At 42.7% G+C, this 72,089-nt stretch overlaps 1 protein-coding gene across 1 annotated transcript; it reads left to right on the plus strand.

The window, feature by feature from the left end:
• The first annotated feature begins 11,004 nt into the window (after positions 1 to 11,004).
• Positions 11,005 to 59,779, plus strand: LOC132378690 (uncharacterized). The gene is made up of 3 exons (XM_059945796.1): positions 11,005 to 12,024; positions 12,835 to 12,962; positions 59,346 to 59,779. Exons 1-2 carry the CDS (start codon positions 11,249 to 11,251, stop codon positions 12,851 to 12,853), a joined length of 795 nt encoding a protein of 264 aa, XP_059801779.1. The 5' UTR covers positions 11,005 to 11,248; the 3' UTR covers positions 12,854 to 12,962; positions 59,346 to 59,779.
• The last annotated feature ends 12,310 nt before the right edge of the window (positions 59,780 to 72,089 follow it).

The following is a 72,089-nucleotide window of genomic DNA, read 5'->3' on the forward strand; positions in this document are numbered from 1 at the left end:
TTTTTTCGCTGCCCTATCAAGGTGTGAGGTTTGTAGTCTCAAAAATAAGGAAGTATTGAAGAAGATGTGAGGCAGTCTTAGTTTAGTCCTCCTCTGCAGGGCTTCCATTGAGGTAGTCTGAGAGAGGAACTCTCAGAATGACACCCTACCTGTTCTGACTCTGACTCTGCCCCTGGCTTTTTATCCTTGCTGATGCTCTGTGTGTTCCCTGACATTCTGGCACTCAGTATGACACTCCTCCTGAAATGCTGTCACAGGAAAGAGATCCCAAACACCCAGGTCATGCTCCTCTCTTCTCGCTACTGCCATCAGGTAGAGGGTATATGAACCTCAGGACTCTCAACACCAGGTTCAGGAACAGATACTAACCCCCCCCCCCAACCATCAGGCTCTTGAACAAAAGGGATAACTACACTCACTTGCCCCATTATTGCAATATTTCCCACAATCAATTATCTCACTTCAAGGACTCTATCTCATTATCTCATGTTCTCATAAATTTATTGTTATTTATTTATATTTGCATTTGCACAATCTGATGTCTTCTGCACTCTGGTTGATCTTTCATTGATCCTGTTATAATTACTATTCTATAGATTTGTTGAGTATGCCCACAGTCAATTGAATCTCAGGGTTGTATATGGTGATGTATATGTCCATTAATAATAAAATTTACCTTAAACTTTACTGGCATTCCAACCCGGACTGGTTCTCTGGACTCCCTCACATTCTGGCGTTCTCATTGAGGCACTGTAAACAGATAATTTCGATGGGCACATAAGAATATACAATGCAGAAACAGGAGTAGACCATTTTGTCTCTCATGACTGGTCAACCATAAAATAAAATTATTTCTGATTTTTTATACTTCAGTAACAAATCCCATCCCATCTCCCAAGATTCCCTAATATTTAGAAACATATCAATCCATGCTTCTAATATACTCAGCAATTGAACTGCCATGATCTTAGGTGGAAATTTTCAGCACTTCAGTATTCCCTGCATGAAAACATCTTTGCTTATTCTGTCCTGAAAAAGATGACTTCTCACTTTAAGTCTGTGATCCCAGTTCAAGGCATCATCCCTGTATCTATTCAGGAGACCCCTGTATTTTACAATAATATTACTGTAATTTAAAAGAAACAGAATATGGACATAATTTGCTTATCCTCGTCTAGTACATCAATTCCACACCTGCCACCTGATCCCGAGATTCAGTCTCATAAACCTTTGTCACATCCCTGCAACAATTATATCCTTTCTTCAGTTGGGAGGGCATAAGTTGAACATAATATTCAAGGTGTAGTTTAAATAGAGTTGTAATTAATTACAAGTTTATCTGTGCATTCTGGCATTTTAATGAACTTTTGGAAAGGGTAGCTTAATTCTTTTATATTTCTTTAATGGATATAGTTCAATCATTATTTAAAAGCAGATTTTAAATAAATAAATGTTGAAAGGAAAATATACACTTCAGCTTTAAAAATCAGCAACTCAGTTGGAAAATAGCTTACTGGTGAAAACTGCTTTAAAGTGACATCTGATATTCGGGATAATGTGCCTGGCCAGAAATAATAATCAATGATAGTTACTGAAATATATTATCTATTACAATGATCAATACTGAAATGATAAAGCAAACAGGTCTTCTGATCTGTTTTATTTTTTCTTTAAACGTTGAGTATCATATCGGCACAGTCACTACACTACTACTTCATCTTGATGACCAAATTTAAAATACCAGAAAAAATTTACAGAATTTCCCAGGAAAGTGCAAGTAAAAACACAGGGAAATTGTAATATAATGTAGAAATAAAATGCAGCAAAGTAATTTGACAACCTACAGTGCATTTACCAGAAACAGCTCAGAATGGGTCTGCATCTGCACTAATTATTTTTTTCAAATGTAGGTTCTTTTCATCACATTTCTCCCTTTCAGGTTACCAATCTTATCTTCCATTTGCAGCCCTTCCCTTCTATGGACACCTGCTGTCTTTTAAAGAAGGCACCTGGATATCTGGCCAACATCCCCTCATAAATATATATTACAATGGTTGCAGTTATTAAAAAGGAAATTGCCCTTTGCCCTACAGTGATGTATGCTCCATCGGTTTCCACACTGCCACCATCATTCATTGTTCAACCTCTTTGCTCTCGATAAGCTAACTGTGACCTTAAATGACAATGTGACAAATTTCCTTTTTGTTAGTGTGGCAGCCCTGGTTATTTACCAGCCCTTTGTCCTTCTTCATTAACCCACACAAACTACCACACACCCTGATCAGCTGCGCATTAACAATCAAAATATACAGCCTCTGACCATTTAATAACCATTTACTAGGTTAAGACAACATTTATTTTTTTGTGCTGGTTGTTAATATTTTAAGGAATGAATGCAATAACGGCATATTAGAGTATTTTAGATTTCATTTAATTTGACAAGCAAACTGGAATCAGTTCTATCATTTCAGTTATTGATGCAGAGTAACCATGACTTCAGTGCCACTAAAGAAAAAGACTTCCAGGATGTGTATTGTATATTTTTTTCTGACATTAAGTGTACCTTTTGAAACCTATTGAAATAAAAACCTGTGGAAATGTCAGTATTCAATGATTCTTACAAAAATTCACAAATTTTGTTTTATAGGTAAGCAAAGCAAATCCTTTTCCAGAGTTAAAGTAACTGTAAGCAGTAGGAAAGGGGAATATGCTGCACTATGCTGACATGAAAGAGGTGAAGTTGCTGTATGTGATTGAATTCCAATCCAATTCAAAGGGAATGTCTTTTGTCCTGGGAAGACTAGCTGAACAATTGAATGTCTGCTGATTTATGAGCAATCGATTGTTCATTCACAAAGAACAGCTTAATTGTAAATTTATCACTGCTGTTGCTTCTTATTCAGCTTCCTGAATTTCAGTCCCTCTCCAATCCCTGATGAAACTTTAAGAACTGCTTCAGAGATCTGAACCTATCATCCAGGTATCATTTCAGCACAGATGGAGATGTCTTCTGAGATGAAGCAAGGAACCATGCAAAAAATAGCAGTGTCCAGACCAATATATTTATTCTTTGTTCAATAGCATTGAAACTAATACAGTGTTTCTGAGAACATGAGTCTCAATTGGACAATAGCGGGGGAGAAAGGGGAACTTTATCTTGAGCGCTGACAGGTTCTATGTTTGCTTGTGTTTTATTCTTATGTTTGTGTACTTCATGTTGCCTGCCCCACAAAGAATACAAGGTGAAAATTGAATCTCTTTGGAGGTGCCACCTACAAATTATATGTAATATTGGCTCTGGGGAGTAATTGTTATTTTAAGGTTGTCACCAATTTAAGGATTGTGACATGTGACTAACTGTTCCCTGGGTTGCATCAATGAGGGAAGAAAATTGCAGAGGCATTCTGCATGGAGGAAAGACAAAAATTGTTATGCTGCATGATGCTGTCAGCAATTTCACTAATTAGCTTCATTTCCCAGTAGCTTCTGGAGTGAAGGAGAGAGATATTAGGAAATGGTGCCCCAACTACTACTTGGTAAAATATTGAAATGTATAGGTTATTCGAAGTATGTATACATATTACAATCATGAGATTAGTCTTCATACAGGCAGCCACAATGCAAAGAAACCAAAAAGAACTCATAAAAAAAGACAAGTGCGAAGACCCAACATGCAGAGAGAGAAAAAAACACGGATTGTGCAAACAGTAAAAGTAAGCAATGAAAGTGAGTCCTCAGACACGAAGCCCACTGCCTCGGCCTCAGGTCAGCACAGAGCGGAGCAAACGTGGTGGGGCCTGCAGACACGGAGCCTAGAGCAGCTGGACCAGGCCACAGCCTCAGTGCAGCTCAAAGCATGAATCTAAGTATTAAATTCTGGACACAATCATTTCCCACTGAGATATCGTGTGCAGCAAAAGCTCGCAATCAATTGGATTTCATTTCAGCTATGCATGGTGTAACAAATGAAGCTGGCCAAGCCATTGGATTTCTGGACAAATAACTCGCATCAAAGAATGAAGAGAGTAGAGTAAGAGCTTGTACTGTACTATGAACTGGCTAGGCAAATAAACCAGAGAACCTAACAGTGTGGTTGTGTTGCATTGGACACGAAGAGAGTAAATTATTTTGTATAGAAAGCCTTCAGCTATGATCCTGGAGAATACATTAGCTGCAATGTAAAGACATTGCAACTCACCTAATAAGGAAACATTTGACGTCATTTTACCTGCAGAAAAAAGGAAAATATTTTGGTTCTTGTGTTTTATAAATCACAGACTCTTTCCTCTGTAATTTCTTTGTGCCGATAAATAAATTCTAGATTTATTAATTTGCTTAAATTGAATATCTCTAGTTGCATTTTGAGATTCAAACTCATGTTGCAGGATCAATGGTCCAGATCTCTATATGTCATTCTGGTAGCTTAATGGCTGGTATATTATTCCCTTGGAGAATGAGAAATGATGAGACTGGACCACCCAAACCTTGTGTTCTGAAAATGTGTTTCATTAGGTGAAGTCTTTTCTTTTTCAATTGTTCCTCAAACCTGTATCCCAGAACTCTGATAGTTATTCCTGAAAATAGGCACATTTTTTTTTTCTGGAACAAATAATGGAAAATCACCTTGGTTATTTGCAGCAATCATCTGCTGTAGACATGATGGGGATGATATGCATCTGTACTCCTATAGACTCTACTGGGGTCCTTTTTGAGCTTTGTTTCCTCAAGTTGCGACAAAAGTTTTCCTTATGGGATCTTAAAACATAAGACCGTGAGATATAGGAGCAGAATTAGACCATTTGCCCCATCGAGTCTGCTCCACCATTCCATCATAGCTGATTTATTATTCCTCTCAACCCTATTCTCCTGCCTTCTCCCCATAACTTCTGACGTCCAGCCTAATCAAGAACCAATCAATTTCTTCTTTAAGTATATCCAATGACCTGGCCTCAACAGCCATTTGTGGCAATGAATTCCACAGATTCGTTATCTACCCTCTGGCTATCTACCTCCTACTCATCTTTGTTCTAAATGAATGTCCCTTTAATCCAAGGCTGTGCCCTCTGGTCCTAGACTCCCCCACTATAGGAAATATTCTATCCATAACCCCAATATTTGGTGGATTTCAATGAGATTCCCCCTCTCATTCTCCTAAACTCGGCAGCAAGTACAGGCCCAGAACCATCAAATGCCCCTAAAAAATTACCCCTTTCATTCTTGTGTACACCCTCTGGACTCTCTCCAATGCCAGCACATATTTTCTTAAATAAAGGGCCCAAAACTACTCACAATTCTCCAATTGTGGTCTGACCAAAAATGTAGTCATCTCAAAATTTATTGTAACATTGCATTTGTCTTCCTTACCACTGACACAACCTGCAAGTAGACTTTTATGGAATACTGCACAAGGACTCCCTAGTCCCTTTACACCTCTGATTTTTGCATTTCCTCCCCATGTAGAAAATAGTCCTTATTCCTTGTACCAAAATGCATGACTTTACGCTTCCCTACACTATGTTCTGTCATATCTTTGGCAATTCTCTCAATCTGTCCAAGTCCTTCTGCAGACTCACTGCTTCTTTAACACTACCTCCCCCACCGAAAAACCCCGAAAGGCACAGAACTTTTTAAACTTTTCGCTGCCTCAGCCAAATGAGCAACTGCTCGCAATGGTTAAAGCCCGCAATTGATGCTATTGTTGCTCAGATTTTCTTGTCAAGAATGATGTTCCCCAAGAGTAATATGTTGAATGCTCAATTTCCTGTCTTTTTTTTTTACTTTTAGCTAAAGTGGTTGAAAGAATCACATGTCCTTGTAAGGTTCTCCAAACTGCTCTCATCTGTCACTCTGAGGTGAACTTCTGCCATCCCTTAGGTAAATTATGGATATGGAGCTGGAACAAGAACAGCTCAGAGAAAATCTTGGCTTGGGAAATACTATGACAGCTTTGCTTCTGAATGAGGTACTCATGTAAAAATGACATTTTTCCAGCAGACTAATCCTCGCTGGTGTTTTTTGATCCTGTCCTCAGCTGAGGCCAAAAGGCTGGCACTTTTCAGCAGCACTCCCTGGAGTGAACACAAAGCTCATGGCTTATTTCCCCCTTTTAGTGCTGGTTAATTGATGTGCCCTTTGTTCAGCTAACTCTACGCAGTCTGGGAGTTGACTCTGAGTCCTTCTGCTCCATGGGGCTTGATACCATACTGGTGCTGACTATATCTAAAAGGTCAACGTAAAATCCATGAAAGGATCATTTGACAAAGTTGATTTCAGTCTCCTGCTTTTACTTCGCTTGATATCAGAAACATTGCTAAGAAACATTTCCTGTTCAAAACACAATTCTTTATAGCAACCAAGCTTAAGGGAAACAGCTGCTTTTGTGCTTAAAGAACCAGCATACAGGAGCATCCAACATATCCAGTAGGCAACGTCCAGCCTGCATGTGCAAAATGATAGGAGCTGGAAGTTCGTACCATTAACAAAAGGGGATATGAGTGAGTTTTAATCTGATGGCGGTCTCTCTAGGTCTCTAGGTTTGGGGTTTTACAGTAGAAAATCACCAACATAATGATTATTGAATAATTATCTGAAAGGTGCAGTGATACAGAGCAAATGGGTAATCCAAAAATAATCTCATACACAGGATCTGACACTAAAGCGTAAAAACTGGACTCATTTGCTCTCATGTGTTGTCCATGAATTGCACATTGAAAGTGAATTTTGCCAGATTCTGGGGCAAGAGATTGGGCTGAACATTTCCTAACATGATTCACCTCTGCAAAGGTTTCATTCTCAACTTACTTCAGACATGACAATATCATCAAATGCTGCTGTTATAATTGCTTCACGAGGGAAGGTGACAGTGTGTGTCCTTTATAATTTACAGCATGTGAAAAGCAAGCAATTCTGGGCAACTTAAGGGAAGTCATTGGCAAACCATTCTTGTGTTTTATAAATTGCTCACTCTTTCCTCTGTGAATTTTATTGCATTAAAAATGTCTGCCATTGCTTCCCTAGGATCTGATTATGGCTCACAGCAAATCCCTGGCCTGGCTGTAACCCTGGTTCATCCCTAGCCAATTGCACTCCTGAAGTATCTGCACCCAGTCATGACCTTTGGCATATCATAGGCCAATCATAGCTCTTGACCCAATTAAAATTCCTTCTCATCTCCTCCCACCAACCCCCTTTCTGCCCAGATCCAGCTGCTCTTTAGCACGGGTGGACTCATGCATTGTTAAAACACTTCGCACAACCAAACCTCTTGCTTTGAACTCCTAGCCCTATTATTACAGCCTAATTACCACAGATCAGAGCACGAATACTGCTGCTGTCTATCAAGCAGACTAAGTTTACAAAAATTGTTTAAAGAAAGTAAGCTCCAATCATAATTTCTTAAACTAAAACATCTCAGTAGCACAATTTATCAGCAGCACCATATGCAGGAACCACCACTATGGACCAACCTCTGGACATACATTGCATTCTAACATTGGACAACACACACACAATGTTGGTGGAAATCAGCAAGTCAGCAGTATCCATGTAGGGGAATAAACAATTGATGTTTCAGGCCAAGGTCCTTCATCAGGAATGGGAAATAAAGGGTCAGAAGCAGAAAAAGAGGATGAAGGAAGGGAAGAAGTACAAGTGAGACCAAGTAAGGAGGAATGTGGATGGGTGAGGGATGATGTACGAATCTGGGAGGGGATAAATGGAAGAGGTATGGGAAAGAAGAAGGAGAAGAAATCTAATAGGAGAGGACAGTGAATAGAAGAAAGGAGGAGAACCAGAGGAAGGTGATGGATGGGTTGAGGAGAAGGGAAGGGAAGAGAGGATAACCAGAATGGGGAATGGAAAAGAGAGGAGGGTGGAAGGAAGAAATTACAGGAAGTTCGAGAAATCAGTGTTCATACCATTAAATTGGAGAATTACGAGGAGTTGCTCCTCCAACCCGACTTTAGCCTCATAGACCTTTGACCAGCAGTCAATCTGGACAGCAGAAGTTTGCAGAGGAGGGTAGTTCAATCAAGCCCACTATCCGAGGGTAAAAGGCAGCATAATAGAGCTTTGATTAGTGACCAGCCTACAATTTACAACAGGAGATAGAAAATACATGCCAAAAGGGCAATGTTACAATAGTCTTGTGGGACTTTAATATGCACGTGATTTGGGAAAATCAGGATGGTGCAGGTTCCAGAAAGGGAAGTTTCTAGAACGCCTATGAGATGACTTTTTAGAGCAGTTCATGATTGAGCCCACTAGAGGATCAGCTTTTCTGGATTGGGTGTTGTGCAATGAATCAGAATTGATTAGAGAGCTTAAGGTAATATCATAATATCGAATTCACCTTGAAATTTGAGAAGGAAAAGCTAAAGTCAGATGTACAGCATTACAGTGGAGTAAAGGGAATTATAGAAACATGAGAGGGGAGTTGGTCAGAGTTGATTGGAAAAGAACACTGGCAGGGATGACAGCCGAGCAGCAGTGGCTGAAGTGTCTGGAAGCAATATGGAAGGCACAGAATATATCCATCCCAAAGAGATATTCTAATGGCAAAATGACACAACTGTGGCTAACAAGAGAAGTCAAAGCCAACATAAGAGTCAAAGAGAGGGAATTTAATAGAGCAAAATTAATGGGAAGTTAGAGGATTGTGAGACTTTTAAAACCAACAGAAGGCAATTAAAATAGTCATTATGAAGGTAAAGATGAAATACAGAAGTAAGCTACACAATAATATTAAAAAGGATTCCTAAAGTTTCTTTAGATACATAAAGTGTAAGAGAGACTAGAGTGGATAACAGACCACTGGAAAAAGATGCTGGAGAGGTCGTAATGGCAGCCAACAAAATGGCGGATGAACTGAAGAATTATTTTGCATCGGTCTTCACAATGGAATCCAATAGCAGTACGGTAGAAGTTCCATGTATCAGGGGTCATGAAATGTGTGAAGTTACCATAACTGGAGAGAAGGTTCTTTGGAAACTGAAAGGTCTGACGATAGACAAGGCTCCTAGAACAGATGGTGTACACCCCAGAGTTCTGAAAGGGGAAGCTGAAGAAATTGTGGAGATATTAATAATGATCTTTCAAGAATCACTAGATTATGGAATGGTTCTGTAAGACTTTAAAATTGTAAATATCATTCCACTCAACAAGAAAGAAAAAAGGCAGAAGAAAGGAAAGATGTAGGCCAGTTAGTCTGACCTCAGTGGTTGGGAAGATGTTGGAGTCAATTGTTAAAGCTGAGGTACCTGGGTACTTGGAGTTACTTGATAAAATAGGCCATAGTCAGCATGGTTTCAAGGGAATATCTTGCTTGACAAATCTGTTGGAATTCTTTGAAGAAAGAGCAAGCAGGATAGACAATGGAGAATCAGTTGATGTTGTGTATTGGATTTTCAGAAGGCCTTTGATAAGGTGCCACACGAGGCTGCTTAACAAGCTATGAGCCCATGGTATGACAGAAAATATTCTGACATGGATAAAGCAATGGCTGATTGGCAGGAGGAAAAGAGTGGGAATAAAGGGAGCCTTTACTGACTGGCTACTGGTGACTAGTAATGTTCCACAGGGGTCGGTGTAGGGACCTTTTACATTACAGTACACGTCAATAATTTGGATGATGGAATTGATGGCTTTGTTGAAAAATTTGCAGACAATGTGAAGAAAGGTGGAGGAGCAGGTAGTTTTGTGGAAGTAGAGAGGCTACATAAGGACTTAGATAGATTAGCAGAATTGGCAAAGAAATGGCAGATAGAATATCGTGTTGGGAAGTGTATGATCATGCACATTGGTAGAAGAAGTTAAAAGGTTGAGTGTTTTCTAAATGGAAAGAAAATACAAAAATCTGAGGTACAAAGGGACTTGGGAATCCTTGTTCAAGATTCCCTAAAGGTTAATTTGCAGGTTGAGTCTGTGTTGAGGAAGGCAGATGTGATGTTAGCTTTCATTTCAAGGGGACTAGAATATAAAAGCAAGGATATAATATAGAGACTTTATAAGGCATTGGTGAGACTATACTTGGAGTATTGTGAGCAGTTTTGGGTCCCTTTCTGAGATAAGGATGTGCTGAAACTGGAGAAGGTGCAGAGGAGGTTCAAGAAAATGATTCCATGATTGAATGGCCTGTCGTATTAAGAGCGTTTGATGGCTCCGAGTCTGTAGTCTCTTGAATATTCTTGATTGGGCAGGGCATGAAGGAATACAGGGAGAAGGTAGGCGATTCGGGCTGAGAGGAAAATTGGATCAGCTATGACAAAATGATGGAGCAGACTTGATGGGCCAAATGGCCTAATCCTGCTTCTATTTCTTAAACTCTTATGATTTTATGGTCTCATCATGGCCACAGACAGAATAGGAATAAGAAGTCAAATTGAAATAGGTAGCCACGGGAGATTGTGCTTTTTGCAGCTGATAGATTGACGAAGCAGTTTCCCGTTTGTATCAGGTCTCATTGATGATTAAGGTCCATTGGCCTCTCTACTGTCATAATGAGCCCAAACTTATGTTGAAGGAGCAACGCCTCATATTCTGTGCAGTCTTCCACCTAATGGCATAAACACCTACTTCTCTAATATCTGGTAATTATTCTGCCCCTTCCCTCTTTTTCCATTCTTCATTTTGGTTAACCTCTCAATGCTTCTTTTCTTCTCAGCTGTGCATCACCTCCCTCTGGTTCCTCTCTCCCTTTCCTTTATTTCATGGTGTACTGTCATCTATTATACTTCTTCTCCTTCAGCTCAACTATCCCCTCCCATCTTCTTACTGCAACCCTGCTGTCCCACTCACCGTTTCTGCCAGCTTCTACTCTTTCCCCCACCCCTACTTCCTTACACCTGCCTCTGCCCCTTTTCTTTCCAGTCATGATGAAGAGTCTTGGCCCGAACATCAACTGTTTCTTCCGCTCCATAGATGCTGCCTGACTCATTGAGTTCCTCCAGAATTTTTTGTGTGTTGCTCAGGGTTTTCACCACCTGCAGAATCTCTTGTGTTATTGTGACATTGGAAACCTGCTGGACCACTTCACTACTTCATGGCTGACCTGTGCCTGATCTCCAACTTCCCTTTTGTTTATAAAAGTCCCTTGATGCTATTTTATTTAATGATTAAATCCAGAAGATTGCATGATTCAAGTCAACATTGTGACCAGTAATTTCAAAATAACAAGTAATTACTGAGTTGTTTTTCATTTCAGAGTCCCAGTGTCTGTTTCATTTTTGTTTGGTAGCAACAGATTGTGATAATGCTTTTTCCACATATGTCTCTTTCAGACCCATCTTTTGTTCCTTTATTTGTTCCCAAGTGTATTAGTTCCCTCCAGTTTTCCTTTACTTTTTGGCATTCAGTTTTTCCATCACCAACTCGCCTTTTATCTGCCTTCCCCTTCTCCTTTTATCCCTCAAACAGGCATCTAGTCCTGTGCCCCTCCACCCGGATGTCCATCATGGACCTTGCAAGCTGGTGTGGGGCGCTTTGGTCGAGGGTCACAGTGGCCAGAGACCCGGTCAGCATCGGAGGGCTGGGGCGGGGCATGCTGACGTCGACAAAGATGGCCGCTCACATCCGGGGTACCCGGCCAGCATCGGAGGGTCGGGGGCGGGGCGTGCTGACGTCGACAAAGATGGCCGCCCACATCCGGGCATGCAAGATGGCGGCCCCCACGTTTCACCCGCAGCGCCGCACTCCGCTCGAGGTTGAGACTTACGGACCTTGGCGAAGTGGCCCCGCTTTCCGCAGCTGGAGCAGGTCGCTTCTCGCGCTGGACAGTGTTGTCGAGGGTGTTTTCTATGGCCGCAGAAAGAACAAAGCACAGGCATCTGACGGGCCACCACCGTGGTCGGGTTCGGGGAGCTCGTGGAATCGCGACTGGCAGCGGCGTTGGCGAATTCGCTCCCGGGAGCCGGCGGTGGCGGGGTCTGAGGTGTCCACGGAACCGGCGGGGAATCGTGCGACTGGACAGCGTCAGCATTATGCAAAGCAGCTTCTAGAGCGTTGGCCGTCTCTATCGCCGAGCGTAAGGTAAGGTCGGCATTTTCCAGCAGTCGCTGGCGCATGTACACTGACCTCAGTCCCGTCACAAAGGCATCTCGCACCAGCAGCTCCGCATGCTGTTCTGCCGTGAGCGTCTTGCAGTCGCAAGGTCGGACGAGTGTCTGTAGTGCTCAGAGAAACTCAGCGCACGATTCGCCAGGCCGCTGTTGCCGGGTAGCTAAACGATGTCTTGCGTAGACGTTCACCGGCCGCAGGTACTGTCTTTTGAGGGCGTCCAGTGCCCCATCGTAGGTCGGCAGGTCCCGGATAATGGAGTAAACTTTGGGGGTGACCCTCGAGAGTAGAATTCTGTGCATAACGGCGGGTTCAGTTGCACGAACCTCCTCCAAGTACGATTGGAAGCATGCAAGCCAGTGTTCAAAAGCGAGAGCTGCGTCAGGGTCCTGAGGGTCCAAATCCAACTGGTCCGGACGCAAAACGGTTTCCATGTTTTAAAACTTCCAGTCAATAAAATTGATGCACCATCAATAACTCATACTGAGACGTAAGGCGAGACATCGGCTTTTATTGACTGGAAGAAGGAACCAGGAGTGAGTGTCTATCATACTACATCCTGGAGACTGAGGCCGAGTGTCAGGCCTCAGATCGCCTTTATACAGTGGCCTGTGGGAGGACCCACAGGAGCAGTCAGCAGGGGGCTTGTCCAGACAGGCACATAGTTCACCACACTTCCCCTTCTCCTTTTATCCCTGCTTCTTAAAACCTGTGCTTCACTCACCTCTCCTAGTTCTGAAGAAAGCTTATGACCTGAAATTGACACCATTTCTCTCTTCACAGATACCGCCTGACCGGCTGAGTATCTCCAACACTTTCAGTATTAAGTTCCCTGCTCTCTTGGTGGCCCATTGCTGAGTAGGAAGTAATAAACAGCTGAACTGATGGTTTTGTGATATATCCTGGCTCAGGTAAATACACTATCAAGCAAAGTAACAAACATGCTTTTACATTAACCTTTTAATTTACAGCTAATAAAAACAAAATGATACTAACTTAATTTTGAAGATTTATATTGTGTCATAAATGTCATGAGTACATGTACAAGAGTTGTCACAATGGATTTTGGATATTGTGCATATTGGAAAACTGTAACTGCCATGATAACAGTACACACATAAAATACTGGAGCAACTCAGCAAGCCAGGCATCATCTATGGAAAAGAGTATTGTCAACGTTTTCGGCCAAATAATATATTGTTCATCCAGAATATGTCACTGGGTATAAAAACTCCCTGTAACATTTGGTCCAAGCTCAACAGGAGATCCAAGTACAGGGAACAAAACAAAACTCAATTATAATGCCCTTGGAAGGATGCAAGATTATTTTCAGAAATTTCTTAGAAGTAGGGAGAATGTAAAAAAATTATTTTTTAATGAAGTGTTTGCATTGGTGTTTCAACATTGAATTCCAAATATTTTATTTTGATTATAGGGTAGGTGAGAATAACTGTAGATTGCTTAACATCTGAAATGAAAATGCACATTAAAATATTTTTTCACAAAGCTTTTCCCATACATTTTCCTTAACTTCCTTCCTGGCTCCAAGAATTTCCTCGCACACAATAAATTTACTCAATGCTTGTGGCCTATACCAGATTATTATAGACTGGAATTTAAACCTTTTGTATAATCTATGGCCTCAAGTTTCTCAACTTCACCTGGGGTTACAAAGGAAATATAAAGTTCCAAACACAATTTATTGATCACCAGGAAATTTTACCACATTTACTATGATTGAAAACTATACGTTTAAACAAATACCCTAAAAGTAACTTTCATGCTTTTAACTTTTATCTCTTCTGCCTTTCCTGAATAGCCCTGGAAATGAGTAACTTAGCAAAATTACTTTCAGTTAAGAGACCAATTTTAGAATAGAAAATCAAAAAGTAGTGGATTCAGCCCAGACCACCACGGGTAAAGTCCTCCCAACCAATGAGCACAACTACATGAAATGCTATTGCAGGGAAGCGGTGCCCATCTTGAGAGATACATATTATTTTCTTCTCACGCTGCTGCCATTAGGAAGAAGGTACAAGAGCCTTAGGACACACACCAGCAGATTCAAGAACAGCTACTACCCCTCAACCATCAGGATTTGAACAAAAAGGGGATAACTTCACTTGCCCATCATTGAAATGTTCCCACAATCAATGGACTCACTTTCAAGGACTCTTCATCTCATGTTCTCATTATTTATTGCTATTTATTTATATTTGCATTTGCAGAATTAGTTATCTTCTGCATTCTGTTGAATGCCCTAGCTGGGGGGTCTTTCATTGATTCTGTTATAGTTACCTTTCCATAGATTTGTTGAGTATGTCCACAAGAAAATGAATCTCAGGGTTGAATATGGTGACATATATGTATTTTGATAATTAAATTTACTTTGAACTTTGAGATGAAATCACTTCATGCTAAAGCTAACATCAATAGCGGTGTAAAATGTGCTTAGAAATAGTGAGGGGGAAAAAGGAAAAGAAGAAACGGATAATTGACAGCAGACAGAACATTGCAGGTGACATTCATGAATGAGAGATTTATGGTAACACAAAAACTGAAATAAGGAATATTGGGTTTTACCAAATATGAAGTATTACTGTGTTAATATCATTCAGACATGAGGTTAATTTGACTCAGTAAGTTGGACACTTAACCCCAATTCACTTTGGTCATGGGTACAAGTCACAGTTTAGTATCCTGATACAATATTCAAGCTACTGCTCCAATGCAGAAGTGAGAATGGTATCGCACTGTCAGAATCGTTCTTTAACCAAAGTATTATTCAAGGAACTGTTGTGGTGCTGAGTTGGATCGTGGTCAATCTCATTACCCAGCCAACATTATTTGTAGCCATGTGTTATACAGTACATTCATGGGATGTGAACTTTGCTGAAAATACTGGCTTTTATTGCCCACACTGCGATATTGTTAATCAGATCTGGCATCACCTATAGACTAGTCCAGATAAAGAGAGCAGATTTCTTCCCAGAGGAAGAACAGTAATTAACCAGATGGGTTTTTATGACAATCCAAGAGTCTCCAGGTTACCATTACTGAGGCTAACTTTGATTCCAGGCTTTACTTAATGACTTGAAATTAAATATTTTAGGTGTCATGGTGGGATTTAGTCTCTTGTCTTTGCACTAACAGTCCAAGATGTTGGCTGCTAATCCTGTAAGTTAATCATTAACACTAATAGTTAATGCTAACTGTGCACAAACTGGCAGTGAGCTTTTTTTTCTTGTAACGATGATTACATGCCTACTTTGCTAACTCAAGCATGTAGGTGGGAGGCAGTGTTATGATGGTGCTCAATGGCAGCTCCTTCGAGCTCACCTGCAAAAACAATTTAAATTTTTCAGGGTTGATGGGGTTCTGTTGAAGACCCTGACCTGGAGGTACACTCAGACTTCTGCTCTTTGCAGTGGTGTGACCCGCTCCCAAGGGCTCACGGCTGGCTGCTTTTTGAAATCCCATGGATGTGGCCTTGAAGACTAGCATGCCTTCGGGGTTCTAAGGATCTACGGCTCTGTGGATGGGCTGAATCCATGCCGGTGCCGCAAACTGAAGCATTGTGGGAGGGAAATGGAACAGCGGCCCAGCTGTCGGAGGCTCTGTACTCGACGAATTGTGCTCTCTCTCTCTCTCTCTCGGTTATTGCTGAATCTCGAGTCAGAGAACTCAGGGGAAAAAAGCAGCGTGACAGACTTTTAACACCGTAAGTCAGCAGGTTGTTTTGTTATATCTCTCCTCTTGCTGCGAAAGGGAACACCTCTTTTTCACCTTATTAGGGGGAGAGAGAGAGAGAGAGAGAGAGCCTGTGGTGTGTCAAATTGTTCTGTGATTAATTAGTTTTGTTGTATTGTGTCTTTCTTAGTGAAGGGTGCTGATTTTTTTTTGATGAAGGGGGGGAGAGGTTGTTGCTTTGCTGCTGTTTGTACATGGGGGGTAAGTGGGGGGCTTTGGGGTTCTAACATTTTTACTGTCACTCATTCCTTGGGGCACTCTTCTGTTTTCATGGATGTCTGCAAAGAACAAAAATTTCAGGATGTACATTGATACTAAATCAACTAAATGAAATTTTAAAAAAATCTAAGACAGCCATATCTGTTGCTGATATCATTGTTCAAAAGTGGACTTTTTCTCATCGTGGGACTGTGAAGATTACTCCTGCAACTAGTAATAAAATTTGCTTATTATTTAACAAAATTTTTCTCTCATCTTGATACTCTGAGATTAATAAGCCTTTCTATTAATTTATTATCCTTATGTATCACAGCACAAGTGTGAAGAAAGTAATAATCCTTTGCTGGGTGAAATTTGATGGTGAGGCATCATCAATCTACAGTAGGCCCTCCTTTTCTGTAGGTTCAGCATGTGCGGATTCAACCAACCATGGATCAGGAAAAGCCGGAAGTTCTCTCTCCAGCACTCGTTGTTTGACCATGTATGGACTATTTTTTCTTGTCATTATTCCCTAAACCATACAGTATAACAACTGTTTACAAAGCATTTACATTGTATTAGGTATTATAAGTAATCTAGAGATGATTTTAAAGTACAAGCAGTCCCCGGGTTATGAACAAGTACTGTTCCTGAGTCCATCTTTAAGTCGGATTTGAAGCTGGAACAGGTACATCCGGTATTATTTAGTGTCAGTTAGTCATACTTTTGTCTTAGTATATAGTACTACTGTTCTATGCATATGAGACACTAGAAAAGTATGTATTTCAATAATTAAACCACTGCATTGCTTAATAATAATTGTAGTTTTCATCGGGGCAGGGCCTTTCACGTTCTCCATTAAAGTTGTCTGATCGTTGACCGACTGTAGTCTAACACTTTTCCAATGACCGATGGCGTTTCACCTCTTTCCGATTGCTTTAAAACTTACACTTTATTTCCAATCGTGATCGTCATTATTTTCATGAACAGAAACACTGCAGATTCAGAGCTGTACTGCTGGGTTCTAATGTCCACTGCACTGAGACAGGTTGAATAAGGGCCTAGAGCATCCGTGTTTTGTGGTATCCGCGGGGGTTCCCAGAACCAATCCCCCACAGATAAGGGGGGCCGACTGTACTCACAAAAAGAAAATAGACAGAGATGTTTGCTGTGGGAGGGAATATAGTGTTTCGGAAAAGAGGTACATTATGAGTCAGACATTATGAATAATGTACAATCTATTTTGTAATAAAACAAGGTATGTTTTCCAGTTACTCATTTTGCCCACATAATTCAAAATTTTTCTCTCATCTTGATACTCTGAGATTAATAAGCCTTTCTATTAATTTATTATCCTCATTATCTAATTCCACTTCAAAGATGAAATTAGACTACCAGTTCACTTTTATGTAGAAGGGACTGGAATGTAGGTACTATAATGTACAGTGTACAATAAATACATTCTTTTACTGCATCAAATGATGTTTGATCTTAGTTATGTTTTGTGAAAAGAGGCTTCAGATTATTTTAATCATAGAAAAGATTCAACAGGTTATAAGCTACTAAAGTTAGTGGCTGCACAATATGCGTCTATTGCTAGATACAATTAATGATCAATTATAATTTGCATGATAAGAAGAAAGGTGGCATATATGTTGAAAATCTTAATGATGCTTGCTGCCTACTGCATTAAGGAATATCATGCTTCAGAGACAGGCCCTGAAATCAAAAGGCATTTAATATATAGAGTTGGAACAAAGACTGTGACACTCCTTGTATTTCAAAGTAACTTTTTGATTGAAGTAAACTAACTGACAGTGAATGTACTTCCAGGGTGCCTAGGGGCAACTCAAGTAGCTACAGTACTCTCAATGGATATGCTTAAATATTTTCATTTCAGCCTGATACAGCTAAAAGCACAACTACTTCCAAGGTCAGTACAGTCAGCAAAGTTGTCTTAATGTGTTTAAATGAACTATCGCCGCTTAAAACGCACAGAAACAACTATGCCTGTGACTGTAGATCAGGGTTACAAGTGCGTTTAAGGAAATGGGGATCTCAGAGCCAGGGTGCTGAATCAGAGGGACATTAGGACTGCGTGTGTCCTTTGTTTCACAGAGTCCTGGTTAACCCCTTCTGCACTGGAAGCAGCAATTCAGATCAACAGGTTTACTATACACCATCAGGATAGATCTAGAGAGTCTCTCAAACGCAGAGGTGGAGGACAATGCCTCATGATCAACACTTCTTGGTGCTGTCCCAATTCTGCTCACCAGACCTGGAATATCTAGCGGTTAAATGCTGTCCTTTTTACCTACCCCGGGAGTTCTCCGGGGTCATTCTGGTAGCAGTTTACACTCCACCTCAGGCCAATGTCAATCAGACTTTAGATGATCTGAGCAATGGGATCAACATGCACAAAACAGCACATCCTAACACCGTCACCATTGTTTCGAGAGATTTTAACCAGGCCAGTCTGAAAAAAATCACTAAGCAACTACCATCAATAGGTCACTTGCAATACCAGAGGAAACATCACGCTGGACCATTGCTACACACCATAAAGAATGCCTACCGTGCTATTCCACATCCTCACTTCAGGAAGTCTGATCATCTGGCTGTACTTCTATTCTCTGAGTATAGGCAGAGACTGAAGACTGCAGCACCAGCAGTGAGGACCAAGAAGGTATGGACAAGGGAAGCACAGGAGTGCCTACAGGACTGCTTTGAATCGGTGGACTGGACTGTATTCAGGGATTCATCTTCAAATCTGGTTGAGTATGCTGTAGTTGTTACCGACTTCATTAAAACCTGTGCGGATGAGTATATACCCACAAAGACTTACTGTACATTCCCAAACCAAGAGCCATGGATAAACCAAGAGGTACATCATCTGCTGAAGGCTGAATCTGTGGCATACACGTCTGGCGACCCACGCCTGTACCAGAAAACCTGGTATAGTTTGTGGAGGGCTATTTCAAGGGTGAAGAGACAATCTTGAATGAGGTTGGAAGAAACATTGGATGCACGGCAACTCTGGAGGGCTTGTAAGACATTACTTCCTGCAAAGAGAAACCCATAGCATAAATGGTAGCGATTCTTCACTACCAGATGAACTCAATGCCTTCTATGCCTGCTTTGAAAGGGAGAATATACCCACAGCTGTGAAGATCCCTGCTGCACCCGGTGACCCTGTGACCTCTGTCTCAGAGGCCGATGTGACACTGTCTTTAAAGAGACTGAACCCTCGCAAGGCAGTAGGTCCCGATGGAGTACCTGGTAAGGCTCTGAAAACCTGTGCCAACCAACTGGTGGGAGTATTCAAGGACATTTTCAACCTCTCACTGCTGCTGGCAGAAGTTCCCACTTGCTTCAAAAAGGCAACAATTATACCAGTGCCAAAGAAGAATAACACTGAGCTGCCTTAATGACTATCGTGTAGCACCCACACCTACCGTGATGAAAAGCTTTGAGAGGTTGGTCATGACTAGACTGAACTCCTGCCTCAGCAAGGACCTGGAACCACTGCATTTTCCCTATCACCACAAGAGATCAACGGCAGATGCATCTCAGGATGCTGTTCACCGACTATAGCTCAGAACTTAATACCGTCGTTCCCACAATCCTGATTGAGGAGTTGCAGAACCTGGGCCTCTACCTCCCTCTGCAATTGGATCCTCAACTTCCTAACTGGAAGACCACAATCTGTGCTGACTGGTGATAACATAATCTCCTCGCCGACGATCAACACTAGCGCACTTCAGGGATGTGTGCTTAGCCCACTGCTCTACTCTCTATACACCCATCTCTGTGTGGCTAGGCATAGCTCAAATACCATCTATACTGTAAATCTGCTGACGATACAGCCATTGCTGGTAGAATCTCAAGTGGTGACGAGAGGGCATACAGGAGTGGGATATGCTAACTAGTGCAGTGGTGTCACAGCAACAACCTGGCACTCAACATCAGTGAGACGAAAGAGCTGATTGTGGCCTTCTGGAAGGGTAAGCTGAAAGAACACTTGCCAATCCTCATAGAGGGAACAGATGTGGAGAGAGCGAGCACTTCCAAGTTTCTGGGTGTCAAGATGTCTGAGGATCTAACCTGGTTGCAATAAATCAATACAGTTATAAAGAAGGGAAGACGGCAGTTATTAGGAGTTTGAAGAGATTTGGTATGTCAACAAATACACTCAAAAACTTCCATAGATGTACCACGGAGAGCATTCTGACAGGCTGCATCACTGTCTGGTATGGGGCGGGGGGGGGGGGGGGTGGGAATGCTACTGCACAGGGCCAAAAGAAGCTGCAGAGAGTTGTAAATTTAGTCAGCTCCATCTTAGGTACTAGCCTACAAAGTACCAAGGACATCTTCAAGGAGCAGTGTCTCAGAATGGCAGCGTCCATTATTAAGGACCTCCAGCACCCAGTACACGCCCTTTTCTCGCTGTTACCATCAGGTAGGAAGTGCAGAAGCCTGAAGGCACAAACTCAGTGATTCAGGAATAGTTTCTTCCCCTCATAGCTACAGCTTGTAGCTAAAGTTATTTAGTGAATCATAAACACAAGAAGGTCTGCAGATGCTGGAAATCCAGAGCAATACACACAAAATTCTGGAGGAACTCAACAGGTCAGGCAGCATCTATGGAAATAAATTAACAGTCAATGTTTCGTGCTGAGACCCTTCTTCAGGACTGAGAATGAAGAGGGAAGATGCCAGAATATAAAGGTGGGGAGGAGGGAAAGAGGCTGGCTGGAAGGTGATGGGTGAAGCCGGGTGGGGTAAGGTCAAGGGCTGGACAAAAAAGAATCTGATAGGAGAGGAGAATGCATAGTAGGAGAAAGGGAAGGAGGAGGGGATCCAGAGGGAAGTAATAGGCAGGTGAGAAGAAGGAAAAGATCAGAGTGGGGAATGGGGGGGGAGTTGGGGGAGAAATTTGTTTATTGGAAGGAGAAATTGATATTTATACCATCATGTTGGAGGCTACCCAGATGGAATACAAGGTGTTGCTCCTCCACCCTGAGGGTGGTCTCATCTTGGCACAAGAGGAGATCATGGATTAACATGTCAGAATGAGAATGGGAATTGGAATTAAACTGTTTGGTTACCAGGAATTACCACTTGTGGGGGATGGTGCAGAGGTGTTTGTTGACCCAATTTATGATGGGTCTCACCAATATAGAAGAGGCTAGTACCAGACACAATAAACAACCCCAACAGATGTACAGGCAAAATGTTGCCTCACCTGGAAGAACTGTTTGGGGGTCCTGGATGGAGGTGAGGAAGTGGGTGTATGGGCATGTGTAGCACTTGTTCTGCTTGCAAGGATAAGTACTGGGAGGGATGAATGGACAAGGGGATCTGTTCTCACAGTGTGGGATATCTCTAAACTTATTTCCTTCTAATGCAATTACCTTCTCTGAGGCCTTCACATTTACCACTTATTTTCTTCAGTTACTATGCAAGGACGTTGTTTAATTTCCTTCTGAGGCCAGGGCGATGGATGAAAATATATGCACATAAATGAATTAGGACAAGAAAAGAATTGCACTTGTATTGTGCTCTTAAATCTGGTTAAAAACTTCAATGTACCTCACAGAAGACTAATGCATGCCCAAGGAATGACTGAAAGAGGAAGCTGTAAATGTTTGCTGAGTATAACAATTGGCAGTGGAGGCTGGGATTTGCAAGGAAGAGTTTCTGTGTGTGAAAGAAAGGGCTTAAATGGTACCATTTGCAGTATCCAATTTCCTGACGGACTTTGCAGTCTAAGAGGTATTATTGACATGTGAGAAATCTGGCAGCTAACTTACTCACGCTAACAACCCACCCACAGCAGCATGATAATGACCAGAACATCTGTTTAAGTTGTTTGCAGAGAAGTAAACATTGACCAGAACACAGGGCTAACTCTCCTAGCCTTTCCTCGGATATTCACTGCTGGATGTTTTTCTTCCAATGAGTGGACAGAAAGGGGCTTGTTTTAACTTCTTTTCCAAATGGTGAACTAGTGCACTCTTCCCACAATACAGTGAAATCCAGGGCATTGTTTTTGTGTCCCTGTAGTGAGACTTGAACCAACAAAGACTGACCATGTAGTAAGATCTTTAAATAACACTTCCATGCTTTGAGACTAACGGGCTGCTGGTAAACACCCCCTCCTCTATTTCCCAATCTGACCTTTTACCTCTTTTCACGGCCTGTTACTTCCTCGGGTCCCCTCCTCCTTCCCTTTCTCCTACAGCCCACTCCTCTCCTATCAGATTCGTCCTTCTCCAGCCTTTCCCACCCACCTGGCTTCACCTATCACATTCCAGCTAGATTCATTCCCTTTCCTCCACCTTCTTATTCTGGCATCTTCCCCCTTCCTTCTCAGTCCTGAAGAAGGGTCTTGGCCTGAAATGTCTACTATCTATTCATTTTCATAGATGCTGCTCAGTTCCTGCAGCATCTTGTGTTTGTTGTAAAGGGCTTAAAATCTCTTTCACTGAAAGTGGAACATTGACCAGAAGCAAGGAGAAGAACGAACCCTAGCTGTACTTAAAAAGTACGTGGACCAGCATCTAAAGTGCCACAAACCACAAGGATATTGATCGACTTCAGGAAATTGGGAACCTGCAAGGCCGTGCCCTCACCTCTTTACTACATCCTTTATACTCTCACAAATGTGTGGCCAAATTCTGCTGTCACTCTATTTACCAGTTTGTAGCTGGTGCCACTGTACTGAGCTGGATCCCAAACAACAATGAGATGCAGTACAGGAAGGAGATTGAGAATCTGGTGGCATCAAGTCAAGTCAAGTCACTTCTTATTGTCATTTTGACCGTAACTGCAGGTACAGTACACAATAAAAACAAGACAACATTTTTCAGGACCATGGTGCTACATGAAACAATACAAAAACTACACTGAACTATGTAAAACAACACAAAAATAACTACACTAGACTACAGACCTACCCAGGACTGCATGAAGTGCACAAAACAGTGCAGGCATTACAATAAATAATAAACAAGACAATAGGCACAGTAGAGGGCAGTAGGTTGGTGTCAGTCAGACTCTGGATATTGAGGAGTTTGATGGCTTGGGGGAAGAAACTGTTACATAGTCTGGTCGTGAGAGCCCAAATGCTTTGGTGCCTTTTCCCAGATGGCAGGAGGGAGAAGAGTTTGTAAGAGGAGTGTGTGGGGTCCTTCATAATGCTGTTTGCTTTGTGGATGCAGCATGTCGAGTAAATGTCTATAATGCCTGGAAGAGAGACCCCAATGATCTTCTCAGCTGACCTCACTATCCGCTGCAGGGTCTTGCGATCCAAGATGGTGCAATTTCCGAACCAGGCAGTGATGCAGCTGCTCGGGATGCTCTCAATACAACCCCTGTAGAATGTGATGAGGATGGGGGGGGGGGGGGGGGGTGGGAGATGGACTTTCCTCAGCCTTCGCAGAAAGTTGAGACGCTGTTGGACTCTCTTTGCTATGGAGCTGGTGTTGAGGGATCAGGTGAGATTCTCCGCCAGGTGAACACCAAGAAATTTAGTGTTCTAGACGTGGTGTTTAGACAACAATTTCTGCAAAATGAAGGAGCTGAGCATTGACTTCAGGAAGCTGGATGGAGTACAAACCCTGCTCTGGGTCAGTGGTGCTCAGGTGGAGATGGTTGTGAGCTTCAAATTCATAGGGGTAAATACAACCAGTCTCATTGGACAGCAAAGACTTTGCTTCTCGAATACTTTTGGTTGTATTGTAGCGGTGTGCTACAAACAGCGCTAAAATTACGACACGGAGTCGGTAACTGCAGTCGAAGGAAAAACTTTATTCGAAAACTTCAGCCTCACTTTTAAGCCTCTGTCAACCGGCCCCCCATGGCGAAGAGGCTCCAAAGCTCTGTGCTCGCAAACCCCCGTAGGCTATCTAATTGTGAGTCGGTTCGGATACGCTAGGAAATGAGGCGCTACATAACCCCCCCCCCAGAACCGGCGATACACCCCCCAATGTCCACAGCCTGGGCCAGAACCTGCTTGGGAGGTCGGCCTCTGCGCCGAGGCGCCGGAAACTCGGCCGGTTGCGCCAGGTCCACATGGGCCGGCTTGAGGCGGTCCACCGTGAAAACCTCCTCCTTCCCCCCAACGTCCAGCACGAACATGGACCCGTTGTTCCGGAGCACCGTAAACGGCCCCTCGTATGGCTGCTGCAGCGGTGGCCGATGCCCGCCCCTTCGTACAAACACAGTTCCGTAGGTCTTTGGGTACGCAGGTCGGGTGCCGCCCATGCTGTGAAGTGGGTATGGGGGCCAGGTTACCGAGCTTCTCGCGAAGTCTGCCCAGGACTGCAGCGGGTTCTTCCTCTTGCCCCCTCGGGGCTGGTAGGAACTCCCCGGGGACGGCCAGGGGCGCGCCGTATACCAACTCGGCCGACGAGGCGTGCAGGTCGTCCTTGGGCGCTGTGCGGATGCCGAGAAGGACCCAGGGAAGCTCGTCCGCCCAGTTGGCTCCTCGCAGGCGGGCCATGAGGGCCGACTTCAGGTGACGGTGGAAACGCTCCACTAGCCCGTTCGACTGTGGGTGGTAGGCAGTGGTGTGGTGCAGCTGAGTCCCCAAAAGGCTGGCCATAGCTGACCACAGGCTGGAGGTGAACTGGGCGCCTCTGTCGGAGGTAATGTGGGCTGGTACACCAAAGCGGGATATCCAGGTGGCGAGCAGGGCTCGGGCGCAAGATTCGGAGGTGGTGTCGGTGAGCGGGACCGCCTCTGGCCATCTTGTGAACTGGTCCACGATAGTCAGGAGGTAACGCGCTCCGCGCGACACTGGCAGGGGGCCCACGATATCCACATGAATGTGGTCGAAACGCCGGTGGGCGGGATGGAACTGCTGCGGTGGGGCTTTGGTGTGCCGCTGAACCTTGGCCGTCTGGCAGTGCATGCACGTTCTGGCCCATTCACTGACCTGTTTGCGGAGACCGTGCCAAACGAACCTGCTGGAAACCAGCCGGACAGTTGTCCGGATGGAGGGATGCGCCAAGTTATGAATGGAGTCGAAAACACGTCGCCGCCAGGCTGTGGGGACGACCGGACGGGGCTGGTCGGTGGCGACGTCACAGAGTAGGGTCCTCTCACCTGGGCCCACGGGGAGGTCCTGGAGCTGCAAACCAGAGACTGCAGTCCTGTAACTCGGAATCTCCTCATCTACCTGCTGTGCCTCTGCCAGTGCCTCAAAGTCTACCCCTTGGGAAAGGGCATGAACGGTAGGGCGAGAGAGCGCATCCGCCACGACATTGTCCTTACCCGAGACGTGCCGGACATCCGTTGTGTATTCAGAGATGTAGGACAGGTGGCGTTGCTGGCGGGATGACCAGGGGTCGGATGCTTTCGTAAACGCAAAGGTAAGCGGTTTGTGGTCCGTGAACGCGGTGAAGGGCCGACCTTCTAGGAAGTACCTGAAATGCCGGATTGCCAGGTAGAGCGCCAACAGTTCCCGGTCAAAAGCACTGTACTTGAGCTCGGGTGGCCGCAGGTGTTTGCTGAAAAACGCCAGGGGTTGCCAGCGACCTGCGATGAGCTGCTCCAGCACCCCACCGACTGCCGTGTTTGATGCGTCCACTGTGAGGGCGGTAGGGGTGTCCATTCTGGGATGTACTAGCATTGCGGCGTCAGCCAAAGCTTCCTTCGTTTGAACGAAAGCGGCGGCGGACTCCTCGTCCCAGGTAATGTCCTTGCTCGGACCCGACATCAGGGCGAACAGGGGGCGCATGATCCGGGCAGCTGAAGGGAGGAAGCGGCGGTAGAAATTGACCATACCTACGAATTCCTGAAGGCCTTTGATCGTGGTGGGTCGGGGGAAGTGGCGGACCGCATCTACCTTAGCGGGCAGAGGGGCTGCCCCGTCTTTAGTAATCCTGTGGCCCAGGAAGTCAATGGTATCAAGTCCGAACTGGCATTTGGCAGGGTTGATTGTAAGACCGTACTCACTCAGTCGGGCGCAGAGTTGACGGAGGTGGGACAGATGCTCCTGACGACTGCCGCTGGCTATGAGGATGTCATCCAAATAGATGAACGCGAAGTCCAGGTCCCGTCCCACCGCGTCCATTAACCGCTGGAACGTCTGTGCGGCATTCTTCAGGCCGAACGGCATGCGGAGGAACTCGAAGAGGCCAAACGGGGTGATGAGAGCCGTTTTGGGGACGTCGTCAGGATGCATCGGGATTTGATGGTACCCTCGGACAAGGTCGACCTTGGAGAAGATCCGGGCGCCGTGCAGGTTTGCCGCAAAGTCCTGAATGTGCGGCACAGGGTAGGGGTCCGGTGTGGTAGCCTCGTTCAGCCTGCGGTAGTCGCCGCACGGTCTCCAGCCCCCCGTCGCTTTGGGCACCATGTGCAGGGGGGGAAGCCCAGGGGCTGTCGGACCGCCGGATGATCCCCAATTCCTCCATTCTCTGGAACTCCTCCTTCGCCAGTCGGAGCTTGTCCGGGGGAAGCCGCCGAGCACGGGCATGGAGGGGTGGTCCCTGTGTCGGGATGTGGTGCTGTACGCCGTGCCTGGGCATGGCTGCTGTGAACTGCGGTGCCAGAACCGATGGGAACTCCGCCAGGACCCTGGTGAAGTCGTTGTCGGACAGCGTGATGGAGCCGAGGTGAGGGGCTGGCAACTGGGCCGCGCCCAGGGAGAACGTCTGAAAGGTCTCGGCGTGTACCAGTCTCTTCCTGGGCAGGTCAACCAGCAGGCTGTGAGCTCGCAAAAAATCCGCACCCAGAAGCGGTTGGGCTACGGCGGCCAGTGTGAAGTCCCACGTGAACTGGCTGGGGCCGAACAGTAGCTGCACCTGACGGGTGCCATAGGTCCTTACTGTGCTGCCATTCGCGGCCCTCAGGGGGGGACCCGGTGCCCTGCTGCGGGTGTCGTAACTCGTCGGAGGTAAAACGCTGATCTCAGCCCCAGTATCGACCAAAAACCGGCGTCCCGACCTTCTATCCCACACATACAGGAGGCTATCCCGATGGCCAGCCGCCGTAGCCATCAGCGGCGGCTGGCCCTGGCGTTTCCCGGGAACTTGCAGGGCGGGCGGCAACGGCGGGCTTCTGCGCCCCACCGCTGGTGGTAGAAGCACCAGTGGTCATTGGGCCGGGGGTTGGCGGGCTCTGCGGCCGGGCCTGGACTGGTTTGCTGCCGGGAGCGTGGCTGGGAGATCTGTGCGATGGACGCCCCGCTCACCTTTTTGGCGTTCCACAGCAAGTCCGCCCGGGCTGCCACCTTCCGGGGGTCACTGAAATCCGCGTCGGACAGCAGCAGGCGTATGTCCTCGGGCAGCTGCTCCAGGAATGCCTGCTCAAACATGAGGCCTGTGTGTCCCTCGGCCAGAGACAACATCTCATTCATTAAAGCCGATGGAGGTCTGTCGCCCAAGCCATCCAGGTGCAGTAAACGGGCAGCCCGCTCGCGCCGTGAGAGTCCGAAAGTCCTGAGGAGCAGGGCTTTGAATTCCGTGTACTTGCCGTCTGCCGGGGGCGACTGTACGAACTCCGCGACCTGGGCAGCTGTGTCCTGGTCGAGGGAGCCCACCACGTAGTAGTAGCGGGTGTCTTCTGAGGTGATCCGGCGAACGTGGAATTGGGCTTCGGCTTGCTGGAACCATAGGTCCGGGCGCTGTGTCCAGAAACCCGGCAGTTTCAACGAAACCGCATGAACAGAGGCGGCGTCGGTCATTTCTGGTCCAAAAATCGTTTGGACCGTCGGGGTCACCAATTGTAGCGGTGTGCTACAAACAGCGCTAAAATTACGACACGGAGTCGGTAACTGCAGTCGAAGGAAAAACTTTATTCGAAAACTTCAGCCTCACTTTTAAGCCTCTGTCAACCGGCCCCCCATGGCGAAGAGGCTCCAAAGCTCTGTGCTCGCAAACCCCCGTAGGCTATCTAATTGTGAGTCGGTTCGGATACGCTAGGAAATGAGGCGCTACAGTATCTTACGTATTGTATCTTACCTATGAAGATCACCATGAAATTTCCTTTCCACACACCATTTTGAAATTTCCTATATTATTTCAATTCATAATTCAAGTCAATTAAAATGTTGCCCACAATGTCAGCTGAAAAATTTTCTATCTTGTCCAGGCATGTCTTGGTGTGTTTAGGCAGGATGGATGCTGCATGACAGGACAGGTTTTAGAAAGAGTAAGAATTTCTATGAAGGATTTTGATATTTGAAACAGGTGTTTCCCAGAATAATTGGTGCCAAGATTAAGGAAGGCATTTTTTCTTGGTCCACAGTTAATAACAGGCAATTCGAAGAACTTCTAGTGGGACCGGAGAAAATCACATGGAAGGCATTCAAAGATGTCGTTGAAATTTTTCTTGGCAACTACAGAGCACCAAACTACACACAGCTGGTTGACAGCAGGCTTCAACATACAAAACCATGAAGTGCATCATGTCCCTAAAGATTCATTTTACGCATTCCCATTCAGGCTTTTTCTTTGCAAATTTTGGCACTGTCAGTGACAAGTGTGGTGAAAGATTGCACTAGGACATTGTGGTTATGGAGAAATGATATCAGGGCAACTGGAATCTATCAGTACTGGCTGATTATGTTGGACACTTAAGTGAGAAGTCTCAGACACTGAATACAAATGAAATCAACAAAACATTTTTAGCTTAGTTGAACTATTGTAAAGCATCAGCACTGTTATGCATCTAAGTGCAATATATTCAATAAATGTTAATTTCTTGTTTCACCAAATTCCTATGTAATACAAGTAGTCTGAAATTATATTTCTGTTCAGCTTCAGGCAGTCTATCACAAACAAAAAAAATTCTGAGGAAGCAACACTTACGTGAAAGTTTGTTGTCAAGCGTATCTCTATGACCCCCATCTACCTGTAAGCACAACTTTTGAGGAATTATGGATCAGTATTCCTGGATCCTTCTGTTCTACTGTACTCCTCAGTGCCCTATCACTCACTGTCTAACCCTGGATGGTCCTCCCAAATTGCAACACTTAGCACTTGTCTGCATTAAGTTCCATCTGCCATTTTTCAGCCCATTTTTCCAGCTGGTCCAGATCCTATTGCAAGATATGATAGTCTTCCACAACACCCCCAATCTTGATGTCATCCACAAATTTGCTGATTCAGTTTACCACATCATCGTCCAGATCGCTGATCTAGCTGGCAAACAACAAAGGGCCCAGCACCAATCCCCACAGCACTCTACTAGTCACAGGCATCCAGTCAGACAGACAAATATCTACAACCATGAAGCCACTGTCTAATCCAATTTACTAATTCATCTTAATTGATAAAACCTTCTTGCAAACCTCACATCTGGCAATTTGTCAAATGCCTTGCTAAACTCCATGTAAGCAACACCCATTGCCTTGCTTTCATTAACTTTCTTGGTAACTTCCTCAAAAAACTGTGTCAGAGAAATATATACAATATACATCCTGAAATGTGTTTTCTTCTTAACCATCCACAAAAACAGAACAGTGCTCCCAAGGAATGAATGGCAGTTAAATGTTAGAACCCCAAAGTACCCCCAGCTCCCCTCCCTCCCGCAGGTAAGCGGCAGGGAGCAACAATCCCCCTCCCTCCGCTGACAAAAAAACGCATTGGCACCCGCCACCGAGCACTGAAGCATATGCAAAGCAACAGCTGAGACAGAGACTTGCAGTTGCCCCAAAGACTATGCATTCACCTGGCACTCTCTCTCCCTAATAAGGGAGAAAGCGATGTCTCTGTTTCACAGCGAACGGGGAGACATAACAAACAACTTGCTGGTTTACGATGTTAAAAGTCCGTTGCATCACTTTTTTCCGAGCTCTGTGCCCAAAGAACTTGGGTCTCTAGTCACACATCCAGAGATCTTCAGTCTCCAATGACACAATGATCTCCTGCAGAGGCAGCGACCTCCACTCCCCCCATCTCCAGAGCCACAAAATCTCGGTCCTACTATCACAACCTTATGTTACTTGTAGCAGTCTGCAATCACTGTACAGATTTGCTCCTCTAAATCTCGTGGACTGTTGGCTGGTTTATAATATAGCCCCATAAACATGGTCATACCTTTCTTATTTCTCAGTTCTACCCTTAAAGCCTCTCCAGTCTGTCCTGACTAAGCAAGCCATGACATTTTCCCTGACTAGTAATGCCACCCGTCCTCCTTTAATCCCTCCTGCTCTGTCACATCTAAAACACTGGAACTCTGGAACACTGAGCTGCCAGCTCTGCTCCTCCTGCAACTACAATGTCATATTTTCTCTTGTGCTGATCCATGCCCTAATTTCATTCACCTTTCCTACAATATTCCTTCTTGAAAAATGCAGAGCTTAGAACATTAATCCAACCATTCTCAACCTTTTGATCCTGTGTGTCAGGATGACCTTCCTGATCTTGTATGTCAGCTTAACAACATCTGTCTCCACAACAACTCCACCATCTGTTCTTCTGCTTTCCATGCTCATGTAACTGTAGTTTAAATACTGCCTCCCACCCCACCCCCACTGTGAAGCATTAGCAAACCTCCCTGCTAGGATATTAGACCCCCTCCAGTTCAGGTGCACACTGTCAGTTCTGTACAGGTTCCACCTGCCCTGGAACAGAGCCCAATTTTCCAAAAGTATCTGAACCCCTCCCTCCTGCATCATCTCCTTAGCCACATGTTAAACTGTATGATCTCCCTATCACCTAACTCAGATGTGGCACAGATAGCAATCCTGAAATTACAACCCTAGAGGCACTGTCCTTTAACTTAGTGCTTAACTCCCTGAATTTACTTTGCAAGATCAGTCACCCATCCTACCCATGTCATTGGTACTAGCATGAACATCGACCTTTGGCTGATCACCCCCTATTTAAGAATGCTGTGAATTCTATCCAAGATGTCCCTGATCTCGGCACCCAGGAAACAACAAACCAGCCAGGAATCTTGTTCTTTTTCACTGGATATCCTTTCTGTTTCTCTAACCAATGACTCCCAGATCTATACAGCTCATCTCTTCTACCCCACCCCCCCCCTTCCCTTCTAAGCCACAGAACTAGACTTATCGTGAGAGACCTGCTTGCTGCAGCTTCTCTCCAGTAGGTCCTCCCCGCTCCTCCAGCAATGCAGTATTCTTATTGAAGAGAACGACTACAGGCATACTCTGCACTGGCTACCCATTCCCTCTCCTTCTCATGGCAGTCACCCAGGTCTTCGCTCCTGCAGCTACCTTCCTACAGCTCCTTTCATTCTCCCATATGATTCGAAGGTCACTAAGCTGCAGCTCCAGTTCCTTAACATGCAGCTCTGTGCACTTTGTGCAGATGTAGTTATCAGGGAGACTGGAGGTCTCTCAAAAGTCACACATGTCACACAAGGGACTTGCAACTAACTCTGGACCCATTCTCAGCACACTAGCTATGTACTGACTGGAAATTTATTTAGATCTTGGGTCTTGGCTTGTCCAAGTCTGCTGAGCCAAAGCCGGACCAATCTAACACTGTCCTGCTCCCACAATGACCACTTCAACAATGGCCGCTTTGCTGACTCCTCCCTTTTCTTTATCGGCTCAAATAAAACTCACTCCTGACAAGACATGCAGTTTTCAAATACCTCTGCAAGATGTAGCTCTCTCACTCATCACTCCAAAACAGTGAATCACTCCCAACAAGGCTTGCAGTTTTCAAAAATGATTAACACATGTCAGGTGGAAGTAGTGCAGCTAATCCAGCAACTCACTAATTGCTGTAACATGTGTGGATTCTTCAGCACCATCTACAGCCGAAACACCTAAGGCCCTATCCCAATGAGAGCCGAGAATGGAAACAAATTTAGCAAGGGCAGAGAGGTAGTCAGTGGCCTTTGGAAGGAACATTTCAAAGCCCACTTCAGCTCTGACTTTGCTCTTGACATGATTGCACCAATCTCCACTTCGCTGCCAACTCTGATCAACAGGCCACAGACAAACTGAGAAACAAGAAGGCCATGAAAACGGGCAGCTTCTCTGCTGAAGTTCTGAATCTTGGAAGAGACAAAATTCAGTCACAACTAAAGAATGCATTTGAGAAAAAACGGATCTGTTAGGGAAACTCAAAGATGTCAAAAAATTGGGGCCATTTTTAAGAAAGGGGACCAGTCTGATAGTGGTAACTACAGAAGATACTCACAGGGGAGAAAAAAGTCAGTTTCGAGATCCTTCAAGCAGCCAAAGAGATATTACCCAAATTACAGTGTGGATTATATCCATTGACATGATCCTCTTTTTATTTCAACAGTGAGATATGTAGGAAGCAATATTAGCCTTTATATATTCCTCTCAAAGGCCTTTGGCTGGGTCAGTCCAGAAGCATTGCAGAATATCTGTCTCAAATTTATCTGCTTGGAGATCTTTATTTTCTCCTTTTGATTAATGCCAATCAATGATATACAAGTCACAATCTTAACCAGTGTGTGCACAACAGATCTACTCCCAATGGAGACTGCTATCAAACAAAACTGTGTCTTTGCCTAACAACATTCTCAGTCTTTATAACCATAATGCTGTATTGGATTTGCAATAAGCTATCCACTGGAGTAAAGCTAATCAACATTTCAAAATGGGAAATGTCATATCCAGTCCAAAACCAGTATGTACAATTCACATCGGTCATCTACAGTACGTACAGATTTCAAGTTCAAAGTCACTATTGACCGATTCATTGAAGGAAGAAAGAATGGTCCTTATACTTAACATCTGATAGTTGCATCCATTCTCCCTTTTGCAGACAACTGTTCCCTGATAAGGAAGTTCCACAATTAATGCCTGAAAAATGGAGGACTTGAGTTCCAGCTCTCAGCAAATGTCAACATTGATGATGGAATTCAACACAGGCTTCAGTGCAGCAGTACAGCTTTGACTGTCTGAGGAAAATTGCATTTTGAAGTTCAGAACATGTTGTCCATGAGGCTCATGGTCTACAGAGTGATCTCTGCCCTCCTGTGTTACTTTTGAGACTTGAATTACCCAAGCCAGGCTCCTCAAAGCATTGGAGAGATACCACCAATGTTGGCTGTGCAAAAGCCTCCAAAGGCACTGGAAGGTTAAGCAAATTAACCATCCCATTCTCTCTGGGTCACCACCCCTAGCACTACAGCGCAATGAGGTCCTACTCTGTTCCCATTTTTAACAATTGGCCCAGTCAGCCCATGCTGTTTCTTGATGACATCAGAGTCCCAGATCTACTCTGAGCTCTATCTTCCAATTTACCAGGAAGATCATGGAAATGATTCAATGATGTTCTCAGAACCTTGATGGAACCAAGTAACATCCCTCTAATCCCTAGCTCAAGTCTGCTTGAAATGGCGAAGGAATATTTGGAATGGTACAGATATAGTCTTGACTCTGTACATCAGAAGTAGCCAGTGTAACTAGTAGAAGGAGCACAACACCTCAGAAACAACTCATGGAGAGCTTCCTGCTCCACCTGTGGTAGAGTACCCATTTGGATACTGCCTGATCAGTTACAGTAGAAACCAAAAAACCAGAAAGGAAGCAAGTGATCTTTGAGGTTGAGAGCTGCCTAAGAGAGTAAAAAGATTTGTGTAATCATGAAACATCTAGCAGAATGTGGATCCATACAGTTAATTCCCTTTTAGTAGTTATTTGCAATGTTTTTACCCTTGCAGAACTTCATTTAATAAATTAATATTGACAGAGGTATTGTGGAAGAATTTACCCATGTGATTTTGCGTGGATTTTTTTAAGCATCAGGAAAATGCTACAGTTTTTTGTTTATACAATATATTCAGAAAAAGTCTGTCCTATAATAAGTAGTCTGTGCTCCTTAACCCTCAGAGAGAGAAAAAAACTTTCCACAGACTTTTAGACCAGCACACAAAAAATGGTTTGTTTTGCATCCGAGCCAAAATGATTGGAAAGTTTTCCAGCCAGGCAAATTGGATAACTGTTATGATGTTATTCTTCTCAGAGTATTTTGCCTAAGGAAGAAAAGTGATTCCCTGCTGGTAAAATGATGAGATAAAAACATGGAAATGGAGTCCTGCACTACACTCTACTAATACTTTTGATTGGTTTAGTACAAAAAGTGTTTATTTGCAGTTTCCAAGTTCCGAGTACAATTATTCTGGGTGTTGCATGACTGAGATCTGATGAAGTATTCTAAAAGATGCTAATCCATAAAATAATTTCTAATCATAAATTTGGAAATTCTGCTCTTACATCCAAATCCAAGTCATTAATATATAATAAAAATTGTTGTCCATATAGTGATTACTGCAGTACTCTAGTGTATACAGTACTTTCCCCAAATTCAAAAATAACTTTTCACTACTGCACTCTGCATCTGTATTTTTAGCCCATTTCTATCCATTCTGCTACAGACTATTCTATCCAAAAAGTTCAATTTTCATGATAAGCCTATTATTTAGCACTTTTCAAATGGAAGTCCACATGTACCAGATTACACACACAAAATGCTGGTGGAACGCTGCAGGCCAGGCAGCATCTATAGGGAGAAGCGCAGTCAACATTTCTCCCTATAGATGCTGCCTGGCCTGCTGCGTTCCACCAACATTTTGTGTGTGTTGCTTGAATTTCCAGCATCTGCAGATTTCCTTGAGTATGTACCAGATTAACTGTATTTTCTAGAGTGTGACTTGATTTTAACAAATCCTTGCTAACTTTCTCTATTCCATTTCCATCTGACGAAATGGCTACTAATTCCATCCCAGCTTATTGTTTCTATAACTTCCAGACTGCTATGGTTACACTGACTGGTTTATTGTTGCTAGATTTATCCACACACACTTTGTTAAACAAGACTAACATTTGCAGGATTCCAATCCTTGAACACCTCTCACGAACATACATACATTTAGAAGACTAAGATCAGCACCTCAACTATTTCCTCCTTTGTTTCCTTCAATAACCCACGATCCATCCTATCTGAAAGAGTTTCCTTCAATAACCCACGATCCATCCTATCTGAAAGAGTTTCCTTCAATAACCCACGATCCATCCTATCTGAAAGAGTTTCCTTCAATAACCCACAATCCATCCTATCTGAAAGAGTTTCCTTCAATAACCCACGATTCATCCTATCTGAAAGAGTTTCCTTCAATAACCCATGATCCATCCTATCTGAAAGAGTTTCCTTCAATAACCCACGATCCATCCTATCTGAAAGAGTTTCCTTCAATAACCCATGATCCATCCTATCTGAAAGAGTTTCCTTCAATAACCCACGATTCATCCTATCTGAAAGAGTTTCCTTCAATAACCCACGATCCATCCTATCTGAAAGAGTTGAAGTGAGCCAGCCTCCTCCAGTACTTCCTCCTTCTCATTTTCTCGTTATCCAGAACCTCAGTTACCTCTTGTTCTGCTGAGATTCCAGCAAAACCATCTTCATTGATGAAGACAGAAATAGTTAATCATCTAGAACCTCAGCCATGTCCGTGAGTTAATTGTCTTTGGGTTCAACCTGATAGTTTATAACAAATATCTCATTGACCAATCATTTTTTTGATTCCCTTCAGTATTTGCTGCCAGTCTTTTCTCATACTCTCCTGTTGCCTCTTATTTCCTTTATTAGATTATCTCTGTAATCAGTTTCATTCTCATGAACATTAAAAACCTGGTACTTTTCAAATGCTCTGTCTTTCCATTTTATTTTGCTCTCTATATTTCCTTTGGTCACCCAGAGAATTCTGGCTTCAATTTCCCTCTCCTTCTTCCTCATGAAAATATACCCAGACGAGCTTACATCATCAGTTTAAAGGCTGTTCATTGTTCAATAACAGTGTTGTCTGCCAAGCTTTGATTGTGGTTTACCTTTTCTCGTAGAGTCATGGAGTACTACAAAGAGCCATTCAACCACCACAAACAGGATGACCATTTTTCTCATCTACATCAACTCCGTTACTCTGCATCCTTCTACACTTTGCAGATTTAAGTGCATGCTTAAATGTCTCTGAAATGTCATAATTGTATCTGATTCTGCTGTCTCTTCTGGCAGCGAGTTCCACATTTCTATCACTCTGTGATAGAAACTTTCTATTCAACTAACTTCCTACTCAAATCCCATTTAAAACTCCTTGTTTTGGATACCTCACCTTGGGACAATGATTCTGACTCCCTACCTTGTGTATGCCCATTATAATTCCATACACCTCTTGAGCACAGCTTCATTAACTCCAGGGAAAACTAGTCAAGTCTGTCCGATCTCTCCGCATAATTGGAGTCCTCCAATCCAGGAAACATATTAATGAATTTCTTCTGTAGTCACTCTAGTTCAGGGGTTCTCAGCCCTTTTTATGCTATGGAGCAATGCCATTAAGCAAGGGGTCTATGGACAACAGGTTAGGAACCCTTGCTTTCGTGCAACCATACCCTTTCTATAGTGTGGCAACTAGAAGGTCTCATTCAATTGGTCCTTCTCCAATTAACAATCTTTAAGCTGGAATGGTCCATTCCATTACTATTTTAAGTCCCTTGATAATATGATTGCTGTTTATTTAAGGGCATCATAAAAGTGCTTGCTCCATTTGACCCAAGTCATGCTTGTGTTGACATCAACTGGGCTAGAAATAACTTCGCAATGCCCAACTGCAGAACACAGTTTAGTCCTTTTCCTGCTATAACTTTACAGTTCTGATTGAAGTAAATGGCCTGCTTAGCTATTTCAGAGAGAAGTTAAGGATCATTGTATTGTTGTGAACCACGTATAGATCAGACTGGGCAAGAATGGAATGCTACACTCAAGCGAAGGACAAAGTGGTTTCTATGACAATCGGCAAAAGGTCATTTTTACTAGTGCCTAGATTTTGAAAATTTCCAGATGATTATTAGAGCTTAAGATCCACAGCTGCCATGCTGAGATCCAAACATAACTTTATTGTTATTCCTGACCTCTGAATGTTTCTGTTGACATAACTATGCACCACAAATGTACACATATCCAGTGTGGTTTCCAGCTGATCTCCTGGCTCCTCATCTTCTTTTTAAAGCATCTGCCATCTCTATTACCTCTCTTACCTTGTAACCCTGGAGACAAAGAATGTTGGTCTGGTTTTCACATCAGTCACACCACCCACATTCTGAATTGAAGAGCAATGGGACAAAACTTTAAAGAATAAACATTCAAATCAAGATCACTCAAACTAATGACTAAAGAAAAGGCCAATTTACTCATAGCATCAGCCTCTGTCGTAATACAAGAAGAACAGCAACTCATTCGTAAAGTCCCATAAAAATAACATGACAATGAACAGAGGTCTGCAATGCTTTGGTGATTAAGGGATGAACTATGTCCAGAACACCACGGTTAAATACATTGTTGTTTTTTTAAATCTGTGCCATAAAACGTATTACATCCATCTGAGAGGCCAAAGTTCTACTTGGACGGCAGTGTGAGCCTAGATTTTGCATTAGGTCACATGTTTTGAATTGACCTTCTGACTCATAGCTGACTTCAGCTTAAAACTTGTAACCTGTGACTACAAAGTTACCTAATATCTGGGAAAATTTCAGTGAAGCCAGGGACTAAAGTGTAAAAACATCTTTCCACAAATCATTTCTACATTGAGTTCTAGTGAATACTGTTTCTGAAGGTAGAATAGGGCACTTCTTTTACTTCATATTGTGGATTCCATAGTACACAAACAGCTTAATAAGAGTAGAGAAGAGAATAGCTTACTAACACCATTTAAAAAGCATGCTATTAGACACCACAGCTCTCAGAATACATGAAATGAACACCTAATAAAATAACAGAAGGTTGAAGAGTCAACCTGTTCCTTTTATTTATTTATTTGGAATGCAGTGTTGAACATGCCATTTGAGCAATGCCACCCAGCAACTATTGCTTAATCCTAGCTTAATTACAGAACAATTTACTATGACCAATTAACTTACCAACCAGTAGATCTTTGGACTGTAGAAGGAAGCCTGAGCACCTGGAGGAAATCCATGTAGTCACTGAGAAAATGTAAAAACTCTTTACAGGCAGTATTGGGAATTGAACCCAGGTTGCCTGTGCGGTGAAGTGCTGTGCTAACCACTACCCTTCCCTCCTGCCCTAGACACTAGGTTCCCTACTATCGAGGACATCTTCAAAAGGTGCCACCTAAGGAAAGCAACATTAATCATTAAGGATTTGGACCATCCAGGATGCATCCTCTTCTCGTGTCTGTCAGGAAGGAAGCACAGAAGCCTGAAGACCCATACTCAATGTTTTAGGAACAGCTTCTTCCCATCCATCAACAAATTTCAGAACGGTCCAGAAACACTACCCCACTATTCCTCTTTTGCACTATTGACTTTTTTGTTTATTATAATTTGCAGTAACATCTTGTGCCTTGCACTGAACTGCTGTCAAAAAACCACACATTTCAGGACATACGTTAGTGATAATAAACCTGATTCGGATTCAAACACTTTGCCTCATGTTATTCATTTATTAGGAATCCCAGTCTCTTCATTTTGTTTTTAAATGCATTTTTAAATGTATTATGTCATAAAATAAATTCAACTTCATATACTTAAATAATTTTAACTATTATTGTTTTTAAATATCTTTAATTCTCTGCGTATCTCTTGCATATTCTGTGGTGGATATAAAGTGGCTGTTTTTAGTTCTCACTGTGCAGACTTTCTTATTTCTGATACCTCTGGTGTTTGATGGGGTTGGGTTTTCTGTCTGCAAATTTCTGAACTCAAATGAAGATCTTTAGCCCTATCTGATACAGATAGCTAGGCGTACCCTCACTAAAGTGTAGTTATATTGTAGTCACCTAATCTTCAAAGGCTGGATCACCTCCCTGTTTATCCCACCATGAAAGTTTAGCTGCTAATACCCACTATTCAGGCCTCATTGCTCTCTAACATTTGCATTATTTTCTTTGCTACTGAATGATTTCACATGCTTGCGATATGTTTTCAGGTACACGCTGGGAAATTCACACAGATGGTTTAAAAGCTCCTGATGATAGAGATCCCAGACACCCAACATTAATACTTGAGGGTTAACTCTGAGTAGACAAATCTTCCAACTATTGGTAGATCAGCTATATGATGTGCTAAGTGATAGCAACAGTCTTGTCTACAAGCTTCCTTGAACTGTACAGCTTGGCTAGTGTTGTCTGGTTCGGTGCAGGCCAATTAACATAAACCCATTGTCTAACAGTGCCTCTCTTGAGCAGTCAGCCCCGCACTGTGGGCCAGCAATTTGTGCTCTATAGACAGTGCAGTTTGTTTGCAAAGCTGTCCTTTTAATTTCGTATTAATTATTGCTTGCAATTTACATTAAGAACTGATGACAGGTTCTTGTTTGTGACAAGAAGTTGAACAAAAAATATTGGTAGGGATTTAACTTACTCAAAAATAACTCTTTGATCCCCAGGAATAATCAACTGCTGTGTTAGAAATCTGAACTTGGGGAAAAAGAGGCCAGGCCCAGTTCAGTGATTATCCATCACAATTGATGCAGGTTTTTTTTTTAAAAAGAGGTTATTGTATGACCAAAACAATGAAAACCTTCATTAAAGTTGATGATATGAATATTTCTATTCACTGGTTGAGTACACAAGGACTAAAAATTGAAGTGTGATTAAACAATCAATTTATTTTCATTTTACTGGGGTAGAGTAATTTCTGACACAATTCCATGAAATTGGGCACTCCTCATTCATGCAGTTGTACATGTTCCTCCTTCCAGCATTTGCTTTTCCTACTGAATTTATTCTATCCCACAGACACCAACAATTTGTCAAGGTCGTTTACACTGAGGTTGTGTGTAGATTAGGCTACATGGGTGAGGTGTGAATAAGATCATGGCTGATAAATGTAGGTGCATATGCAAGGTAAAGTAATACGAAGCATTATAGGCTTCAGAGTCAAGGAAACAAATTGGGAGGGCTTTAAAGCTGTGAGTAAGAAAATGGATAACTATACAATTGTACTTACTTCTCCCGATCTGGCAAAACCATTAAATAACTTGCAACATTAAATAAAGAAGTGTTGGGTGCTGGTGGGGGGAGGGGGGTCACACATTTGAAGTGCTGATTCTAGCAACAGCCTTAAATCACAAACCCAACTATTTGTTTCCAACATTAAATCATTGCAGAGGTTTTAGATCTGATGATTATATTTGAAACATACTCTTTTAGATAGATGTCCCAATGGACCGAAACCTTTTCAAAAACAACAAAACCAAAGAGGCAGGTTGAAAGTCTGCTGGATGAAGTCATTCGGTTGAGCAGCATCTTTTGGATGGAATAAATTGTCGATGTTTTTGGGTCGAAACTCTACGTAAGTACTGAAGGTGGAGAGGGGAGATGGCCAGGATAAAGAAGAGAAGTGGAGTGGTGAAATGGAATATGGGGTGATAGGTAGACTGAGGAGGAATGAAAGATGTCACATTGCACAGGTGGAGGACAATTGAGAAGCAGGAAATTCTGATACATTTTAAAGCCAAAGATCTACACATTTACAACAGTGCCTACTGTTACCAGATCAAATCAATATTTTTAAAAAATGAAGTCTAAAACCATGGCTCATATGTTGTTATCATTATATTGGAAAAGTCTGAAATAAATACCTTCATCAGCTACAAGTTGGAACAAGAGAAGAGCTTCTGTCGACATCAGCAGGATAAAGCAAACTAATTATAATGTAAAAATATCTGCTGACCATCCGGTCAGTCAATACCCATGAACCAAATCTGAAGTTTAACATGTAATCAATCTCCCTTTATTCATTTACTGGGGAAATTTGCTACTATTGACTCCAAGGCTTAGGGTCTAGTGTCAAGAAGTTCTGCTTTCCTAGTTAAATTGGTTTGACTGTTCAAGGCAGATAAAAGATTAGTGAAGTAAAAATGTGAAATTGATCTTGAAATGAAATGCTGGTACGAATAGTACAAAGACAGCAGAAGTAATTGCATTTTAGTACTTGATTCTCCCATTTCATTGTATAGGTCTGGGCATTACGTATTTAGTAAGCAAAATGTGGAAAACAATGAAAATGCAGCAATAATCGAACTAGAGCAATGAGATATATTTTGAGGGATAAATGTTGGCCAGGACCCTATGAGAATTTCCCTTCTCTTCTTTGCCTTGTATCATTCATTGCATATGATTTTATGTCAGTGTTAATGATTGAAATAGCAATGGAAATTCATCTGAACAAATATTTCATCAGAAAGGAATTTCTAACTCAGATGCATGTATTGAAAATACGAGGACAAAAGTCATCAAAGACATTGTCAAGCGAGATGAACAGCTCGATTTACTGCTATACTTTAGAGCAGTTGAGGCATCATATTGTAGGATCACAGAGCATAAGTTGGATCCAATGTCAAAAGCATGCTTTGGGGTCCAATTTCGAAAATTGTATAATGCCAAATAGATCAAGAGCAGATTCAACAGCAACATAACACAACACATATTAATTGTGAGGCAATGGGAGATCTGGGGGATGAAATACTTGACAGTTGTATAGAATAAATAGCAGGGACCTTAGGAGCTTTGATATATACAGCAGAGACGCCTTGTAGTGCCAATTTGTATTTCCCTGACAGTTGGATAGTGAAGTGATCATAAGCCAAGACATTGCATTTCAGAGCTGGGACACCATGTTACAGTTGTTTAACACATTGGTTAGGCTGCAGTTAGAGAGTTCTGTACCATTCTGACAAGAAGAATTGCTAGCACGAGAAAGAATGTAGAGCTGGAGAGGTTGGATAGGCAGGGTTTGTACTTCAAGGAAACTAGGAGGCTGTGCAGTGACCTTATACAGGTTTCGAAGATTATGAGGCACATAGAATAGGTAGTCAGAGTCCTTCTCCCAGGAGAGAAGAATCTAAAATTGGGGCCAGGGGCATAGATTAAGATGAGAAGAGTGAAATGTAAAGGAGATCAAAGAGACAGGTTTTACATACAAGGGTGCTAGGTATCTGGAATGAGCTGTCAGAGGACAGTTTCAGCTTCTGATAGCAGTAGAAACAATTCCAGTGTTTAAAAGGCATTTGGGCAGGAAAGGAGTAGAGGGATATGGGTTTCACATGGACTAATGGGATTCCCGTAGATAGGCGTCACAGTCGGCATGAAAAAGTTGGGTCAAAGATCTGATTTCTGCCAGTGCAATTTTTATAAATTCTTTCTGATACTTATTTAGTTTGAGTTTCGGTTTTATCCCTTCAATATCACCTAGTAAAAATAATATTGGATTATGAGGAAATTGTGTTCCTGTAATTTGTTCCAGTAAAAGTCTTAAATTTGTCCAAAATGGTTGAATTTTAGAGCAAGACCATGTCGAATGTAAAAAAGTACCAGTTTCCTGGTTACATCGGAAACACTGATCCGATAAATTTAGATTAAATTTTTTTATTTTTTGTGGTGTAATATATAATTGATGTAGAAAATTATACTGCACTAATCTTAACCGAACATTTATTGTATTTGTCATACTGTCAAGACATAGTCTTGACCAATTTGTTTCTTCAATTTTAATATTCAAATCACTTTCCCATTTTTGTCTTGACTTATGGACTCCTTGCTTAATTGCAGTTACTTGGAAATAGGATACACATTTAAGTATAGATTCTTGGAAGAAAGAAATCTATGGTTGTATTCCATTAGAAAAAATTACTTATAATTTAAGAGATAAATATGAAACATTTTTGAAAATTTGGAGCCCTTATTTACAAAAGACAGGATTAAATATATAGATGCTTTTAAGATGAAACAATTGGTTATTAGGGGAAAGAAATAAATATACATATTAAAATTATTACGAACTCCATGGAGCATGTGGAGATCTTCCAACCACCAGGCATTCTTTCTTTCTTTCTTTCTTTCTTTTTTTTTCTATGGGGCAGTTAGGGGGGAGGGGTTAAGGGGAGGGGGTATGGGTTATATACATTGTTTTTTCATACTTTGTAATCATTTAAAAATGCAATAAAAAATTATTTAAAAAAAAAAGATCTGATTTCTGTACACATCTATGACTCAAAGCCAGGTTATTTGTGTAAGCACATGCACATCATAGTTTAATTAGGTATTACAGTTAAACTACCTCAGTCTAATGTATAAATACCATACGTGATGGGTAGGAAAAGAAACAAGAGGTCATACACCTCTCACATCTCCACCTCCTTTCCCGACTCCTCACAAATCATGAAATGCCCTCGGAGAGGCTAAAGAAAACAGTGAGAAAAATCCAAAACTGATTGAGAAAGAAATCGGCTAAATTCTTCATGTAATTGAAATCAGTCAAGTGAATTTCAGTGACCAGAACTTATCTTTAAAGCCTCTTGACAGCTATTTGAGAATCAGACTAGTTCCTACTTGAAGCCATAAAGAGTGTAGGTGCTTATAAATGAAATAGAGCTCGCATGAGCCTATTAAGGATGCTGAAGAGTGGTAGCCTGTTAACAAAGGTCTTTAAATATTCCAGCTCACAGTAATAAATAATTGTCACCACTGATTTTTGTTTTCATTACACAAATGAATATGCCACTGTAGAAATCTCAGAGCTAATGAAAGGAGTTCTCTCAAAATGCACATGAAATATCCAGAAACTCCAGCACCAAAACAGAAAGGGTCAAAATAACGAGGTGTGCTTGTTCTTTGGTGAAAATATTCCACACCTCTCCCATTCTCATTACAGGCCACTCTTTGTAAGTGTGTATGATTTAATGAGATATGTGCTAGAGGGACACGTTGCGACACCACATAAAATGCAGCATTGAAAGGCCAGAGCCATTAGGACAGAAATATTGAGACTGCTTTTCCTTCATTCCTGAACTTCTGCCAATCTTGCTCATGGCAGTTGTTGTATTTTGTTCTACCACATAGTAAAACGAATGGGCCAAAAAATGTTTCCACATTTCCCAGCATGAACTTGGAAAATCCAGCCACGTGTGCATCAAGTACGAGATGGAATTCTATTCTACATTGTCTCTTGCATTGTTGGCTTAGTTCAATGGATGCTTTATCCTAAGTCACCAAGCTAAATCAAATACAAATATTCCAGAACTATTAATAAGCCCTTTATTACTACTGCTGGTTCTATTCAACAGACTGCTACATTGACAAAGCCTAAGGAAATAGTTTATTCATGTGCCACGTGAGGCTTATTAATACTTGGGGTTAAAAATTGTGGTGACATTTGCACAAGGCGCTTTTAGAATCATGTGCAAGCAGGTTCAATCTAATTCAGAATAAATGAATGTCTCATAACATTCTAACCTAACAGAAAAGAACAAAGAAAAGTCTCATTTAACTGGATCTAAGCCCTTTCCTTAGACTGGCTTTAATTCCCAATTCTTCTTCAGCTTTCCCAGAATTACATTTCACCAATGCCAGCCAAGGGATAACTAGGTTGGAACCAATTGACCCACTTCAGAGGTTTCAGGCAGTTCTATTGCATTGAAGTAGTGCTCGGCGGGAGCTCTATCATTTTCGAGATGCTGGTTCCTGAATTAGCAGACAATTGCAGTGGGGAAAGCAGTTATTTTAGTTACATTTTCATCGATAAGCTGCAATATCAATCTGATGAAGGCTAAGTGGGCTAAAATATTAATTGTTTCTCTCTCTTTCATGCATCCTTCCTACTGGAGCTGTCATGTTCTCCTACATTTAATTCTAATTAGGATCAGAACCAGGTTTATTATCTATATACGTTGACATACATTGAGAAAGTTATAGTTTCCCGCCTACATATGCAAGAAAAAATGCAAGATACAGTGCAAAATCCTTTATTACCATATAAAATAAATAGTTCAAAAGAGGAATAGTGAAGAAGTGCTTGTGGGCCATTCAGAAATCTAATGGTGGAGGGAAAGAAGCTGTTTCTAAAATATTGAGTGTGGATCTTCAGGCTCCTGTTCCCGCATCCTGATGGTAGTAATGAGAAAGCATTTCCTGGATGATTAAAGTCCTTAATGATGGATGCCTCCATTTTTGCCTGTGGAGCTGGCTGAATCCACAACGCTGCAGCTTGTTTTTCCATCTTGTGCATTGGAGACTCCATATCAGGCAATGATGCAGTCAATCAGAACAACCATAGAAGTTTGCAAGAGCTTTTGATGACATACCAAATATCATAGAAGACAAATGCCAGAAGAAGATGGTGCCAGCAATCAAAGCTTACGCAGGTGGCATCCTCAAGGTGGTCCATGAAACTGCTTCTGTCACTTCTCTTACAACCTCTCTTTCCTTCACATGTAATTCCGCCACTGGTGGAGCCTGTGATCTGTAGCCTGATGGTGTGTTTTCAGGCAGATTGAGCAATCTGGTGCTTAGCTGTTTCCGGCATGGTTCTGGGAGACGAAGGGCCTCCTTGAGGCTAAGAAGCCTGGAGATGGGGCATGAGCCCACAATCAACACTATTTCTTGCTGACCTCGCTGATTAAAGCACTGAGGAAGATTGAAAACATTGAGGCAAGCAAGTGTTCAGCTCCGTACCAATCTCTTCCTCGCTGCTGCCGGAAAAGGTGTCTGTGTGTAACCATCTCTCTCTCTTTCTCTCTCTCCCTTTCACGTGCTGCTTCCAAATAGGTCCCTGCATTCGAATGCTCTTTCTCCTTCATTGCTGCTGAAGGATGGTGCTGGAGAAAGGTTTAATCGATGCAGTTTAGGGGTTTCTGGTTTCTGGCCACTTAACAAATTTCACATCACACACCGGTGATAATAAACCTGATTCCGATCCTGATTCATTCCTTTTTCTGTTGCTGGTTTTTGGGCAGCTGGTAGACAATGAACACTGAGCTGAATGGAATACAGACTCTTGCATTTTTATAATTTATTTTCTGTGTTTTTGCTCACTCTTTTTTGTCGCCCATTGGCTCAAGTTGTTGTTCGTGACGTGGGTTGGGGATTGATGTTTTTCTTTGTTTCATGGCTCCCTGTGGGCAGGACAATTCTCGGGGTTGTATACTGCCAACAGTAGATACTTTGATAATAAATGTACTGTGATGTGATGCTCTTGGTGGGCGGGGGGGGGGGGGTGTCGACAGCCTGCCCCCAGTACTGTTTATTGTTCTCGTGTTAAAATGCTTTTGCGGGATTATGGTGGGAAGTTCCAGTTCATTTATTGTTACATTTTAGCTTGGGTTATATAGTTATTTGCTTGTGGGGCACCCTAAATGTGTGATGGTCACTGCCCCCATCTGTGTGAGACCAGTCTATCACAATATAACAGTTTGTTAAGTTCAATGAGCTTCCTCCTTTGTCATTATGGACCAAACACTTGCCACATTGGCGTCAGGAGTGGGATGTGAGATCCTCAACGAGATTGAAGAGCTACGACGTCGGATGGAGTGCCAGAGTAAGACAGGGGACTGAGCGGTATGCCTCCCCCACACCCACGGGCGGGGCTCGTGAAGACGGGACCCGGAGGGAGGACCTGGGAACCGAGCATCGTGCATTCCTAGAGAGCCCAAATAGAGAGAGCGTACCCAGGCTTCCCAACCAGGGGGACAGAGTGGGACACATCACCCGCCTCCGTCGCGACCCGACCCAGTGAACTGAAGACACTGTAGCATTGGAAGGATGGACACTATAGCAGACACCACCGAAGCAAAAGGAAGATCAGAGGGCCCCAACGTTTGCGCCTGAAGGTCTACCCTGAAGATCCCCAGATACAATGGTACCAGCTGCCAGAAGCCTTATCTGGCACAACAGTGGAGCCCCGCTGAGACGGCGATGCACCCTGCCGTGGCACTGGAGGGAGATGCCCTGTGGGTCCCCCTCAACCTAATGCCAGCAGAGCAGCATGACTACAGGGCTCTCGTAGTGGTGCTGGAGTGGAGTTTTGAGCAGAGGCCATGGGTGAGAGCAATGAGTGAAAAACAGTGTTACAGTGTACGGCAGAAAGACTGGGGGCGCTGATCTCCGCCACTGTGCTTGGCATGGCTACCCCCAATTCCTTCCTGTGGCCCAGGAAGGTGCTAACGCTGGAGTGCCTTTAGCAGCGCATCTGCCTGACATCATCATTATCGCTGGACCTGGCACTGGTCAAGGTGGAGAGGGCAGAAGCAGTTTTAGCCCCCCAAGTTGTTCCAGCATTGCCCCGCAGGCCGTGGCCCGGGCTTGTGTCACCGAGGCACAGGAGGAACGCCCTCCCCTCTGGCGGCCACAAAACGACCTCTGCTACCAGTGTGGTGAGACAGATCTTTTGGCCCGGGAATGCTCTGCACACACCACAGCTCAGAGCAGCCATCGGGAAATGCCAATCAGGCAGTGCTGTCTGAATCCTACAGCAGAATCCCTCTGTTGTCACCCCTCCGGGTGGGCCATTTGGGTGAAGAGCAAGGCTTACACGTGGACTGCATGCTGGAGGGCATCAGATGTCATGTGTTGGTGGGTACAGGGTCAACCATCGCTATCATCCATCCTAGCTATGGTCACCGGCGACTGTGCGGCAATGCGAGGGAAGAGGAGGCTGCGCATCGCAGTTGCGAAAAATGCAGTGGAGCACGAGGGAGGTGTGACTTGCTGATATTGAGAGTCCTGCATCCTTGGCCTGGACCTGCTATCCTGCTGGGGGACCCGTGTGGACGTGTCGAGGGCAACACTGTACCTCGGTGCTGATGCTGAGGCTCTCTGACAGGGTAGCTCCGGGAAGCGGACACAGCAGGAGCCACAACCACCATCAGTTTCACGGCACAGCAGCACACCCAGCAACGGCCCAACGCAGCACAGCTGTACCATGGACAAGCAACAGTGACAGCCAGCGACGACCTCCTCACCATGGACCTGCAACTGCGCAGCGAACAGGTGAGCGATTCCGTGCTGGCCCGGGTGAGGGAATGGCTGAGTGTGGGATGATGGCCGGAGTGGGCAGAGGCCTCCGCCCTGGGCCCAGAGACCAAGGCCCTACACTCGCAGTGGGGAACACTGGAGGTGCGCGACCGGTTGCTGTTCAGGCGGTGACAGTTATCCGATGGGGATAGACATCGCTTGCAGCTGGTGGTCCCCCAGGGGCTCTACATCATGGTGCTGCAGTCAGTGCTCAGGCTGGTGGGGGCCGGCCATCTTGGAGTTGCAAAGACATAGGGCAGGCTGCGTGAACACTTCTACTGGCCTGGGTACAGGCAGGACGTGGAGCTGTTCATGCACAGTTGCGACGCTTGCGAGACCCTGAAGGGGCCAGGCAACTGGTCTAGGATGCCGATGCAGCAGTACATGGTGGGGGCCCCAGTGTGGGTCGACTGCCCCTCTCAGAAGAAGGGACTATCGTCCAGGCTTGGAAGCCATTGGAAGGGGCCAGGAGAGGTGCTGGACCACATCTCTGATGTGGTAAATCGGGTGCAGTTGCCTGGCGGAAAGCAGTCATACTGCATTGGGACTGGCTAGCAACATGTCAGCCCTCAGTCACCACTAACCCCGTGAGGCTGAAGGAAGGAAGTGACACTCCAGAGGCCCTGCCTCTTGCCACACACAAACAGGCGGCAGTGCCCACGCCCACCACAACTCTTGTACTTTACTACGGATTCTGGTGTTGCCAGGGACGGCTGACCCCTCGGGTGTGGGCAGTGTGACACTCTGGGGAGGGGGGAGCATGGTCGACAGCCCGCCCCCATGTTTCTAATGACCTGTACGGTTTATTGTTCTTGTGTTAAAATGCTTTTGTGGGATTACGGTGGGAAGTTCCAGTTCATTTATTGTCACATTTTAACTTGGATCATACAGTAATTTGCTTGTGTATTTGGGGGTCACCCTAACTCTAACCAGGGTGTGTGACAGTCACCTTCCCCGTCTGTGTGAGACTGGCCGGGTTCACTCTCTGGGTCATGGTGTCTCGTCTGTTTTGTGTCTATCACAATAAAATGGTTGTTGAGTTAAAGAGCTTCCTTGTCTGTCAATGTGGACTAAATGCTCATCACAGTACTTCGACTCTTGTGAATCCCCTCAAACTCCTAATGAACTATAGCTGTTGGTGTGCCTTTCTTCAGATTTCATCAATGTATTTGGCCCAGGATAGGTCCTCTGAGATACTGATTACCAGAAACTTGACGCTGTTCGCCCTTTCCACAGATGACCCCTCTTCTCTTGGCTTTTCCACTATTGTCTCCTTAACATTTCATTTTACAGTACTTCAGCTTTGCTTTCCTATCTTTGCACCATTTCGCTGTTTCGTGCTGTCATTGTATTAATCGTCATGCGTATTATTACCAGGTATTTTCTCTGTAAGCTTCATGTGAACAAGGAATTCCAATAAACTAATCCGAATCTGAAACTCTCCACAGACCTGAGGATTTCCTCCTTTTGTATCACATACAAAGAAGAGCTAATAGAGTACAAAATTGCCATCTGACAAACTAAACTACAGAAATCATGTCACATATACAGGAGGTAATAACCCAACCAGAACTAAATTTCCTCCAGCTATGGACGAAACTGGCTCTGCATTTAGCATCAATGTCAATTACTGGCTTTATAATCAGCTGAGCTAAATCAGTGTTCCTGTTATTAATTAGACATTGCAGCCAAACAGCAGAAGTAAATACATAGATAAGTAACCAATAATCATTCTGGAAAGACCAGTTACCTTGCTGTTCCAGATATTCATGCCACAACCATAATAATCTGTTTTTATATGGCTGTCAATTAGCTAAAAGACACACTGTAATGTTGCATTGTTGCGCTTTGCATAACCAACTTACAAAGTAAGAGCTTACAAAACGGAACCGTGGTGATCTACAAGATGTACACTTCCACCCATTTGCATTGCCATCGGGTTGTGTCAGCCTCGGCTCAGTGGCAGCACTCATCCCTCAGTTCAGAAGGTTGCAGATTCATTTTCACTCTCGGGAGCTGACTGCGTGCTCCGGCCCGGTAATAATGGGAAGTGCTGCGTTTTCGATAAGATGCTGAATCCCAGCTGCATCTGCCCTATCTGGGCTACTATTTGAAGATCAGGGGAGTTTCCTCTGGTGACCTGATCAAGGTTTACTCTTGCACCAGCATGTAAACCAGGTGGTCAGATCATTACCACATTACTGTTTATGGAACCACGATTTTTAATCAAAGATCACCTTCATTCACGATACATTTACACGTATTATGAATTTTCTGTGGTGTGTTGGTCAGGGTAAAACATGCAACGAAAAACAATATTCTGCAATTACAAAGAATAAAGCATTATTTAAAATTAAGTTGGAGTTAAATTGTGGATTTGGAATTAAATGTGCATATAGACATAAAAATACCAGCAGATATTTACAATGTAAACTGTATTATATATAGAGAAAATAGGAGAGATGATCCTTTCCCTTCTCCAGCTGTGTATCCCTTTTTCCAATCAACTTTCCAGCTCTTGGCTTCATCCCACCCTCTCCTGTCTTCTCCTATCATTTCAGATCTCCCCCTCCCTCTCCCACTTACAATCTCTTCTTTCAGTTAGTCCTGACAAAGGGTCTCGGCCAAAACGTCGACTGTACTTCTTCCTATAGATGCTGCCTGGCCTGCTGTGTGGGTTTTGTGTGGGTGTTGCAGTATCCCAATAAACCTCTTCTGCACCTTCTCCACATCCAGAACTCCATGCATATTCCAAGTGCAGTCTAAGTAAAGTTTTATGCAGTTACAGCAGGACTTCCTTACATTTATATTCAACAACACTAACAATGAGGAGAAGTATGCCATACTCTTCTTTTACTACCTTATTCCCTTGCTGAGCCACATTGCAGTGAAGTATGGATCTGCACCCCAAGATCCCGCTGTACCTCAATGCTATCATACTTCCCCCTTTTGTTTGATCTTCCAAACGGCAACATTTTACATTTGACCAGATTAAACTCCATTTGCCACTATTCTGCCCATATCTGCAATAGATTTATACCCAATTGTGTTCTTTGATAGCCCTTTACACTGTCCACATCTTCACCACTCTTGGTGCCATCTGCAAACTTGTTAATCCAACCATTTATACATTCATCTAAATCACAAACAACAGAAGTCCTAGCACTGATCCTTGTGGAACTGACCAGTCATGAATCTCCAGCCAGAATAATAGCCTTCCACACCTAATATTCTATGGACAAACCAGTTCTGAATACAAGCTTGCAATTCACCCTGGGTTCTATGCATCTTTCTCTCCTAAATCAGCCAATCTTGAACTTTGATCAGCTGGTCTTTAAATGACTCCCACATGTCAGCTTTTCGGGCAACAGTTGCTTCCAGTCAATGCTCCTTGGCTCCTGCCTTATCCTATCATAATTTGCCCTTCCCTAATTTACTGTACTACCTTCCCACAAGATCCCAGTTTTATCCTTACTCAAAACTATCTTAAAACAAACTGAGCTATGGTCATTCTTCACAAAATACTCATGCACCTTCAGATCTATCCACTATTATCACTATCACTAGCTTGGCTCTTTTCTCAAAACCAGGTCCAATATGTTTTCTCCTCCAGCTGGACACTCCACATACTGCTTTAAGAAACCCTCATGGATGGACTGAAGAAATTCCTTCCTATCTGGGGAAGATAGCATGCCCCACTATGACAACCATATTGTTCCCATTCTTTGCATAATCTGTCTGTATTTCTCTTCCTCCACTTATTGGTGGCTATTAGGGGCATGGAGTGTAACCTCTTCAGCATAGTTGTACCTTTGTTATTGCCCTCTGTGACTGCTGTGGTATTCTCCTTGAACCGTAGTGCAACCCTTCACCTCTTTTAACCCACCTCCCTATCACATCTGAAGCAACAACATCCAGCTGTCAACCCGGTCCCTCACACCATCAGGTCTCTGCAACGACTCCAATATTGTAATTCCAAGTACTAATCCAGTTCATCCTCCTTACTCATAATACTCCTAATGCTGAAATAAACAGATTTCAGCCCACCAGTCCCACCGTGTTGATTAGCCTTGCTGTCCTTCTTTGCTTGTCAACTCGTCTTTTTCATCCTTAGAACCATACCAGTTGCCCCTCTGCTGTGGCTCCCACTCACTTGCCATTCTCATTTAAAACCTTCTGAGCACCACGAGCAAATCGAGGATATTGGTTCCACTCCAGTTCAGTTGCAAACATTCCTGTTGGTGCATGTCCTGCCTGGCATGGAATAAAGCCCAGGGATCCGTAAATCTCCTTCCAACACCATCTCCTTGGTCATGAGTAGAACTGCAACTGCAGTAAGTACCTCTTCCATTGCACATTTTGACCCTCATGGTCATGCGGAGAGTAGAATTGCACCAGGTACTCCTTGGGCTGACTTGGCCTCCGAATGAAAGCTCTCTCTGCCCCAACTTTTCAGCATTCCACTTTAAAAACTACAAAGCACATTACTATCCCATCATCATCATTTGTGGTGAACAACTATGGCATTGTATGCAATTGCTGTAAACCCACCATAACAAATGCATCCTACTTCTTTAGGTAAGGCAAAAGAATTTGTTAGAACTGTGTATTAGGAACCAGAATTTATAAAATAAAAATGTTGGAAACATTCAGGTCAGGCAGTATCTGTGGAAAGAAGATTTAATTCTGTTTTAAGTAACATTGAAATGATAAATCAGATTTTAGAGGATTGCTGTGTGCTTGCTGTGCACCCAATATCTACTTGGCTGAGACTCATTCGCCTAAGTGTAATTTTCTCCCCTCATGACCAAAGGGATGGAATAACATCTTAACTTTATCTGTATTGCAAACTATCCCCAAGTGCTTACTCAATACACTGTGCAGACTCTTACTTCTGCTTTTCTCAGACAAGTTACTGTTTCATTGTGTACCCTCTGAAATGAATCACCCCGCCCCCACATAATGAGTCAATTCTGAGGGACCATGCCCTATGTGCAGTCCTCTAATTCATACATGACATCTAAATTTCATCAATCATAACTTCTGACACCATGTCTCAGCATCTCCCTTCTAATCTTGTACCATCGTCACATTCGCAGACAACACAACAGTAGTCGGGTTGATCTCCAACAGAGACGGATCAGCGTACAGAGCGGAGGTACAGAACTTAGTGAGCTGGTGCTCAGAGAACAACCTGTCTCCTAATATAGCAAAGGCTAAAGAGCTAATTATCAACTTTAGAAAGTCAGGGATGACGAGTACGCTCCAGTCTACATTACCGGAGACATAGTGGGGAGAGTGTCCAGTTTCAGGTTTCTGGGAATACACATCTCTGAAGACCTTACAGGGTCCACTAACACCGCAATGATAGTTAAGAAAGCACAGCAACACTTGTTTTTCCTCAGGACGCTAAAGAAAGCTGGTCTACTTGAACAGATGCTGGTGACCTTTTACCGCTGCACCATAGAGAGCACCTTAACATACTGTGTGGTATCTCAGTTGTACAGCAGCTGATAGGAAAGCACTTCAGCAGGTCGTCTCCAGCACACAGAAGATCATCCAGACACAGCTCCCAGTCCTGGAGGACACCTACAGCTCACGCTGCCTAAGGAAAGCTACAAGCATCTGTAAGGACAATACACACCCATGCAATCATCTGCTTGAACTTCTTCCATCTGGAAGACATTATATTTTCTATGCCCACACTTCCAGACTGAAAAATAGCTTTTTCCCCAAAGCTATAATTGCTCTGAACTAATCGATCAAGCATCATTCATAAATTTGTTACATTGCTACTTTTAATACTGGTTTTATGGCTGTCACGCATCTGAGTTGCGCTTTTCTACTGCTAGACATTGCTTGTACTGGCTGGTTACTTGATTTGATCCTGATGAAGGGTCTCGGCCCAAAATGTTGACAGCGCTTCTCCCTATAGATGCTGCCTGACCTGCTGTGTTCCACCAGCATTTTGTGTGTGTTGTTACTTGATTTTATTTATTGCTTATCTATTTTATTTGTTGTTTTATGATATTGAGTATGAGACTTGCAAACTCATTTTCGCTGTATTGGTGCATGAAAATTGTACTATGTAATGACAATAAACATATTTCATTCATTCATTCATTCATTTCATTCATTACTTTCTAAGATGGTTGACAACTTTAACTATCAACAAAAGTATCAAAGTCAGAAAACACTTCACGAAGTCAGCTTATCCAATTGAAATTCCTTTCCTTCAGACAGGGTCCTACTGGATCCTTCCTTTTCACATGGTATTGCAGTAAATAATACAACTTTAAAGAAGTGATATCATGAAAGGAACAAATATCGCCAATGAACCAATATTATTAGCTGCAACACATACACAGGTCTTAATGTTGTATCATTTGAAGAAACTTCCTCCTCCTCTGGCAGCTTATTTTAAAGAATATGTTATTCCACGTGCCTTCTGCAGCAAGTGTGTCATTCCAGGTAGTCAACTAATATTCCCAGCACCAGTCCTACCCAGAGTTGGTGCAATAGTCCCAGTCAACATCCCCCACCAGGATCATTTCAGTGACAGTGACAGCAAGATTGAGATATAAGTTGCCTGGCACACACAAGGAATGACCTCTTGATTATGGCGATTAAAGGGTGCACCGACACTCTGTAACCATGTCTTCAAGAAAAAAAAAGCAGGCAAAAGAAAACAGATATTCTTTTCGCAGTTGAAAATACTTAACCATTCACACTCGTGCAGCCTATCATGTTCTTTGGGGTCTGACAGAATTCATTTCTGCAGTGTATCAAGTTTCTTGGTCATATTTGTTTTAAATACTTGGCAACAAGGCTGAGGTTACAAAGAAGGAGCATGCTTCCTGGTTGGACAACTGGATTTCTCATCCTGCACCCTTGCAAACAGCATGAATAATACATCCCTGCTCTCAGGTCACGAATCATTTTATAGTCCTTGACAGACCTGAGAAAGAGTGAAGACTGCATTCATTTGGGTGGATTTAACTACACAAGTACAAAGTACTTTGTGCCTGTGTTTCTTTTCCCACTGAGTACCGAAAACCTGAGCTGGAACCAATATTCAGCACAGAGTAAGAAAACAAGGTACTGTGCACCATAAGCTATCAAGTAATCACCTTTGAATTCCTTCCAAAGCAAACTAAAATAACACTGCTTATCTTTCCCCCCTCTATCTCAGTGTGATTTAATTTTACATATCTGTATATAAAAATAAACAAAGACACACTCTCATGCATGGTATCAGTCATTGCTCAGTTGGTGGTAGACTTGTCTCGAGTTAGAACATTGTGGGTCACGGACCTACTCTGGAGTCTGTTTTCTAGACTGGTAAATCAGTGCAGTCACAGATACAGTATCACAGGCGTTCTCTTTCTAATATGTCATTACATTGAAACTCTGATCTATCATCTCAGTTAGGGGTATCGGACCTGATGGCATTATTCTGAAAAAGGGCAGTGGAGTTTCCCCATCTTCCATATCAATATTCATCCCTCAAGTGACACCACAAAAATAGATCATCTCACCTTCAGCTCTTTGCTGTTGTAGAGCATTGTACTGAACAAAGTACCTGCTGCACTTCCTCCATTACAAACTATTCACTTCATTTACGTGCTTCTAATGTTTCAATAGTCGTTACTTACTTATCCCATAATCTCTAGATTCATGGAGAGATACAGCACAGGCACATTGGCCCAACTCGTCCTTGCCAACTGGATTGCCCAGTGAGTTGGTCTCATCCGCTATATTTGGCCCGTAGACCTCGAAACCTCTTCTATAAAGGCACTTAACAAGATGGCTTTTAAATTCTGACAATATGCCCACTTTATCCACTAGTTCTGGCATCTTATTATAAATAGATGCCATGCTGTGGTGAACTACATAGACAGGCCCCCCCCCCCACCCCCCGCTGACTGCTCCTGTGGCTCCTCCCAAGGACCCTGGTATAAAGGCGATTGGGGACTCCGCCCCGGTCTCAGTCTCCAGGATGCAGTTTGGTGGTCAATTGCTGCTTGTTCTTTCTTCCAGCCAATAAAAGCCGATATCTCAGAGAGTTATTGATGGTGCATCACATGCTTTGCATGAAAAAGCTATCTTAATAAGCCTTTTAAATCTCTCACCTTTGATTTTTAACCTGTGATTTCTTGTTCTTCCATTACTGGGAAGACTATGTGCTCTTACCCTGTCTATGGTTCTCATGATCTTTAACATACCTTTAACAGGCTGTGGAACCATTTGTTTAGGTACAGGTAACAAAAAAATTGCCAACAAACTTTGGTCAACTACACTTTGTATGAGGTCAATTCCACAAAGCCGTTTGAAAAACAAGGGTTTAAAGAAATGAATGTATGGTTGAGACCTACACCAATGAATAGCTGAAACTGGAAGTCGATGTGATTTTGGGTCCTTCAATTGAATCAAAGAAATATACTTGGTGAATATCTGGAACCAATCAGAGGATTGAACTGGGGGAAGGGAATAGAATTAATAGTGAGGATGGAGACAAATAGTATTTTGATAATGAACTTTACTTTGGGCAAGAGGTATCACACCACCAGGCTCAGAAACGTTATTACCCTACAACCATCAGGCTCCTGAACTGGCCTGGATAACGTCATTCACCACTACTCTGCACTGATTCTAAAACCTACAGACTCACGTTCAAAGAGTCTTTGTAACTCATGCTCTCAATATTATATATTTTATTTATTTGTTTTCTTTTGTATATTAGTTGTTTGTCCATCTTTGCTTATGTACAGTTCTTTGTGAATTCTGTTGTATTTTTTATTTTCCAATGCAAAAAAAACTAAACTCTAAGCAGTATAAGTTCATATACTGTACATTGATGTCTGTACATTGTACATGTCTGTACATTGATAACAAATGTATCAATTTGAACTTCAATTGAAAGTCAAATTTCCATTGAACTTTGAATCAGAAGTTGCTCTCTGGATTCAGTCAGCATTCTCACTGATTCCACATTGCGCTTTTAAAGAGAATGCTGGAAGTTCACTTTAATATTTTCCCTCAGCCAGTGGTACAAAACACTGATTGCCTCTTAATTTATTTCATTGAGGTGTACAGGCGCTTGCTGAAGGCTGACTTCATTACATTGCTCTCGGAAAGAAGATTTTGGTAAGGCAATTTTAGATGCCCTGAAGTCAAGCAAAGTTCAGCATAACTGCAAAATTTTAGATCTCAAATGCCGTTAATGCGTCTGATGTTCTGTACTGGTCTGTTGTTTATTGGACTAACTGCTGTTTATAATGCTCTTTAAGTCTGTGTCGAAGTGGCCTCAAATATTTCAAGTTATTTCTTGCAAGGGAGCCAGTGCTGTTCCAGATGGCATCGATGTGCTGTGCTGATATATAACTGGTGTTATCAGTTACTGTTACAGGCTCATAAATGCAACCAGATCATCACAGCCGTGATTCATTTTAGATCTCATTAAAATCCACTGTCTTTTGTGTATTCTTCCCTGAACCAAAAAAAGACAACCATCTCTTTTTAATTTAGTAGCTCTTGCTTGCTAGGGACTGCATTCACTCTGCCACAATGTTTTCATTCCATCTCTGACAATGCTAAGCTTGCAATATCTTATTAAATTTCCCTAAGATGCCATCAAGCAACATTATGAAGGAGCTCGGTCAGAGAACATCAACTGTAATGATATAAGCATTCTAATCAACCAGTGACTGTGAAGACCCGACCATGAAAATATATTCAATAATTGACAAAGCATTTTTAATTGTCTATATTTTTCAGGAAAAACTAATACTAATTATAAGAAAAGCATGGAATTCATCCACAGGGAACATTGTTTACACATTTCAAATAATTTTGGATTCTATGTAACAGTTGCAGAGTAACAAGCCATTGGCATGTGTAAATTAGGCCAGACTGAATGAATTGGTATTTAGAACAACCCTAATTAAAAATGAACTATGCTAGAGTCTATGGTATCTTTACATTCTGAGTCTCACATCTTGCTAGAGACTTTTCAAATTCCACTTTCCATCACAATCAGCTGCTTCCCCTTGCTTTTTTCTCTTCTCACACACAGCTAATCTCAGGTGAATTTCAATGAGAGGACTGGTCAAATCCCTGAATTATATTTCTGCTTATATTAACGCAGCAAATACATAATCATAGTGGGTGTTAATCTTGGATTAATGCATTTTCAGAATGCCTTGTATTCTTTGGTGTAAAACTGAGCAAACTCACAAAGTCAGAAGATGCAACATAGCACGACCATTTGCTCCACCACCTTTCCCAAAGCAATGGAGCAAGCCCTGAAGCAATTTGTCACATGTCCATGTCGTTATCAAGCTAGAAGCCTTGAAGTCACAGTGTTTTTTTACAGCAGTGCCAAATACATACCACTTACTCTGGTTTGAAAACTAAAATTTGTTGGTTTTTGTATATACTGTAAAACCAACTCAGCATTGTGGTAGCTGAGAACTATTCATTGAAGCAAGCTATAAATAAATTATCTACGCTTTCTGTGAAAGAACAGCAACAGACTATCATTGGAACTGCTTGCCAATCACAGATGATCACTAAAGTCCTTTCTGACCCCTGTACCATATCAAGCAAACACTCACTGATCTTATCCCAATAACAACATGGAACTACTGCCCAGTTTCTTGGGAGTCTGAAAGCCTGGGATTGGAAGCATTAGGCAGTTCCCTGTGGCCATATTTAAATTATCATTAAAGGAACTACAACCATACTGACAATGAACTTCTGTAATAATAATAGTGCCAACATTTTTTGACATAATAGTCAAGTGAAGCATAATGGTGTTGGCACATTTAGGTCATAAGACACATCTTGGCCTTGGGATAAAGGAGGCCACCTCAAAATAGATTCAGATCTTATGAATTGCTTGAGTTAAATATTTGTTGGTGACCTTTGAACCCAGTTTAGTTTTTTTACATTTTCCACCAGTGCTTGGGGTTGTAAACTTAATCTTGTAAATTTCTTTCATTGTGGATATTTCTTGCAGAGGAAAGCAGATTAACTGTGAGGGCTTTCAAGCCTCCGAAACCCATTCAATGTTTTTTTTAAGTCTTATGACCATGAGCTCCAGATTCCAATCTATTTTTTTATATAACTGCTGCAGGGTTGAAGCTTTTCATGTAGGAAAGGATATTAATTTCCACTTTTTATGTTGCTACAAGTGATGATGTTAAATGTTAATAAGTGTCTCTAACTAGAGTGACGTTAACAGATTAGAGATTAAAGAAGCAATCTCCTGTCATATCAAAGAATAATTTAAATGAGCTTGAAAAATACATTTATTCTGCAACATAACATATTTCAGTATGCCACTGAATAGCAGGTTTTGTAAAGTACCTTTTTGAAGTTTATGAATTAATAAAAGGTAGGATTATATTTAGCCCATTAACAGGTGTTCTCTGACATCACTGGAGGATGATACAAAATCAAAGAGTTAACAAGAATGCCAAATCTGAGCTTGCCACTATAATTTCCACATACTAAGCTTCGTCTTCAAAAACAGCTCTATTTCCATCTTTAGTATCTCCATTTTTCCTTTTCAGGGTTCTTTTGACGACCCTGACCCAGAGCCACAAGTTGACTTCGGTTCTTTGCGGGAATGGGACCCACTTGGGGTGTCACGACTGGCCAAGGCGGCGGCCTAAGAGTTAGGCTCACCTTTAGAGGCCTAGGATCTCAGGACTCTGGAGGTGGGCGGATCCCGGACCGGTGTGTCGTGGGAGCTGGAAGATCAGAGGTTTCCAGAGCTTGGAAAAAGCAACACAACAGACTTTTAACATTGTAAACCAGCGAGTTGTTTGTTATGCCTCCCCTCTCGCTGTGAAATGGATTAATCTCTTTCTCCTTTATTCATGAGAGAGAGCCTGTGGTTTGTCGAATACTGGGTGAATGAGTAGTCTTTGGAGTACTGCACGTCTGTGTCTTTGTTGCAGCTTTGCTCACACTTGAGTGCTCGGTGGCGGGTGCTGATGTTATTTTTTGCCAGTGAGGTGGGGAGGGGAATTGTTGCTTCCTGCCACTTAAGCGTGGGAGGGAGGGGAGCTGGGGGAGGGGGGACTTTGGGGTTCTAACATTTAACTGTCATTCATTCTTTGGGGGCCTCCTCTGTTTTCGTGGATGTTTGCGAAGAAAAAGAATTTCAGGATGTATATTGTATGTACCTCTCTGACATTAAATGTTCCTTTGAAACCTTTGAAGTCCCCTTTTAACATCCTTAGCAAAACTTGACGTATTTCTTAATATGAAAATTAGTCTGGCATCCCCTCTCCTCTAAATAGATGTAGCTTCCATCAATTGCCAGGTCTTTCAGCTCGCCATTTCACCTTGAGTCATTCTCCACCAGGTTTATCAGTGGCAGAAGTTTACATTGGTACAGTACAGCACTTACTCAAGTATCACTCTACACTGGCTCATCGGGCATCCATTCCACAACAGCTAAACCTGTTTCACCCTGCATCAAGTGGCTTGACTTCACCCCCTCCCCATTAATAGTTGTATTATTAATTATTCATTCTATTATGAATCTGTTGTTGAGGTCTGCGCCAGCCAGAGTTCACCATGGATATTGCATCCTAGCTGTTGCCCATGTAGCAAGCTGCCCATCTCCATGCCTCTAATGAACCCAAAGGAACGGCAGAGATGGATACAGTTTGGGACTAGAAGCATCACAGGAGTTGCTAGTCAGCATTGAACTCAACGTAGAACTGCCTTGGGGGTTCAGCTCCAGATTTTTCCCTCAGGGTTTACTCATGAATCCTTCCTCATGAGCGGGTATAGACGCAAGGCAGTGGAGGTTTGAGATCAGAGTTTTCCTTCTCCTAGGTGAGCTGCCAACCACGGCTGACAAGCCCCATCTGCTCAAAGTGACTGGCTTTAAGGTGCCAGTAACCCATCTTTGCCCATTCTCCTGTCATTGGGCTTAGTAGCTAAGCCACATGTGTAGGCCAGTAGCTGGACTTGGTTGTCTGGGGTTATTTGAGGAGCACACCATTGGAGGTAGATATGTAACAGGTAGTGGGAGCTTGTCCCTGTTACCACCCCTGTCTATAACAACCTTAAGGAATCATTAATCTGTTGTACCTCTGTTGTAAATTGGCCTGGTGTGTTTCCACTTCAATTGACCTGATTTCTCTTCACATTAATTGACCAGTCAACATCAGTTAAACTGGTGACTCGCCTGAGCACCACAGCAGTTGTCTCAGTGTCACTCCATATCAATTGTCCTGGAGTCCCACTCCAACTATTCTGCTGTAGAATACCTTTTCAGTAGTCAATAGGTAACAATCATTACTATATTGGGTAAAAAGTTAAAAAATAAGGCAATAATTAACAGAACATAGTCATTATCAGTGTAAATACTGTGTTATAAACATATCTGTGTTACTGCCACTGTCTGTAAGGAGTTTATATGTTCTGTCTGTGACCACATGTGTATCCTCTGGGTGCTCCAGTTTCCTCCCACAGTCCAAGGACATACTGATTGGCAGGTTAGTTGGTCATTGTCAGTTGTCCTGTGATTAAGCTAGGGTTAAATCAGGGGTTGCTGGGCGGTGAGGCTTAAAGGGCCGGAAGGGCCTGTTCTGTGTTGTATCTCAATATTTAAATAAATACTGACTGGATTGGATGAACAATACTCTGATTACCTAATAGGCATTTATTCTGTAATTATGGTCTCCAATTCATTATTTTTCAATGTTGTTTTGGTCAGAATTACTTAAATAATTTAAAATATTTAAACAACACTACGTATTTCGTTTTACTTGTACTAATACTTACAATTTTTTTTCAAATAGCATTAACATTCTAATCTCCACAAAATTGTTTGTCAATGGGGGGATGGGCCTTCTACAGATTCCTAATGGAGCTGTTCAGTACTCAGTCACTAGGAACCAAACAAGAATTGTTCTCGTAAGGCAGCAGCCCTTCACTGAACATTTAGTCCTAGTACTTCCCTATTAGATGGTCACTTGGATAAACTGTGCTATCAGTGGTAAACACTGTACACTTGTCAATGCCACCAGATCTATTCTTGTAAACTTGCTTATCTGAGTCCTAAGTGGTGAGGTACTGCTTTTCCGGCAGGTCCTACATAGCATAAATCTGACACGTGAGCAAGCCCAAGAAACAACTAAGTACCTAAGGCAAATCCCTATCTGCATTGTCAAACACATCAAGGACTTTAAATGAGTGCTCTTGATGTTCAGAAATATTGTAAAACAAAAACATTAATGGAAATCAAAGAATTAATTAAAATCACTAAAATTAGTTATAAAAGATTAATCAAGTTCCCATAATCAAAAGTAATTAAGCATCAATTTGAAATATACAATTTTTCCCCCACATCTCAGTATCTTGTACCCACTGATCTTTAATCAAGAGATTGGATGCTCCTTTTCCCAAGATGCATGGGAGGCAGACTAGCACAGGTACAACAGATAGATACATTACTGCTTGGGGAACATGGAAAGCTTGCGACACTCCATTGGACTACAAGAGATCCAGTGTTGATCACAGCCAGGAAACTGGCAATAGAATCTCCTTGTTTGTGCTGGAGTGCCACTTTATCTCATGCTTGCTGTCTATAGTTCCCAATAGGTTCTTATCATATTTGGAAGATAATGGTGACAACAAACAGTAATAAATTGTACTTATGGAGAGGTTTTATTGCAGCAAAATGCCCCGGTATATTACACTGGACCATTATGAAACTAGCAATTTACTCCAAGCCATAGCACTAATCATCATATCACATGATCAAAAGTGTTTAAAAAGTATGAGGCCACACTCAGGTTGGAGGAACAATACCTCATATTCTGTCTGGATAACCTCCAACTTGATAGCATAAGCATCACATAATTTCCCTTCTTCCCCATCTCTTCCTTAGCCATTCCCCTTTCTGGTTCCCCTCCTACCCTTTCTCTTCTCCTTACCTGCCATCACCCCCCTCTGGCGACTCTCTTCCTTTCCTTTCTCACATGACCGACTCTCCCCTCCTATCAGGTCCCTTCTTCTTCAGCCCTTTACCTTTTCCACCTATCACCTCCCAGCTTCTCATTTCTTCCCCTCCTCCACCCACCCTCATGTGTCTTTCTCTATCACCTGCCAGCTTGTGCTCCTTTCCCTCCCCCACCTGCTTATTCTGGCTTCTTCCCCCTTCCTTCCCAGTTCTAATGAAGGATCTCAGCCTGAACATTGACTGCTTATTCCCCTTGATAGATGCTGCCTGGCCTGCTGATTCCTCCAACACCTTGTGTGTGTTAATTTGGATCTCCAGCAAATGCAGAATTTCTTGTGCTTTTTAAGAGTGATAAATTTGATGGAACTTATTGAAGAGGAAATGTTTATGGAAAGGTTAAGAGTTTAGGGCCTTGGCAGGCAATTATATGATAGACTATATGATATACTAGGATGCATGATAAATTTCAAATCATTGTACAAGAAATGTTCTGCTGTATATTAGGTAATGCATTATGTTCATGCAAACACCTGTTTTAAAAATGTCCAAGTAACTTGAGCCAACATATGGACACCTATCAAGATAGCAGGCCATTTCATTTTATTCTTCTGCTTGGAGGCATGAAATACCCAGATCAACAAAGCAATTGGCAAAATCAGTAGTTTTAAGAACTCACTTATTGGAATCTCTTCATTTTGTGCTGAAAGTTTTCTTTTAAGAAACCATTGCCAAGTTTTGTAACTTCCAAATTAGTTGCTGGATATTCACTGACCTTAGTACCAATTAAGTTAATTAAGTTCTTTGCTGCTTTCTACAATACCATCCTAGGCTCCAGCTCCTTCACTGAATACTTCATGCTGCTTTGGAATATTCCACCCAAGGACGTCACAGAAACATGATTATAAATTCTGTATTGCACTGGGACAGTGATCAAAATAGCTGCTGCCTTAGCACATCAAAGTTCATTTGAGACTCAGGTCAATGACTTTGGTTGAAAACTACTGGGCACTGGATGTTTCCATGCACCAAGTGTTCCATCTGGTATTCTTCCCCAGGGGAAGCTTGTGCTCAGGGCAGGAGAAGTGGCCATGAGGATGGCTGGATTGCAGCTGAACTTGGCTTAATCTCTCTGGAGAATTGAGGGCTGACAGGAGACCCGAGTGAATTTATAAAACTGTAAGTGGCAAAGGGTAGACAGCCAGAATTTTTATCCCAGAATAGAAATGTCAAGTACTAGAGGATATGCATTTAAGATGAGGCGAAAGGATTTTAAAACAGTTGTGCAGGGCATTTTTTTTACATTGAGAGCAGTAGTTGCCTAGAACGCACTGTCAGAATAGTGGTGGAAGCAGATACAATAGTCATGTTTATGAGGCATTTAGACAGATATCAGAATCAGATTTATTATCACTGACATGTGACACAAAAATTATTATTTTGTGGCAGCAATGGCATGAAAATCTATAAATTACAATAATAAATAAATAGTACAAAAAATAACAAGGTCATGTTCATGGCCCATTCTGAAATCCAACGGCAGATGAGAAGAAACTGTTCCTAAATCATTGAGAGTGGTCATTCACTTTGGTGGAAGAAACAAAAGTGTAGACTGTTTTCTAAATAGAGAAAAAAATTCAAAAATCTAAGGTACAAAGGATCTTGAGTGTCCCCATGCAAGATTCCCTAAAGGTTAACTTGAAGGTTGAGCTGGTGATGAGGAAGGCATATGTGATGTTAGCCTTCATTTTGAGAGAACTAGAATAAAAAAGCAAGGATGTAATGGTGAGGTTTTATGAAGCACTGGTGAGGCCTCACTTGGAGTATTGTGAGCAGTTTTGGGACCTTTATCTAAGAAATGATATGCTAACATTGGAGAGGATTCAAAAAAGATTCATGGAAAAGATTCCAGGATTGAAAGGTTATCACATGGGGAATGTTTGATGGCTCTGGCATCTACTCACTGGAATTCAGAAGAAGGAGGTGAGACCTCATTGCAATCTATTGACTGTTAAAAGGCCTTGATTGAGTGGATGTGGAAAGGATATTTGCTTAGTGGGGGAGTCTAAGACCAGAGGACACAACCTAAGGGCGTCCTTTTAGAATGGAGATGAAGAGGACTTTCTTTAACTAGAGAGTGGTGAATCTGTGGAACTCATTGTCACAGGCAACTGTGGAGGTCAAGTCATTATGTATATTTAAGGAAGAGGTTGATAGATTCTTGATTAATCGGTATGAAAGAATATAGGGAGAAGACAGGAGTTTGGGCTGAGAGGGAAAATGGATCAGGTAGGATGAAATGGTGTAGCAGACTTGATGGGCCAAAGCGCCTAATTCTGTTCCTTTGTCTTATGGTTTTATGGTCTAACATCACAATTTTACAACGACTTTACAGCAAGCGGCTCAGCAGACTACCTTGAATCATTCTGTACTACAGTCAATACGAAGCCCGGTGCTGGAGGTTGGCAAAGTTGGATAAGTAGAAAAATTGTGTGCGTGAAGATGCCCACAAGCAGAAGGCAGGTGTTTAAGATGAGGAGTATGGAGTTTAGAGGGGATCAGAGAAATAATCTCTTTCACCCGGAGGATGATTGTTGTCTGCAGTGCATTGCTTGAGAAGGTGGTGGAGGGAGGTACTCTTACAACATTTCAGAAGCACCTGAACAAGGACTGGAACCACTAAAGCATAGAAAGTTGCAGACAACATACAGGTAAGTTGGATTAGTGTAGTTAAGTACTTTATAGTTGGTATGACTAATTTTTATTAGCCAAGACGATCTATTGATTTGGAGCATAAACAGGAAAATGGAACTGTGGCAAAAATCAATGTGTATTGAATAGAACAGCAGAGCACTTTTAAAAATCCCAATAGTCTACTCTAACCTCATGTCCTTACACTCCAACCCACTCAAGATGACACTACACTTGTGAATGCATGCAGTAAGTAGGGTTAAGTTATTTTAAGAGCAACCTTGAAAACATTTTCCATAATTAGCTACTCAGTTATTTTCTCATAGAACATTATCAGAACTGAGTATTTTGGCTCATTGTTCCCATTGATATCTGGCCACATACAGAGTAATTTCAATATCATATTGTTAATATTATTGTGCAATTTATAATATTATCTCTCTAGGTAACTCACTATCAGTAAAAACATTAAGTGGTCCAACATTCCAACCGTAGGAAAAAAGGAAATGTGCATTTTTATATCTCTTTTAACAAGAGAAAGAGAGAGACGTGGAAAGGATTGGGAAAGGAAGCTATGCTGTTCGGAGAAAGGAAACTGCAGGTGAAAAGAACATGCAGTGGGAGGAGCACTGATATCTCAGAAGGGCGTGGAGCTGGAAAATGAGATGAAGACGCTTAAGCACTAGGAAGAGAACTTCCAACATTTATCTAACTGTCCATTGAAAAGTTCATTTGTAACAAATTGCCCATATGCTAGTCTTATCCAGTATTTGATCCTACATTATTCATGCTGTCACCCGAACCTTTGTGGACCCTGTGCCTAAAAGGATCTCATGGGGGCAGTGCATATGTTCCCACCTACAACAAGTTGGTAGCTTCAAAGTTCCATGGGAGAACATAACCAATAGCATATCCTGGTCCAATCATGTAATCACCACGGCCAAGAAAGCTTCTACTTCCTCAGGAAGAGATAGAAATTTGGCATGACCCCATCAACTCTTACCGATTTTTATCAATGCACTATAGAAAGCACCAGTCTAGATGCATCATGCCTTGATATGGCAAATGCTCTGACTGTGACAGCAAGAAAGTGTAGAGAGTTGAGGACACAGCAGCAGGGAATCACAGAAAACAGCTTTCCCTGCTTGTACTCTCCTCTACTTCTTGCTGCCTCATAATCAATGAACCCACCATCCCTGGACATTCTCAATTCTCCCCTCTTCTATTAAGGTGAAAACACAAAAGCCTGAAAGCACATATTACTGTGGTGAACTAAGTGTGCCTGTCTGGACATGCCCCCTGCTGACTGCTCCTGTGACTCCTCCCACAGGCCCCTGTATAAAGGCGATCTGAGGCCTGATCCTCGGCCTCAGTCTCCAGGACGTAGTATGATGGTCACTCCCTTCTGGTTCCTTCTTCCAGTCAATAAAAGCCGATATCTCGCCTTACGTCTCAGAGTGAGTTATTGATGGTGCATCAATTACAATGCTCAAAAACACCTTCTACCCCACTGATATAAGACGATTGGATGGTTCCTTAGTGCAATAAAATTCAGTTCTTGGTTTCACAATCTGCTCATTATGATCTTGCTCCTCAATGTCTCCGTACACTTTGTACTGCATTCTGTTATTGTTTTAACTTGTACTGCCTCAATGCACTGTGTAATGAATTGAAATCTATGAACAGCACGCAAGACAGGTTCTTTCTCTGTACCTGGTACTTGTGACAATAATAAACCAATTTCCCAATTCCAATTCCAACCATTTCCAACTCCTTACTTCTGACCGTGTCCCTTAAAACTGAGTAACACACAAGTGATAACCACATCCCAGGTGCTGTCAAAGGCTTTTTTCAACTGTGGCGAGACTTCTCTGAAAAATCAGTTGAAATGGATTCAAATAATAATAAAATTCTAATATTTGTTTTTATAAAGCAAAAGGTAATGTGGTTCAAAAACACATTAGCATTTCCAGAGTCGTTGGTGACCCCATTCAATTGAATATGTCATACATGCTTCATGGCCAGTGTAAAGCTAGTGACCTTGATGTGAAGTATATACCGCCTCAGTTTGGTATGGTTTGGAACATTCTAGACTCCAGTGACACAGCAGGAAGTTACATCCACTGGTATTTGTTCAGCAATGCATCTCTAACATGCTTGCTGCAACGCAGAAACACAAAAGTTGAAGATAGCAAATGGCACAGTCTTTTGAAATACTTCTTGAGCTCCAGGGTCCTGGCCTCATGTGCAGGCTGTGTAGGGTTTGCACGCTTCCCGGGAGATTTCATGGATTTACTTCGGGTGTCTAAGCTTCCTTCCACATCCCAAAGCCATCTGGGTAAGTTAGTTGTCTTCTGTGACTTCCCCTTGGTGGCAATGAACCAATGTGGAGTAATGGGCATGTAAGAAAGGGTAAGTGATGAGGTTACAGGGAAATAAGGAAGAGGAATGAGATTGACGTGATTGCTCAACTGGGAAATAACACAGTCAAGAGAGACTGTAGAGCCTCCCTCTGTTGTTGCAAGATGTCGTGAAGAATGAAGAATGGATGGGTGCACAGCACCACTTAATTCCATCAAGTAAATCTGAATCTTAGAAAAATATAAGTCTGGAAACAAAAACACCAGTGAAATCTGAGAACAGATTCTCTGTGTTGTTGGAGTGAAGATTAACAAGATCATTCTGAGGTACTTGTTTCAGAACTTGACTCCTTAAGAATAAATGTGGTGTGGTTTTGCACTTTGCGACTGAACACTGAAATCTGAATAATGCTCAGATTAGGATTTGCCTCAATCTCATAATTTGCCACGTTGTATATTACCTCTTCAATACTCCTTCTGGCTTTTGATGTTTAATTAGACTGATTCATTGACTTACACAATTCATCTTTGCATTCTGAACAATTTGATGTAGTTATTAAAGGAATGAAAGATCTAAATCATAATTTGTAGCTAAAGTTTCTCAGTTGTGAAATGAAAAGGGATATGAAGAGATGGAGGGAGCAGAGAGGGAGGGAAGGAGGGGGAATGGGGGAGAGTCAAAATCTGTACAAAGTACTCAGATGCAGTTTCAACAAGGTCCTTTATCACTGCAATAGGATTTCTTTATATTTAAAACTGACTACATCAGTGACGTGGAGAGGGGGAACCCGCTGCTTGGGCAACAGCCGGTTCTTCAAATCTTCCAGCCCAGGCTTGCACCCTGGAGAGGACACAGTCCACCAGAGGCACAAACCCATGATCCTCTGGGATTGAGGGCTGCCTTACTTCTACTTCTATATTTAAAATACTCTTATTAGAGTGTCTAATTGTCATTTGCCCTCTTAGCGCTTGCTGTTGTGCCTGTATGTTAACGATTTTTACATGCATTCCTATGTCTCTTTGTATATCAATACCACCCTATCTCTTACTGCTTAACAAACTCTTAGCTTTTCTTTTTTGTGCACTAAGGTGGGTACTTTACATTTTTCCAAATTATTTTCCATCTGCCAAGTTCTCATCTATTCCTTATGGAGTCTGAGAGTCCAAGCTGATCTAACTAGACTCATTTTCCATTGCTTAACCCATAACCCCTCATATGGTCAAGATGGCGGCACGACGCAGTTTGCAGCGGACACTCTGGAGCTGATATGTTATTTGTTTTATTTGTTAAGCAGAGTGCCATGTGCAATCATAATCTGATGAAAAACAGACTTGGGAGCATGGAGGAACATCTGGAAATCTCCAGGAAGGCCTTCTTCGTTGCTGCTGCTGCTGTGAGGTCCGGGTCTCTGGGTCTCTGCTGAGAAGAACAGGCCCCCAGTCCTCGGGGTCACATTGCCGGTGGCTGTTGGCTTAATACGCTCGGCAGAGGATGGTACTCAGAGAAGCTGTGCCAGAGGCTCGGAGGTTCGACAGACTCGGAGTCCGCTGTGGTCGGGGTGCTTTCACTGTGTGCTGCGTCTGCGAGGCTGAGTCCGGTGCCGTGGAAGTCCATAGCGGGGGTATTTATTCCCTTCTGCTGCCTGTATGGGATGATGAGTCTATCGGGAACCTGAGGACTTGTGGAAACTGTGCGGTGGTTTCTTTTGAACTTATAGTCCTTTAATATCTTTGAGCTATTTTTACCGTGCCCATGGTCTGTCCTTTTTTTTATCAATTATGCTATTGTTTGCACTGTTGTAACTATATGTTGTAACTATGTGGTTTTGTGCAGGTCTTGTAGCTTTAGTTTTCGGTCTTGTTTTGTCTGGTGGATTTGGAGCTCTTTTCCGGAGCTCCACAATGTGTGGATTTTCTGGTGTAGTCTGTTTTGTCATATGCTTTTGTGATATCATTCTGGAGGAACGTTGTCTCATTTGTGGTTTCTAAATGACAATAAATTGAATCCGAATCTGAATAACCTTCAAAACCTTTCTAATCCATGTATCTGTCCACCAAGCTTTTAAAAGTTGTTATTCTACCTAAGAATTATCAGATTGAGAATTTTAGTACTGCAATAATGGTTGACAATTCCCATTAGAGAGACTAATTTCCCCATTATCTAAAAGTTTAACCTTTTTTATACCTTGTCCTGCGACAGGAGTGTTCTTTGAGTGAATGGCAGTCACTTACTGAATTCAACATGTCCTCTGTGATGTGCTTATATTTCCATACATTCACGTTATCTGTTGGTTTAACCTCTCTACCAATTTTCTTTGTCCTTTTGGTCTTTTTAAACAAACTTTTGATGTGAGTATTGCATCTATTTCTTGATTGGAGCAAGGTGTCATATCTTCACCAATTCAATGTGATTATTCTGTCCAATATTCACTGGATCAAATCTGGAATACCTTTCTAATAAAAAAACATTTTGATGTTTGGTAGTGCATTTCTCACAGGAATTAAGTGATTTGTAAGTACGTGTCTGAGTCTGCTTTCTGTCTCTTTGTTCTGTAACCCGCTGCGAGCACACCAGTGTGTCATTTCTGAATGTCACAACTCCACCAAACAGCTTAATATTTCCATTTGCATCCCCACCTATAGTCATTGCTATGATAATGGCCATGTCAGAGCTCTGAAGATTTAACTCTTCTGGCTTGAAGTCATTCTGCATTCTACTGTTATAGTTATTCTGCAAGCACAGTTCTCCATGGTTCTCACTGACTTCAATGTTATGCGTAGACTTTATCTCTGTGACTATTCTTACGTATCCCGTAACTGGATAACTTACCAGCAAAGATAGAGAGGTCTGTTGAAGTCTGTTGTCACTATTTTCAAACGTTTTTATTTATAAAGGGACACAAAAGTAGGGTTAATACATACATTCAGATTGTGCACATCGTCAACATTCAATCTAAAGCGCGGGTATAGTAATAATCATCATTAAGAAGTGAGCTCTGCTGATGTCTAGGGGTTAATAGATTGTCCGTTGGAAATATAAAAGTCACTCTGAAAGTCTGCAGGCCTCAGCCCTTTGAAAATCGCTGGGTTTTGCGTGGGGCGACCAAGAGAGAAAGATTGGGGAGAGAAGATTAAGAACTTGCGGAGTCTTGATGAATCTTCCGTGAAATCGGGGAGCGTTGGTTCCCTCTCCCCGATGTTAGTTAAAAGCGGTTTTCTGTGATTCCAGCCACAAATTCCAATCCCGGAATCTAACGCACGTGGCTTCCTTCAGAATGGCTTCCCGCTGCTGCGGGACCACTCTCTCGTGTCTTCTGGGTGCGTCTGAGGGGCTGTCCCCCTGAGACTCTCCTTTATACTTCCTCATGGGGTCGAAGGTGTCAATCAGGTTGGGATGATGCAATCTCTCTCTCAACCAGCCCACCTTGCCCAAGGGCTTTTCACGTGGTCTCCATGAGACAATAGTCGCCGTTGTCTTTATTCTGTATCCCTGGTGGGACCTGCAATTTTGCACGTTTCTCTCTCTCTCTCTCCTACTGGGTCTACTGACCCCCCCCCCCCCCCCCACCTTCGACGGGTGCTCTTGCGATTCTCACAAAGGAGGGGGCTGGGATCATAACACATCCCCTCTTAAAAAACGTTTTTACCAGCCGTTAAAACGGAGTGGTCTACAGTCTTACAGGAGTTTTGAATCTAACACAATACACAAGTTTTTCTTTTCACAAAATACTACCGTTATACATTCAAGTCAGTATCTAAATAGTTAACGATTACAGTGTCCCTTTCTTTAATATCTTAACATGGCGAACTGTACATCAGACTTCAATTCAATAACCACCTATTTATTTTTTTCCCTAAGCAACAAAACTAAGGAGGTGTGACCTTAGGTGCATTTACAAAAGCTTACGCGAATACTAATCGTTTCAGTCGTTTAACTTAACCGGCAGGTCTCCAAAGGGCTGTCTTTAGTATTCACAGGCTTTGGCGCAAACCTGTTCAACCTGCCTGGCTGTCTAACAATAGCATCTCCATTAACCGTCGCCTCTTTTTCGGCGAGCCCCCCCCATGGGGAACTTGAGTAATTTTTTGTGGTGAACTCCCGCCAGCCTCGTTCATCGGGTTATTTTTGCAACACCATGCCCCAAACTTAGACCCTTTTCACCCAATTCTTTGATTTTACCCAAGTGGCTGGCCCTTTTATCAGTCCCCTTCAGGCTATTGGTGTTTGATTCGAACTCTTCGCTCAAGTAACCTGTCGAAGGCAGCCTTTTCACACCCCATCC

Source organism: Hypanus sabinus, chromosome 20 (genome assembly GCF_030144855.1).
Source record: "Hypanus sabinus isolate sHypSab1 chromosome 20, sHypSab1.hap1, whole genome shotgun sequence".
NCBI classification, from domain to species: Eukaryota; Metazoa; Chordata; class Chondrichthyes; order Myliobatiformes; family Dasyatidae; genus Hypanus; species Hypanus sabinus.

What these genes read in the sequence shown, in the direction of transcription:
- LOC132378690 (XM_059945796.1), top strand. Translation starts at nt 11,249, where the DNA reads ATGCTTTTTCCACATATGTCTCTTTCAGACCCATCTTTTGTTCCTTTA.